Here is a 72,089-nt window from a genome sequence, read left to right on the forward strand (position 1 = left end):
AAAATAGAGGATACAAATTGCAGAGATAATACCAGGCGCTCATGACCTTGTTTGTTAACTTGCTGAAAGAAAGCGTTGACAACCAGTCCATTCCTTTTAAGTGATGCGATAAGGCTGTTCAGGAGTATCACATTCTTTGTACAACAGCTAATCTCTGGGATAGTTGGACTCATGACCACCATGAGAATGCAAGACAAACCATCAGATTGCGCATAGATGAGATATGAGCGTTGCTAGTGCTTGTAGGCCTACACAGTCTTTTGCAAACCGGAAATTAAATTACAGGACTAAATAAATCGTTTGCACTTGACAATTATTTATCTTACCAAGGGTGTTGTTGAAATGTAACTTACCGATTATATTTGGAAAAATGGGCCTACTCAAATATACTCATCGTGCTTTGTCCCATGTTTTTGGCCAGTGTTTCTCCATTGACAAACTATTACATGTCTCTCCAATTTATCAAATGTGATAAAAATTAAGTGCGTTAGCATCACTATTGTTATTATTATTATTACGTAGGCTATTGTTGTGGTTATTATTATTGTGGTAATAATAGCAGCCACAAGTATCCATGGTAGCCATTCGTCATAGCACTGTCTTGAATCATCCGTGACTAACCACAAGACGACATATTGTATATCATAAGGCTAAATAACATGCTGTTTTTTGTTTCATTGTGTTGTTAAAGGAAAACGAACTATGACTGTTATACAACTATGTGTTATTTTTGGATATCTATGCGTATATGTCATCACTATTTTAACATTTCTTAAAACACATGATGTTGGCTTGACATTTTTAACAAATGCCACTAATATTTACATGAGTGTGCATCAACAGTAGGTCGAGCCAAAAAAAGTCACCTTGTGGGAATTCACGAGGCTCTCTGTTTGTATCTCTCCTTCCCATCAGTTATTTCTCTCCTGTGCGCTTGTGCGCTCTCTGCTTGGTGAATTTGTCTCTGCGTGTGTGTGTGTGCGTGTGTGGGTGTGTGTGTATGTGTGTGCGCGCGCGCGCGCGTGTGTGTGTCGCTCATCCTGACAAATATCCATATGAGTTTACCTTAACACACAAATACAACAACACAAATAGACAGCTATAATATAATAAACTGGCCTGAGCTGGTCTGAGCTGAGCTATGTGAAAACCTATGATGTTCAACATTTAGGCTACTCGTTCTCGCAAGGCTGTTACGCACCTGGACTAAAGTAATACATTTGTGTTTGAATGTAATATTTCAGATGAAGACAATGGAGGATGGGTTATGACAATTGACTCGAAGGTGCAAAGCTTGTTTCTTGGAGCGTTATGACCACTGGGGACACATATTTGTAGGCTAAATATACTAGTACAGTTCTCCCCTATCGATAAATTCCCACTATGATTGAGAACCCTTCGTCAAAAAAAGGTTTAAACAGTTTTTGTGTTTATAATCCCGGTAATAACGGCTCACCCTTCCTCTCTAAATTGCAACATCCCTTGTTACCTTGTTACCCGTCATCGTGATTTACTAGTATGGTGATAATTATTCTCATTATAGGCCTAGGTATTATGTAGTAGCCTACCACCAATATGAATACTAGGCCTATAGGCTACTATACTAGGCATACAACTATTAGCAGGAAAGCCTACTACAACTGGTAGGCGAGTTATAGTAAGTCTAACAATTCTACTAATAATGATATGTTTGTGATGTTTGCAACGCGGCATAGCCTATTGGAAAAAAATATATGGATTACTTCTCAAAACGGTAACTCCAAACCATTACGCACGAGCGCACGATGGAGATCTTGGGCTCCAAGTAGCGGTGGGCCGAGGGTTGAATTTACTTGAGCTCTAAAAAGATGGACCGTAAACAAACATTATTAATTATGAATTAAGTATCTTTAAATACTACCTGAACATTTAATAAGGACCACTGTGCTACTGTGGAGATCTCCATATAAAAATCACAAATTAATGTCCATTCTTTAACGTCTAATCGAATATCAACATTTTAATAGTAGGCTTCTTATGCTGGAGACATAAAGTAGTACCTCTCCTCGGTCGCTACATTTATGTGTCCCTCTTGTGTTTATTTCCATGGGAATGTACACAAACTTTTGAAGACGCAGAGATATGTTGAATCAGCAATCTGGAAATATCAAGAGCAGTGAAATGGATTAAGGTTAGCCATATGTGGTATATTTTCTTGGTATGATTTTTGTCCGCGAAAGAAAACCTTTGTTGATGGGGATGAGCCCATTCTGCGTTGCATTGGTGGATGTGTATCCTTGCGCACTTCAGCAACAGCTAAGAACTGCTCTGTGATTGGCTGGAAGGAGGGAGGACGCGTTAATACTTATGGTGCTGTGGTTGGCTCTCAACTGTAAAGGTTCAACCATTTTTTGTTTACATCTTAGTGTCTGTGGCTCCATAATTAATTGTAGCTATCTGTCTCCTATCGATGTGCCGTAAAGAACATGAAATAGTTGTTTTTTATTAGCAGAGTTGCAGGCGTAAGAGATTGAGACACAACTGTGCTGCTGCTTGTTGTCATTTTACCTTGCGTGTGATGTTGGATATGGGAGAACGGAAAGAAGTGAAAATGATTCCTAAATCATCGTTCAGTATAAACAGTCTGGTGCCTGAAGCCGTCCAAAGTGACAACCACCACAGAACCGTCCACGAGGAAGAGAAGATTCCTTTACCTACCCCGGTGCAGGACCCAAAGTCGGAGAACATTTGCACCAAAATCGAAAATTCGTCCAATGAAACGACTTGCACTGACGAGAAGGAAAAACAGGAAGAGAAGAAGGATAGCAAAGAGGGGGAGAGCGGTGGGAAAGATGGTGAAAAGAAAAACGGCAAGTACGAGAAACCACCATTTAGCTATAATGCTTTAATTATGATGGCTATTCGGCAGAGTCCGGAGAAACGACTAACTCTGAACGGTATTTACGAGTTCATTATGAAGAATTTCCCCTATTACCGGGAGAACAAGCAGGGTTGGCAGAATTCCATCAGGCATAACCTCAGCCTAAACAAATGTTTCGTTAAAGTCCCGCGGCACTATGATGACCCGGGTAAGGGGAACTACTGGATGCTTGACCCCTCGAGTGACGATGTGTTTATCGGTGGGACAACCGGCAAACTTCGTAGGAGATCGACCACATCCAGGGCAAAGTTGGCTTTTAAGCGAGGCGCTCGCCTTACTTCCACGGGGTTGACCTTTATGGATAGAGCCGGCTCTCTATATTGGCCAATGTCACCGTTTCTTTCGCTTCACCATCCGAGGGCCAGCAGCGCGTTGAGCTACAATGGGACATCGTCGCCATACCCTAGTCATCCTATGTCCTACAGTACAATGTTGACTCAAAACAGTTTGGGGAACAACCATTCTTTCCCTTCTTCCAATGGCCTGAGTGTTGACAGACTTGTGAATGGAGACATTCCCTATGCCACTCATCACCTAACGGCGGCGGCGTTGGCGGCCTCTGTGCCATGTGGTCTATCGGTGCCCTGCTCCGGGACTTACTCTTTAAACCCATGTTCGTCCATAAACCTCCTTGCAGGACAGACAAGTTACTTTTTCCCCCATGTCCCGCATCCATCAATGACCTCCCAGAGCAGCGCTTCGATGGCGGCCAGGGTTGCCTCCTCCTCCTCCCCGCAGGCGCCCTCATCTCTTCCCTGTGAGTCCTTAAGGTCTTCTCTACCAAGTTTCTCTTCTGGACTTTCTGGAGGACTTTCTGATTACTTCACACATCATAATCAAGGGTCAACTTCAAATCCACTTATACACTAACAAAACATCCCACGGGAGCAAGACTGTAAGTGAACATTTTACACCCATTTACATTGTAAAATATATAAACAAAAGCGAAATTAAACAAAGAGAAAACAAAATGAAAGCAGCCCGAACTGAAGCCCAGGTATTTTTTATTAATATTCTGCATTTATTTCTCTGTACATAATGTAATGTGTCGGGGACTTGTTTATTATTCCACTTTCAGCAACGTGCAATGTGATACGGGAAAAAAACGAAGAGAACGTAGTTTTTGGACTGAGGCATTACCTTAGAATGTGTATTTAAATAGTGTCTGCAGATTTGCCTAATTTTAATATTAAGAATCTTGTGATCTAATACCATCACATGAACCACCAGTCTCCATGTTTGCAGTATTATCACGTATCATGAGTGCGCTGGTGGAATATGATTGTTGCAAAGCAATTCAACACTAATTTTAATTGTTTCTTTTCAAATAAATGTGTTTTTAAAATGCAGAATAACCATACCAACCCATGGCTGTTTGTTATTTTGTCCTCTCCCATAATGAACAAAGTAGTAGGCTACTTTATACTGACATTCATTTATATATAGGCTAATATTTTCACAATGTTATACTTTATAGACCAAAGAATGGGTTTAGAAAAAATACTCGAGAATTTCACTATTCAACACCAGAACAGATTCAGAAGGGGACAAAATGAACGAATGCCTTTTAACTTGTGTTGTGCATATTGTACTGTATGTGGTCACCACCTGGTCACATCCATTTTGTAATTAGTCAAATGTCAATATACCTATTGTAATTATAGGTTAACTTTGCGAACGTGTAACCCGTGTTGAGCAAATGCCTCATAAAAATATGGAGTGATTGTTTATGTCGTCTTTAAATTTCATGGTTGTGATATTGTGGTCTTATTCCCGTGTTTGTCGCTAAAACTGTTTATCGAACAAAATAAAATAATAGGTTACGTCCATATCTGATGAAAACTTTGTCTTTTTTTCCATTAGTATTACAATAGTAGTACGTTTCGGTTGTTATGTTGTATGTGGTTGTTAATTGGATGGCTGCGCAGGCAACATTGTGCGGGTATAGGACCTAGGCCTTTTTCGTTCAGCTTTTGGCTTTGAGAACCAACTGGCACAGAAATGTTTCAGCTTCCTTTGCCTCCCTTATTTTGACCACTTGGTACTTAATATTTGTTAGTTAAAAACAAACCAGTCCTACCCATGTTAAATAAACTACAACCACAAATGACAAATAGTGTTCTAAAGTGATGCGTAAAAGTTGACACATCTAGTAGTAGGCCTGCACAATGCCGAGACTAATCATCGTATCGTGCAGGCTGCTTAAGGTTTTGGATACGGTTTGAACGCTTTAACCGCTGTTGTTTGTGTGGTCTTGTATTTGGCCTCCTCCCATCTCATATCTTCTATTTGATGAGTAATGATGTATTAGCTTCGGGGGCATGACTTGTTTAAAAGTGAAGTGTTATGGATTGCAATGCAGACCAGGTAGCCTACATAAATAATAAGGAAATGCATGACATGTCTACTACGACCTGTGGAATACTTTCCACTTCCTGGTTTCATTGTTTTTGTTTTTTAAATTCCAAATGATAGTAAAGCCTAATGCAAATGAAACACAACATAAGCGTATAACTTTCAATACTGTTTGGTCAGTAATTTGTTCATTTCCTAAAGACCATCGTGTTAAATGAGTCTGAATGTAATGCAATAACCTTACTGCTTTTCACAATGGACTAGTGCAACTCAATATCTCCTCGCTAGATGTTATCGTTCAGATGTTAAATGGGGTGACCACTCAAAAGACAAAGACCGAATGAGGTAGGGTTAAATCTTGAAGAAATATATCTTCCTAAACTACGGAAATATATAGGTGCTACTAGAAATAATGATACATTTGAAGCAGAAAATGTCGTTTCTCACCCATTTCTAAAATAGTATTTAGATGTATTCGTAGTTTAATAAGACATTTAAAACAGCGAATTCTGTTAATATTCTTATTTCAAGTTTAGGCTATGCCCACAGGGAATATTTAGAATAAAATAAATTGCAACTGGCAAAATAATACTTGTTAGGTTTAAATTTAATATGATTTTTATGCTTATGATTATCACTAGGATTATTATTTTGTATTTAACCTTTATTTAGCTCGGCAAGTCAGTAGAGTACAGTATTTGTTTATATATCAATATGCGAGTTTTTCGCTTGCCCCTGCCTTCAGTCTTCCTCCTGAGTTTCAGCCACAACCATTAGTAATCAATATACCTGAACCACAGAGGACTCATATTTATGTATTATATTTAGAACAAAGCATCAACTGAAGGATTGCGTGCCAAGCGTTGGTCTTTTATGACTGGGTTGCTTTATGCTGTACTGTGTGGATGATGTAACAGCTAATCAAGGCGGAAATATAGGCTATAGGTTACTGTCTGTCAGCAAAATAGTAGCTATTTTTAAAGTGAAGAACTTCAAGGGATTGGGTAAGGGCGTGGTTGTACCTCATAGCGATAGCATAGCGATTTGAGGACATCCTCCAACCTTGTAATCTCCCCATATAGGCTATGGTTCAACCCAGCCACCGGCTACTGAAGAGGCCTAGGGCTACTACAAAGCATATTACCACCGAAAGTGACAAAATCGATTACATATCTAGACCAAAATCTCGACCTTTAGGCCGTGTTAGACAAAATAAACATTTTGAAGTAACCCACATAGGCCTATGCACAATCAACTAAACAGCCTACGACAAACACACATGTTTTTCTTCAAATGAATGATACCACTGATTTTAGAATAACGCCATATCACACGGAATGACATGGACCTCAAGACATAGAAACCCGCCGCTTAAGGTAGTTAACAAATATACATATTTACGCATATATGTTGACGCAGTCACGTAATGATAACAATTGACTGGGCATTTTTACGCACGTTTACGCACTGATGGGTATAGCGGGCATATCATGTCTATTTGTTGTCCAATAAGACGCTGTATGCACCAAATCCTGCTCTACTGCATGTAACTAACAGCTGTGTGGCAGGGCACGTGCAGTTCACATACTTGATCCTAACCGGCTTCAGTATACACGTAGAGGAGCAATCCCGAGGCTCAGCGCGCACGGGCCTAAACAGACACCCAACTCTCTGACCACAAACATTAACGTCATCAACATGAACAACAAGAGCAACAACAGCCATTGGTGCTGCTGCGTCAGCAGCAATAACAATAATAATACTTACTTTAATTGAATTAATTCATTGTCTGTGTGTGTGAAGAAAGCTCGCTTTGGCCATTGTCTAGAATACGGTGTAGGTCTACGACTCGCAGATTGAGGGCGCTAGAATCTTTTCGAAGGCTCGAGCAGATATAATATATCATGCTCTGGGTGTCTTTTTTGATAGCCACCTTAACCCTGCATGGCTAACAATGCGTGCTGTGATGTGGAGAGAAGCGTTAGGGTTATGATAGGGAAGAGCAAGGCTGGAAAAAGTGCAGGCAAAGATATTTTCAGTTATTTATGATTCCCTCCCAGTAATAAACAAAGTAGTAAGGTGCTGGTCAGAGACGTTGATGTAAAAAGTCTCAATATTAAGTAAACATCTGTCCATTATATGTAGACCTGTAACATATTTTCAACACATTGGTGAAGTAATTCGTTGTAATAGTATTATTGTTTGTGTGTGTTTGTGTGTGTGTGGGGGGGGGTGTACAGGTCGCGGTTAGTTTGTTCAAGCATGTCATGCCAAGGCCCACACCACACCAGTGCGATTAAATGTTGCGGAAAGCTGGTTCAACAAGGCACTTATTTTTTTGCGGTAGTCTGGCAAACTTGTCCCCAGCTTGTGAGAAGCAACAGGCTTCCATCAAACAACTAGCCACACAAGCAATAATAAAATATTTGTTGTAGTCTCTGACTGTATTGCTTGGCTAGAGGTTCGTGTGAACGAAGTAGAAAACATTCGACAGATCGTGAATAATCGTTTTAATGAGTGTGTAAAGCGTGCGACTTTGTGCACGGAGGTGTCGGGTTAAACAAACAGCCCCCGTACCCTGACGAAATCCAATTGTGTCATTTCAATTGACGTATTCTTTCCGTAAAACTACAGATCCTAAACGGGGCTCCAATCGTATGAAATAACAACTATTTCTTCAACCGATATGATCTATATTTATTGTTATTTGTAGCCTATTCATGCTCGAACACTTTTTTTCAATAACCTATCGATACAAAAACAAATAGCTGGCCTCGTCAAAGGGCTACTGGCCCGATTTAGATTTTATAATGCATTTCATTAGGATACAATTATTCGAGTGTGCTTTGAGAGTGCATCTCTGCATGAAAAAAAAACTTGTTTTCGTATAGCTTTTTTTTGTATAAAGATGAACTCTTCATCTTGCATATTCACTCAATAATGGGTCGTAATTAACGAAAAAAAACTTGTGATATCCTTTTGTTCCCGCAGGCTACAAGTTAGTTATAGGTTACATCAAAATACATAAATTGCGCTGGAACTTAATTCCATAAACTTGACTAAATAAAGGATCGTGTGTGTGTGTGTGTGGTTTTGCAAAGTAATTATCTGCTTGTGTAATTGACCAGTGAAATGCTGGCATAGCATATCTCAATTGCTAATATTTGTATTATTATAGACGGTTCTTATTATCTGCCTCGAGCAAATATAACAGTTGTAGCTATAGGCCTATATAACTGCAGATGCCTACAATCATATGCGAAACATTATTAGGGATATTGATTAGGTGACAGTGACAGAAAGTGGCAAAACTTCGTGTGTGTGCTCGCCGCCGGTAGGTTAGTATCCTGTGACCAATATGTTTGTGCACACGCCTGTATTGGTATGCACATGTTGGGGAACATAATGCTGTTGCATACAACCCAGTTTTATGAATTTGTCAACAAGCAGATTCATCCACAAACAATGAATGATTGCTTCGCTTCTGCCTTGTGGAAATTAGAACAATGGGAGGGTTCGTGTTTTGGCTAGGCTATATGTATCCTCGATCAAGCTTCACGTTTAGACTAGGGCCTACTTGACAGATTCATAAGCCTACAAAGTACCAACATTCCTGATTTTATGGTAAGTTTCAAGTTGTATTTGTCACATGCACAAGTAGAGTGAAATGCTTAACTTGCAAGCCTTTCCCAACAATGCAGTAGCCTATTCAATATCAAAATAATCAGACAAATAAAATGGAAACATGAGACAAAATAAATTAGAAAGGAATAAAAATGTGTAGGTCTTTAGACGAATTTACTTCAAGTTGATTCACGGTTGAAGACTGTTGGAAGCGTACTTATTGTCGATATTGAGACATTATTATGTCCTTTGATTGATCACGCCGGGCGCTCACCTGAGGCAACTTGTCACACTCATGCGCATGTTGCTGACCTGGTGCTCAAAGTTGATTGTTTAGCTTAAATTTGGCGGAGGAGGTGCATCATCGCAACTTTTATATATTAAGCTATACTAACGTCCGTTGTTGCTGTTGTTTATAACGCTGCCCTATACCCAGGCATATACATAGATTAAACCTAAACATTTTTAGCAGTGCGACCAAATTCTAACCATAGTCTGAAACATTGGTGCTCGTCTAACTGACAGCGAATACAATGATGGACAGATTTTAAGAACAATTAAGCCTACGAAGCATGAGAGCGATTTTGGAGAACTGTTATTTTACAACTTGGCAAAGCTTGAGGTATAAGGCTATACATGGCCAGGTCCTTTGACATAATCCCGCAGAGTGGTATTCATTCAATAGAGGCCCAAAGACTATTTCAGAGAGTTTTCTTTCTACATAGACGGCATGGTTAAAACCAACATTTGTCTGTTGAACGTGGTCACAGAAGGGGGCACCACCTGGGTGAAGGCAACCAGGTGATGATTGTGTATAATAATAATCATCATAATTGTAATATAGCTTTTGGAATGATCAATGATAATGACAGAATATTTTTTAAATAATCAAATATTTGTTACTATTAGGATATTGTTTCATTTTATTTTGCGGTATTGTATTGTTATTACTTCACTACTAAATATAATACTAATGTTGATAGTGGGCCATTTCTCTTCTCGCTAAATGTAACTATTATTTGTGTTTAACCCGTGCAATAGGCTACGCGTTCACACATACATTTCCTTTGAAGACACCTGGGTATATAGCCTAACCATCAGAAGTGTAGCATATTCAAGCGAAGGCTTGGATTCACACCTCTGATGGTTTCATGTATCAAACTACATCTATACACTCAGAGCCACAAACCGTTGTGGTTAGCATGGATGTTTCCAAAAATGTAGGCTACAGAAAAAAAAACATTAAAGATATCGTCGATTTATTAGAGGCATAGTAATAGCGATAGTATGACATATATTCACTTTATAATTCAATTTGTACTTTTAATTTCAATATCTTAACTTTAGTTGTGTATATTTTATATTTTCGTTTTGTCAACTTCCGTGAGAGAGAATGATTTGCCTTGCCATGTTTATACTCTGTTTTAAATATTAATTTAAAAAGTCTACAATCTAATAATATAGCACATATGTTTATGATGATGATGATTATTATTAGGCCTAGTAGTAGTGTAATAGTATACCTATTCCTTGTGGTACTGGTAGTAGACTAGCCCTATACGTGTAATAGTATATATTAGTAGTATCTTGACAGCAGTTGTGACTGAAGCATTCGCACGTTTTGTCTGGTTTCGGTTCCTCATGCGTTGTAAGATGATATTTGGAAACGAATAGCAACTAAACCGGTTCATATGCTACCCCAACCACCGGATAGTTGATATGCCTACAATTTACGGACATTTATGTCTATATATGCATTGTTATAAATGCCTGAATGAGCTCAGTACAACCACACCTTTACACAATACAACTACTACTGTTGTAACATCCTCAGCTTCCGAGAACAAGAGGTCCAATTGGTGAAGATGCTTCTGAAGGGTAGGTCTGCAGCAGGCTTTATAGGCCTACTTTGAACAAATATTTTATTTCATACAGTAAAAAGGTTTAATAAAGATATTTCTCGTTTTTTTATTACGGTATTTTGAACCATTAGATCCATAGGTCTTGTGTGAAAATCATAGCTTACTGACTGCACCTTTAATGGGGTAGCGGGTGTCGGTCTCTACTGCTGAACAGGCTAGCTAAAACCATTCAAGTTTGAAGTGTCTCAATTCTTTGTTCTTTAAAGTAAAAACGTTTGATATATCTCTCACACACACACACACACACACATATATATATATGACAGCGTTATATATATATATATATATATATATATATACAAGATGGCTATTAAGATGACTATTAAACCCACTATATCTATTGCCACTGGCCCATTATAACGACTAGGCTACTTCATGGCCTATATTCGAGTGACTGGCGCGTCTATGCATTCTCTATGAGCTACAATACATTTCGAATTGATATCAAGACAGGATGTGAGAAAATATTTTTGCTCTTCATTTATCGACATTTAAGAAAAATCAATACATTCGTTTGAATTTCCTCTTGTATGTGTGTTCAATGTAGATGTAATTTGTTAAACACTTCCATGATTTTGTTGGACATTTAAACAATGTCATATGAATCTACAGGAATTCAAATATAGGCCCTAGCGTTCGCACATTTTTTGTTCAGATCGCTTGTGCTAATTAGTTGGAAATTAGATTGCATACAATTATTCATATCCCTTCCACATGTTCAGCACTGCCTAATTTCCTCCCTTGTTGCGTGTAGAGAGATAGTGGAATGGATTATTCTCCGATGACAAAACAGTCTGCGCGTAATGGCAGGGATTAAATCCGCAAACAAACATAATTAGATTGCTGCTGTATTAAGTTCTAAAATATTTTTCACACATTGGACTCAGTTCTCATCTTCTCACCCACTTTTCGTTTGACCCCTGAAAAAAAGAATGAAGATTTTTTTTTTATCCCGTCTTTTAGGGGTGAGGTAGGTTGTCTGTCAGTGAGGTGTAGGCGACAGTCTGTCTACAAGCCGTAAGCTGATCTGGAGAGTGCTGGAGGAAAACGGGCAAGATTCCGGGCTTGCAAGTCGAGATATCGATCTACCTCAACCGCCTAAACAAAGACTCACCTGTTTGCCTTGTTCATACTTTATTTTATGCAGTCTAATGCTTGTTTTGTTTGACTTTTCTTTTATTTCCATGGATCTGAGCTTTGATACACTTTTGGGAGTACATAAACACCGTGTTGTACCTGGACATCCCCATCTCCCGTGGAGCTCCGGTGGTTGAAAGTCAAGACCCCCCCCCCCCTCTCGCTCTATCTCTCGCTCGCTCTCTCTCTCTCTCTCTCTCTCTCTCTCTCTCTCTCTCTCGTCTTTTCTCTCGCCAGCCTCACCCACTCATAGACCGGAACCGAAAATTACTCTTCGTTGTATTTCGAATCAGGTTGGGCATAAAAGTTTTCATTCAGCCGAATTAGTGTCCAATAACATCCAACGTGAGATACAACGAACTACTCCATTATGGCCTCCAGTTAATGTTTCATAAATTGGATCCACTAAAGGGGTCGTTTATTATTTATCACCCTTCTCCTTGAGCTGCTTGTTAAACATATCAAGATTAGTTTCTGGTGCTTGTATGACTATTCAGCCCCAGTAGTGGCGCGCAGATCCCTCCATTCACCATTGACCACCCCTTTAAAACAGTTACAATATGACAGTATTATGTGTTGTGGTGGAGTGTTTGTTCTGAATTTCATTTTTAAATAAATAATCAACAGTCAGCGATGCTCCATAAAGCAAGGATATTGCGTTTCCAAACCGTTAGAGATGGAAAGATGATCAAAAACGGTTGATAGTGCGTTTTTATGAGGAGACATGCCTCTTGGTAGTATAGGCCTACCAAGACGATACATGTGAGTCTATAGTCTCAAATATGAGTCTATACTTTCAAAAAAATCATAAAATATATTGGGAGATCGCATTCCCACCTGAAGCCATTACAGAAATCACGTCTATAAATTGAAATGCGGATATCCACTCTCTTTACGCACCATTACGCTCGGACTCAAATACCCACTCCAACAACATGATGCGGGGAGTCAAAAAATCTCGATTTCTATTTTAATTTCAGCGTTCTTATGACAAACGTTGTAATTGCATGACAGATTGAATTAACCCCTGTGTTATGCAGACCTGGCATATCCTGCTGACATTTTGCACTCCCACACCGGAGTAATAGCGGGCTAACTTCTTTAGCTGCTGTGTTTTAACAGGTTGGGTCATTGCGTGCTCTGGTGATCTATAAACCAGCATTATAGATCCGTAAAGTGGATATCACATGTAGCCTATTAGTGCCAATGGTGAGGGTAATAAGTCTAACCTTAGAATGAGGGAAAACCCTCTCCACCAAACACACTCAATTATTATTTCCTAAGTGGATTTGAACCGTAATTAATATTCTCATCAATACACGGCATGAAGTATACTGATGGCTGCATCTTGATTAAGTAGTATGCACTCTGGGTAGAGTTATAGTGGGAGTGTGTGTGTGTACGTGTACGTGTAAGTGCGTGTAAAGGGCTGTTGTGCTGTGCATGGGCATAAATTGTGTTATGTGGAAACAGGGGTGTTTGGGGTGCCCTCTTCCTGACCTGAGCCCCTGGCGCTCTAATAGTCTGTGCATGAGCCCGTGACTCTCTGCATAGTTTTCACTACTCATCCCTCCCTGCCTGACTGAGTGCGTGCTTGAGAGATATATTTTGGATTTCATGTTCAATTAAAAGCATTAAAGTAATACATGCACTTATACAAACAATAAACAAGCAATTATGCAAAGAATATGGTATAATTGTCTGTACATTTGAGATGTAGGCTATAATCAAAACAAGTCACTTCATAGAACATCTATGTCATTGTTAACATCATTAGGACTTTTGTTTTGGATGAAAAAACACTGTATGAAATAAAAACATCAACTGACATTTTTATTATTTTATTTGAACAAGTAATACAACAACAAACATATTGGCACACTGTTTCAATACTCCAGCACCCGCCTCTATCTAGGATTACTGCATTGAACCTTTTCCCAAAATGTTTTATGAGATTTAAAAACACACTTGGGAGAGATGTTAGACCATTCCTCCATCCACAATCTTTCCAGATCCTTAATATCCTTTGTCTGCGAGTTTTCAATGGTGTTCAAGTCCAGAGACTGAGATGGCCATTGCAAAATGTTGATTTTGTGGTCAATTAACCATTTCTTTGTGGATTTTGTTGCTTGTTGGCACCCCTAAAGAAGATCCACTTGCAGCCAAGTTTCAGCCTGCTGGCAAAGGCAACCAGGTTTTGGCTAAATAGTCCTGGTACTTGGTTGAGTTCATGATGCCGTTGACCTTAACAAGGGCCGCAGGGCCAGTGGAAGCAAATCAGCCCCATAACATCAAAGATCCACCACCATATTGCATAGTAGGTATGAGGTTCTATTCTGTATATTCATGCATCTTTTGAGGCCAAACCCACCGCTGGTGTGCGTGGCCAAATAGCTCTCTTTTTGTCTCATCTGACCATAGCACCCAGTTCCAAAACGTTCCAATACAACCTGCCAATGCCGTTTAGCAAACTCCAGTCTTTTATATTTGTTTGTTGCTCTCAATTAAAGGCTTTTTTTTTTATGGCAACCAAGATGACCCCAAGATACGACCAAGTTCTGTAATTCTCCCACTGTGGCCCTTGGACTTTTCTTTGCATCTTGAAACAACCATCAACACTATGCGTGGGGACTAGATACACTTGCGTCCAATACCGGTTTTAAACGTCTTAATTGTTGCCTGAATAGTGGTAAGTGCATATATATATTTTTTTTCAATATTTTTTTTTGTACCCATTGTCTGATTTATGAACGTCAACAACCATTTGTCTCTTTTTATTTGTGAGTTCTTTGCCTTTCCCCATGGTGATGGATGACAAAGGGATTTTACATGAGTGTTACCTCATTTTTATACCCCAGTGAAACAGGACACCATGGAAGTCCACAAGACAGTTCCCTAAGCTGAGATACATTTTACAAAGTAGAATGTTAATGCTAATATAATTTTGTCAGATTTTATTAAGTTCCCAATAATTCAGATTTTTTGTTGTTGTTGTACTTGTTAAATAAAATATATTTCTCTGAGCTATTTTATTAGTATAAAAGGATATAATTGTTATGTTTTGTTGTTGCATATGATATAGCATGGCATTTGTATTATTTATTTTATACAGTCTTTTTTGCTCATCTTTATCAAGGGTTCCAATATATTTGAAGGTGACTGTACACTGAATCCCCAAATGTACAGCTTCTGTCCTATTGAGAGTATGTATGCCCGGTTTGTAGTCTGCCTTATATGTTGTCTTGGGCATAAGAATATTTTGGCATCCACTGCATCTCTCTGACAGTCCAATCTGGTGAGACATGTTTTGCCAATATTAGTGGCAAAAATGTTTCCTGCTGCTAGCCATAATGCATGTCCGTTAACAACATTAATACATTCTCTGCAAATGACAAGTAGGTTTGTATGCCATCAGTATACTGTTAGAATGCCTTATATGGGTGGTATTTTCTTCTTCTATTTAAACAGAATAGTGGCCCTGTGCTCTAACAATGGCATCCCCCTGAGCTTTGTTTTAATGTTACCTTCTCCCCTGTCAGTCAGGCTAGTCACTAACTAGATCTGCACTGTTGGGAAAACGACAAGAAATCCACAGATGTGCAGGTCTGTTAGTTTTGGTAACTTTACACACATGAGGCTCCTGAGGGTATCCTAAACATACACTAATGTTACCTTGACAACAATAACAACAGAGCTAGGTTATCAGTTGGGTCCTTCCAGCCATGATTCCCATAAAAATAAAGATAACCATCTCTAAACATGACAATCTCTTTTTGTTGTTGTTGAAAAAAAAAAAAGAAACTTCACCTAATTCTTCAAATAATGTCTTGCCAATTTGAATTACCATTCATCCACCAACATTGTGCTGCTGGATGTGCTACTGTACTGCCCTTTACAAAACACTGCAATTCAAAGTCACATTAACATCAACATCATCATCCTGTGATTCTATTTACCTCTCCCCTTCCAAAACAATCAAAGGAGGTTTTATGGTTTTGACAGTAGTCTAGTGCAGAGCCAATACAACTCCTTAGTTTTGTTATTGTCTTCCTCCCAGCCTCTCTAGCAGTGGGAGCAGCAGTAGACTGCATCCGCCCCATGATGTGTTGCTCACCCATGCTGAGAATGTTTACTGTTGTAATCAAGGTCCATGTAACTTGTTTGTGAAATGTTTTGCCTTTATGTTTTAGAGGTGCTATATAATTTGCAAATAGTGGGGCACGAAGTCACAGTTTGATTAAATTGCTGTCTGCAAAAAACGAAAACAAAAGAAGCGTTCTACAAAGTGGAGATGTGTTTGAGAATAAAGGAATTTCCTGCTTCCGAAGACAAGCTGATCTAATATTCAGCAAATGTGAGAGTGCGAACGTGTATTTTCGTAGGTGCCATTTATATTCATATTTAAAGGAATATTATGGATACATAATGAAACACGTGATTGTTTAATGTGACTTACAGATGATTTCTCTATTCTGTTTCATTTTTTATTCAAGAAGCTATCTATTCTTTACATTCATTAACATTATACGTCAGCTTCTATAAATAATTGCACATCAATAACAATATGCCAGCTTCTGACAGTAATAAAATGAGTAGCTATCACAATTTGTACGTTTTCTAATGATACCATGTTGCATACAGAGCTTCAAACATATGTGATGTCACTATATGGTATTTAGATGATGTAACCCCTCGGAGACGTCGCATGGAGCTCCTGGGTTACTAGCTGTGTTTCCCCAACTTTTCCTCAAGTTTGCTGACAGAAAAGAGACTGTGGCTATAAACAGACTCCTCTGTGTGCTTAAAAGCTCTCAGCCCCTGGGATCCCCGAACAGTGGTTTGAGCTGTCTGAGACCTTTCCAAACATGTTCAGAGGACTAAGGGGAATAAACATTGACAAACACTTGATTATGAACCGTGTTGCTGGTATTGTAGTTAACATTTTGCATACAATCTTTTCCTCAGGTCAAGGTGGGTCTGTGGAGTTTAAATTTGTGCGGATTCAGGTTCCAGCCCTTTGTTCCAGATGGATCTGTCTGTTTTATTAGGGTCAAAAATTCCCTCGACTTTTTGGTATTTTAAAAATAAAAAATCGGTTGGTGCATCTGTCTTGCTCTGTGCCTTTTGACACCTTGCCAGGACTGTCTCGTTTTGAATGTTGATAACAGATTCAATAAACATTTAATACACCTTCTTCTCTTTTTTTAAATTTTATTTACAGTGGGTGAATCAAAACACTCCTTTTGGGGTAATTTAATTTTGTGTTTGTTTTCTCAAATGTGTTTGACCTAAATACACGTGCTATGTTTCATTAATGTTGTCATGTTTGTTTCCGTATTTATTCCATGGTGGATTATTTCAACTGTAATGCAAATGATGCATTACTACTACGTCATATCAGTAAGGCAGAATACAACGAGGCCAGGTGGTAATAGTCGAAGGGTGAGACCCCCAGCTGCAGCTCACAACAACTAATAGCTGATTGTGAAATTGGTGAACATGTTGTGTAGAGGATGATCAAATTCACATGGGATGACATTTGCTGTTTTCCCCAATACCCAGTGCAACACATTAAACCTTGTCACTGTTGTCATGTCTGCCAGTCCTCCAGTACAGCTCCCTCCCAATGTAACTTTCTTGTCAATAATGAGCTTTTCTGGAGTCCCCTCCATCTCCCCCATCTCCCTTGCTCCCCAGGTACTGCCAGGTACTGCCACCTGAAAACGCAACAACAGAAACATTTTTTTTTTTTAGGGTTGGTGGTCTCGCTGTGAACGTTTCTGAAATTTGTGAAAATCAAAAGGGATGTAGACCCCACCAGCTGAGTTGAACATGGAACCTGGGATGCCCCTGCCACCAATTTTACAGGCCAATTATCTACTTGGAATGGTGGGAGTTGAACAAACAAACAGCAGCCCTGCTGAGCGCTGGCAGGTCTCTGGCTGGTGGGAGACCTCTGAGCCTCTCACGGGGCTTTTACACCAGATCAATTCCCCATCACAAAGCAGAGCCAGCGCCAGCCATGATTCTCCCTGCTCATCCACCCACCCGGTCGCATGGGCTCCACGCCAACCACCAACCACTTTTCATTCATTGATCACCTCTGTGTCATCATCGTGAAGGAAGGAAGACCTGGGAAATCTATGCATGTATTTATTTACAGTGTCACAGTTTTTAATTATATACTTACCACAAACTGGGGTTTGTAATGATGCTCAAATAAAGTCCTGTTTTGTTTAGTCTGTGAATCAATATTTTCTCTTTTCTTTTTTGTTTGTTTTGGAGAGATAGAGACTGAGTGCATCAGCAAAGCGTGGTTGTAGGCTGACTGTGACAGTGACAATGGTCAATTGCAGCAGGCAGCAGCACAGACAGCTAGCTATTAGTCAGCCACAGCAGCACTACTGCAGAGTAAAATCAATGGCATCCTGATTAGACTGATGACAGCAAATTCACAGTTTCAGGCGGGAGTGTCCAGACAGAGGCGAGTTGTACAGAAAATAAGCTCTACTTGTCTGCATACAAAGAAAATCCACCCACTTTGTTTATCAGGTGTAAAGATTTGGAATGATTGCTGCGAATAGGGACATTTCAGTTGTTATTCTCCAATAGGGACATTTCAGTTGTTATTCTCCAATAGGGACATTTCAGTTGTTATTCTCCAATAGGGACATTTCCGTTTTTTTAGCTCCAACATTTCAGCACTGATCTGTTTTTCTTTTCTTGCCAGCAATTTTAATTTAATTGTGCACCATGGACTAGAGTCACACAATGCCGCTGTTATTATTATTACCTGAATATTCTGACAAACAAATTTCTCCCATCTGTCTTAGTAAAAGGCTGGGATAATGTGATGGATAGACAATGGGTTGATTATATATTGATTACGGTGATATTGAATCTGCCGTGACCAAGTGTGCATTGTTGTTAGACTATTCATGCTAATTCCTTTTTAATCATTCATTAAACTTGCATACTAAACTCCATTTCATTTACTCTCTCTGGTCATGAGTGTTAGTGTTTTATTGCTGACAATAAAGGCCTATTAGCGTCAGACTTAGATATAGGCCCATTTTCTACGGTGCCCATAATAGGAAGCCCATGTATTACTGTACAGTAATCATATACTTCTAATTTATTCTCACTACCTGGCCTCCAACATAATGTTGAGATGTTTACTTTGATGCTGCTTCAGTTGTTTTCAAACTCAACACTGCAACATTTCTCCAGCCTCCCACCAACCCTTTGAGTGCCTTCGATGCCGGTGCCCGCAGTCTCCTTTATATCTGAGACGAGACTGCCTTTGTGCATAAATTGCAGCAGTTACATTTGTTGTGAGAAGCTCGGAGAAAGAGAAAGGAGAATGTTGTTTTTTTTCTACTCCACATCTCCAGATCAATCTGTGAGCAGTAAATGGATATTATTAAACAGCATGGGGCTGCATGGAGCGCTAGGTTAGAAAGAGGCTCATCTCTCTCTCTCTCTCTCTCTCTCTCTCTCTCTCTCTCTCTCTCTCTCTCTCTCTCTCTCTCTCTCTCTCTCTCTCTCTGCTCTCACTCTCTCTCTCGCGCTGCAACAGGGCAATTGTTGACACGCTTTTCCTGCCAATCTACAGCCTTCCTCCAACTGTGGCTGCCATGGCAACCTGCTCTTGCCCGTTGTGGTAGCTGGCAGCCCCACACTTACAGAGTTGTGCTGCTTCCGTGATTGACGACTCGTAAAAAAGAGAGGGGAAAAGAAGAGGGGAAAACAGGTCTCTACAATACGCATGGCTACTCCAGTACCCCAATGATTTGCCTTGGTCTGGCTGGAGTACAAATAGCCCTGACAAACACCATGGTGATTTGATTTCAGATCCCATACAGTGAGGAGAGGGAGAGCATGAATTTCCTTGGTCTATCAGTAGGCCTGTGTGTGTGTGTGTGTGTGTGTGTGCGTGTGTACGTGTGTGCGTGCGTGCGTGTGTGCGTGTGCGCGTGTGCGTGCGTGTGTGCGTGCGTGCGTGTGTGCGTGTGTGTTCATGCTGTGCAGTAACACAACACTGTGATAAAAGTATGTCTCTCTTCAGCTACACTACAGGCCAACTCTGTCAAAACTTAATTCCTGTATCAACACCAAGGCCTTGATTCCATTTGACAACCATGCAGCCTTTCCCTATCTGTCACGATCTAAGATAAAAACACAAAAGGTTTCGCATTGTACTACTTATAATACATCATTTTTCCACCCTCCGTGGTACAATTATTTCCCCCCTGAAAACATGAGGCTCTTGCGGCACAGCAAGTCACACCATAGTCATCTCACTATCTTAATCTGTTCCTTTCACTTGCAGTGCAGCGCAACCTGGAATGTTCTCATATGTCAACCTCCTGGCTGCATTGAGCTATCACTTCTGACTGGGGGCAAAGCTTCCCAGTGGTTCACACAGCTAGAAGGAGGAAAGGAGAGGAGCGGGGAACAGAACAGGAAGGATCTTTATCTGAACCAGATGTGATTAGATATACAGCTTCAGCCACGTGTGTATGTTTTCAGACTAATCTGTGTTTAAAGGGAAACTCAACAGGGTCCACCTTTGAGGTCATGGAAAAGTCATTGTGTAGAGAAGACCACCACACATGTTCTCAACAGATAGACGTGTCCCAAATGGCACCTTTTTCCCCTAAAGGCCCTGGTCAGAAATAGTGCTCCGTATAGGGAATAGGGTACTATTTGTGAAGCAACCAAGATTAGGAATGATACTCACTTTCGTTTGACCTTATGTAAAATTCCTTTCTTCAATACAATGTTTGACTTTGTTTTATTGTTGAGAAGTGAGTGAGGAGCCAATGTACCAGTCTGGGACATGCACAGTATCATTATCCTTCCTCGTGATTATGATGTGCATTGTAGACTTTGTATGACCTCTATCGAAAGGTCGCTTGTACAGGTAGTGTTCTTGACAGATGAGGAATAAAGAATATGCCAAATAACCTTTTTTTGTCTTCATGGTTTATTCTTTAGTCGAGTAACAAACAGCAATACTTCTACACAAACTACATGATTGATCAGGTGCAGAATGTCCTTCTATCACATTAATACATTCCATCTACTTGGGGGTTATTAGGTATTTCTTGAAAATTCACTTGACTCTGGTAGTAGGTAAGCCATATGGAGAATGCTGATGCCGTTCTGAAGGCTTTGACATCTATGGAGATTGAACAGAGCAGTACATCTGACATGAAATATCTTTTTAAAGATAAATATGTTGTGCTATTTCAGAACGCCATTAGAGACATTTTGTATTGTTACGCTCCATTTTATACATCTCTGTGTGAGTGAAGAGGGCAGAGTGGAGCACACATTAACATCATTTTAGGCTTTCAGCTGTCATGAAATTGCTGCAGAGAAATGTCTTACATGCCATTGTTGAAAATCTGTAATTCTATCATGTTTCGGGAGTTATCTATCCATGTGAAATTGTTAACTGGGTGCTACAATTGGCTTGTAAGTATTAGGACAATAGCAATTCCGGAACAACTGGGGACTTTGTCAAGGGATGTTGAGTAGATTTTCCCCCTCTAATTCTTTGAAGTACTTTAGGATTGTTTATAACCGGTTGAAGGGCATTTTAGCACATGGAAATGCTTTGGAGTCGATTTTTAAAATACAAATATAGTCCCTCTGAGGAACTATGGAGCAAGAAAATATGCAGGTTCGTAGTAGAATTTCATTTATGCAACTAGACAATATTCTAGTTGTAAGTGGAACTTAATTTCAATCTTGTAGTGTGTTAATTTTCTTGTGCTGCCTTCACACATTTGCCCACATTCCCAGTGATCCGGTTACTGTACTGGCTACAGCGGCTCAGCCTTTACTTAACTAAGATCTTTTGGTGGCTGGGAGATTGACCTATGACTCTGCTCCTCCTCCTCCTCCTCCTCCTCCTCCTCCTCCTCCTCTCACAAATCCCTCTCTCATCCAGAGTAGGCACCAATCACGAGGGCCCTCACCACAATGGAAATACACCACATGACCAAAAGTTTGCTTGTCGAAGATGTCATTCCAAAATCACGTGCATTAAAAGGGAGTTGGTCCCCCCATTGCTTCTATAACAGCCTTCTTCTGTGAAGGCTTTCCACTAGATCTTGGAACATTACTTTGGGGACTTGCTTCCATTCAGCCAGAAGAGCATTAGTGAGGTTGGGCACTTATGTTGGGCGATAAAGATTGGTTTGCAGTCGGTGTTCCAATTCATCCCATAGGTGTTCAATGGGGTTGAGGTCAGGCTCTGTGCAGGCCAGTTCTTCCACACTGATCTCAACAAACTGTATGGACCTCACTTTGTGCACAAGGGCATTGTCATGCAGAAACAGGAAAGGGCCTTCCCCAAGCTGATGCCACCAAGTTGGAAGTACAGAATCGTCTAGAATGTCATTGTACGTAAAGATTTCCCTTCACTGGAAATAAGGGGCATAGCCCGCACCATGAAAACAACACTATGCATTCGGACAGGTAGCGTTCTCCTGGCATCCATCCAACCCATACTTGTCCGTCTGATTGCCAGATGGTGAAGCGTGATTCATCACTCCAGAGAATGCATTTATGCTGCTCCAGTGTCCAATGGCTGCGAGCTTTACACCACTCCAGCCATCGCTTGGCATTGCACATGGTGATCTTAGGCTTGTGTGCAGCTGCTCGGCCATGGTAACCCATTTCATGAAGCTCCCGATGAGTAGTTCTTGTGCTGACGTTGCTTCCAGATGCAGTTTGGAACTCGGTAGTGAGTGTTGCAACTGAGGACAGACAATTTTTACGCGCTACACACTTCAGAACTCGGTGGTCCCGTTCTGGGAGCTTGTGTGGCCTACCACTTCGCGGATGAGTCGTTGTTGTTCCGAGACGTTCCACTTCACAATAACAGCTCTTATAGTTGATCGGGGAAGCTCCAGCAGGAAGAAATTTGACGAACTGACTTGTTGGAAAGGTGGCATCCTATGACAGTGCCACGTTGAAAGTCACTGAACTCCTCAGTAAGGCCACTCTACTGCTAATGTTTGTCTATGGAGATTGCTTGGCGGTGTTATTGATTTTATACACCTGTCAGCAACAGGTGTGGCTGAAGTAGCCGAATCCACTAATTTTTACTTTTGTTTATATAGTGTACCTGTCAGTGAAAGTATATGATGAAGCTTTGAACCTGACAAAACATCTCAAAATATTTTATCAATCGTCTTTCCCGAAAGGCATCAAATTGTTTTAATTGTAGTAAAAATGTAGTTTAGGGTTGATAACTGTGGATTGTCAGTCTGTAAATATATGATAAGCCCCTTGTGAACCTCCCTGTGAAGTGTTGAAATTGCAGTTAACCAGCTGGTGTTCATTCTGACTTGAAGGCTATAGGGCCTATTCCTCCCTTCTTTAAACATGTACAGATCACAACCAGGTTCCTGGAAGTTAGCTAGCTGCAGAACTGATCATGTGTTTGACTGGACAACTATTTTAGCATTTTCAAGGGTTAGCAACCTAAATGATGAATGGAAGACGACGAAGAATTACGCAGCTAGGGAATTATTTTATTGTGGAGTGCAGAGAGTGGAGGAAGTCAAGGGAGCTAATAGAGGGAGAGACAAAACCCAGCTGGGCTGTGGATAAAGACAGCACCTTTACATAGCTTTTCATTAGCCAGGCATATCCCCTTTCAGACTGACATAAGCTAGCTACACTACAGACTGTATGTCTCATTCATTTCTCTCTACTTTATCTCACTTCCTTTAACCTTAAGTGTACTGTAAGTGTTTGCTTAGAGAGTGACTCTGATAAAGTCACCTAAGAATTACTGCTATACCATAACACAGGGGTGTCCCTCCCTTGTAGATTTAAAGGCCTTTGTGTGAGCTACCGTGGTCCACTGAAGAGGATTGGGTCAGGGTGCATCCTGAAGCTTAGTCGAGGTAGAGGTGATCCAGGTCAGCCTAATGTCTTGACTAAGAGATCAGAAGTCACACCCCTCGCCAGGATCTCTTTCAAGGGGGCTTAAAATGGTATCTTCCTGACTTCAAACACTGGTGAGCATCAGGGTTGGCGTCAATTCCATTTCAGTTCAGTCAATTTAGGAAGTAAACTGAAATTCCAATTACCTTTCAGTGAGGATAACTGCTGGGCATTAGAGTTTAAACCAGCGAACAAACGTCAACCGAACCCTCAGCTCCAACAGATTTAGACTCCTCAACTTGAACTTTCCATGTAAACACAGTTGGATATTGCCAACACCTCGGGTCAAGCCAAGGTTTCTGTACGTGTGTGTGTGTGTGTGTGCGTGTGCGCGTGCGTGTGCGTGTGTGTGTGTGTGTGTGTGTGTGTGTGTGTGTGTGTGTGTGTGTGTGTGTGTGTGTGTGTGCGTGTGCGTGTGCGTGTGTGTGTGTGTGTGGCAGTGCAGGGGTTGAAAGAGATATGGGAGGCTAGGGTGCACTGAGCAATCAGTGACATATTGCTTTCATAATTGGTTGAACAAGTGGCTGTTGATAGAAGGGAATAGAATGTTGGTAAGAGATGTGTGTTAAGAAAGAGATGAATGGGAGAGATCCCCAGGAGGAGGATACGTAAGGGACATGGTGAGGGAATCTTACACTGGGTGAAGTGTGATACAAAACGTTTGTATGTTAGAGATTAGGTAATGATAGGAGGAAAGTTCACCATACCAGGAGAGGAGTCAATTTCATGATCTGTTCTCCAGGAAGAGACAAATGTTGATGTTGTTATTTCAGTTTTAAAAGCCAGAAGTTCGTCGTTCGTAACACAATTCGTATGCAGCCAGCCATCAACTTGATATGAAAGTACTATTAGCAGTTGAACATAACGTATCTTCCCTAAACACAACGTAAGTGATTCCAAACATTCCATCTAAATGGAATGTGCGAAATGGGGATCATCAAATACATTTCATCAGGACAAGACGTTCCTGCTTAAACAGTAACACTGCCATAAAAAGTTAGGATAAGACTGGTGTATGACAACATAAAATATACTGTATATATTTAGCACCTGTTCTCATCAACCTTTGTGTTCTTCTCCCTTAAGCTTCTTTCTGTCCCCAGTGAACGATTTCCATTTATACACATTTCATATCACATTTCACTTCATATTTCCTCCTCAAATTTAACCCAGAATCAGAGTATTTTCAATCAATCTCCTTAACCAAGCTGATATTAGAGCTATGGTTAAACTCTTTATTTAACCAAACCGCACCGCATACTGACACCAATCTCACAACAGACTGTTGGTTAACGTCAGTGTGAGAGTTTTAAATGTGTGACCTATGTACTTACCGTGTGATCCTTACCTCTTGGCCGTGATCCACGTGAACTTTCTGTGGTTGGCAATGTCAGGATTCGTTGTTCTCTTCACAGCTAGTTCACATTTGAATCCCAACCAGTAAACTGAACTTCAAATCAGGATTAAATCAGGATTATACATGTAAAAACCCATAAATAGTTCCCTCAACTGGACAACTGTTTTCTGTTTGAATACAATCTGATAATGCCTATGGTATTGCATTGTAGCTACAACAAAGCAGCGTTCACCACATTCAAGGATTCTTTTCTGTCGCCTGTCTGGTTTCTGGTTGTGTGTTTTGGTTAAAGTGGATGATACGTCTTCTCAATGCGTCCCTTCTTCTTTTCTCACTATATTTCTACAGCACCGAGCTCCTTTATGAATTGAGACAACAGAAGCAACGTTTGAATAAATTGACACTGGTGAACAGAGCCCCCCCCCCATGTGAGCTGAGGATATGAGTGTGTGCTACTTTCCATTTTTGATACTTGCACACATTTTTCTCTTTGCACACAATCCCCTGTGCTTTACCCTCTTCCCCCTATCCCTCTCTCACTCTAATCTCTTTCTCTCTCTCTCTCTCTCTCTCTCTCTCTCTCTCTCTCTCTCTCTCTCTCTCTCTCTCTCTCTCTCTCGACTGAGGATCAGCCATGCTGCATATTAACAGTATGTCATGCCCTCACTGTGCCCCTCATCCTCCTACAAAATGACTGGGAACCAACAAGGTATATACTATTCTGTTGGAGATGTTTTGTTGATACTATCATTAGCTACACTATATAGGCAGACAAACTGTACTGTATGTGCTCTGACTACACATACTGGAGTGCTTATTGAGACTGAGTTGAACCGTAACAACACATTCTCAATTTCATTGAAGACCACAGACAGAGCTTACCTCTCAGTCATTCAAACACATGTTGTCTTTCAGGTCACTTAACCACACAACATCAATTAGTCACTTGTCTCACTTGTTCGTCCTGCACTGTAGACAGGTGTTTTGGCAACATCGGTGATGCTAGCAAAGTATTGTGGAGACTGTCGTCTCCTGGGAAATATATGACCACATTGAATCACTGAAGAACCTCCCACTCTAGTAGATATTGCAAGCAGGAGCTTTGAAACCAGTGGTGGAAAAAGTCCTCAATTGTCGTACTTGAGTAAAAGTATATGTACCCTCATAGAAACTTACTCAAGTAAAAGTGAAAGTCAGCTAGAAAAATACTACTTGAGTAAAAGTCTAAAAGTATTTGGTTTTAAATATACTTAAAAGTATAAAAAGTCAATGGAATTGCTCAAATATACTTAAATATCAAAAGTAAAAATATAAATAATTAAAAATTCCTTGTATTAAGTAATGCAGACGGCACCATTTTCTTTTTTAAAAAATGTCTGGATAGCCAGGGCACACTCCAACACACTCCAACACAAAACAAAAGATGCATTTGTGTTTAGTGAGTCCGCCAGGCCAGCGGCAGTAGGGATGACCTGTGTTCTCTGATAAGTTTGTGAATTTGACCATTTTCCTGTCCTGCTAAGCATTCAAAATGTAACAAGTACTTTTGGTCATGGAAAATGTAGGGACAATGTAGGGAGGAAAATGTACATTATTTTCTTTAGAATGTAGTAAAGTAAAAGTAGTCAAAAATATAAATAATAAAGTACAGATACCCCAAAAAATACTTAAGTAGTATTTTACACTACTGTTTGAAACTCAATTTGACTTGTGTGTGAGGATTGAAAAAATTAACCGTTTCTTTTACACAGTGGTGCATGTTGTCAAACTTGTCGGTTACAGTACAAAGGATTAAAGAAGCATTCTATGCAATCACAGGGAATATACACACATATGTACACAACAGAGGAGGCTGGTGGGAGGAACTATAGGAGTATGGGCTCATTGCAATGACTGGAATGGAATACATGGAAAGTAGTAAAACATGTGGTTTCCATATGTTTGATGTGTTTGGTACCGTTCCATTTATTCCATTCCAGCCATTACAAAGAGTCTGTCCTCCTATAGTTCCAACCACCAGCCTCCTCTGGTATACAGTGCATTCGGAAAGTATTCAGACCCCTTAACTCTTTTCACATTTTGTGACGTTACAGCCTTATTCTAAAATTGCTTAAATTGTTTTTTCCCCCTCTTCAATCCACACACAATAGCCCATAATGACAAAGCAAAAACCGTTTTTTAGAAATGTTTGCAAAGTTATAAAAAAAAATGTCAAACTGAAATATCACATAAGTATTCAGACCCTTTACTTTGTACTTTATTCAGACCCTCAGTACTTTGTTGAAGCACCTTTGGCAGCGATTAACGTCTCAGGTCTTCTTAGGTATGACGCTACAAGCTGGCACACCTCAAGCTCTGTCAGGTTGGAAGGGGACCGTTGCTGCACAGCAATTTTCAGGTCTCTCCAGAAATGTTAGATCGGGTTCAAGTCCGGGCTCTGGCTGGGCCACTCATTCAGAGACTTGTCCCGAAGCCACTCCTGCATTGTCTTGGCTGTGTGCTTAGGGTTGTTGTCCTAAAGGAAGGAGAATCTTCGCCCCAGTCTGAGGTCCTGAGCACTCTGGAGCAGGTTTTCATCAAGGATCTCTCTGTACTTTGCTCCGTTCATCTATCATTCGATCCTGACTAGTCTCCCAGTCCCTGCCGCTGAAAAACATCCCACAGCATGATGCTGCCACCACCATGCTTCACCGTACGGACGGTGTCAGGTTCCTCCAGACGTGACGCTTGGCATTCAGGCCAAAGAGTTCAATCTTAGTTTCATCAGACTAGAGAATCTTGTTTCTCATGCTCTGAGAGTCCTTTAGGTGCCTTTTGGCAAACTCCAAGTGGGCTGTCATGTGCCTTTTACTGAGGAGTGGCTTCTGTCTGGCCACTCTACCATAAAGGCCTTATTGATGGAGTGCTGCAGAGATGTTTGTCATTCTCTTCCCCAGATCTGTGCCTCGACACAATCCTGTCTCGGAGCTCTGCGGACAATTCCTTCAACCTCATTACTTGGTTTTTGCTCTGACATGCACTGTCAACTGTGGGACCTTATATAGACAGGTTTGTGCCTTTCCAAATCATGTCCAATCAATTGAATTTAGCACATATGGACAAAGTTGTAGAAACATCTCAAGTATGGTCAATGGAAACAGGATGCACCTGAGCTCAATTTCGAATATCATAGCGAAGGGCCTGAATACGTATGTAAAAAGGTATATATACAACATTTTGCAACAACTTCCAAACACCTGTTTTCGCTTTGTCATTCTGGGGTTTTGTGTGTAGATTGATGTGAAAAAAAAGTATTCCATTTTAGAATAAAGCTGTAATATAACAAGATTTGGAAAAAGCGAAGGTGTCTGAATACTTTCCGAATGCACTGGACAAATAAAAGGTAAGGGACATTTAGCTTGCTAACGTTCTAACTTAAAAACGAGGAATGAGCTCCAAATACAAATGAAAGCACGATGTTAGCATGAAGTGTACCATCCCTTGGTGTAGCAATCAATAAAAACATATGTGCTGATCCACTGTGGGTGCTGCCGCTTCAAGCCTCGTTCACATGACCCATAATCACTCCATTACGGTGCGCCAGATTTCATGCATTTCAATGGGGACGTCCACAACGCAGTGGAATAGCATCGCCCCCTTGCAAGTTGAAGGCGGAGTCGCGAGATGGCCCCCCGTATATTTAGACATTTTCCAAACTTTGCCTCGTCTTCCATCCAGCCAGACTCCGTCGAAGAATGTTACCAAACCACAGAAGATTATGTAAATATCTGTTTTTCAGTGATGGTTTTATGGGATAGAGCTTGCAACTTGAAAACAATGACCAATCTTCTAAGTGAGTGCTATTTTAATAGTAATGTTAAATAATACACATTGGCTATTAAAGGAATACTTTAGGTCAGATGAACTTGTGGACACCATTTTCATGTCTCTGCATACAGTTTGAAAGAATTTGCTAACTAGGGCTAGCGCAATTGCTAACTAACGTTAGCACAATGACTGGCAGTCTATGGGTTTCCTGACTGGAAGTCTATTGGCATCTGCTAACATGTTAGCTAGTTAGTATTGGCTCATAAAACTACCTCCAACTTCCTTCATACTGGACACAGAGACATAAAAATGGCATTTCAATCAGTTCATCTGACTCTGGGAAAGTAAATAAAGGGCCACATTGGCAAAATCACGCAGTATCCCTTTAAGCAAATTGTATTATATGACTGTTGCCTCTGGTTTAAAGGTGCAATATGCAGAAAACGCTCTTACCTTTGCCAGCTTGCAAAAATTCTAATAATTTACCTAATTTCAGTTAATGTGACAGAACAAGCAGTCATTGTGTAGAGAATCATTGTACCATCTAAACCGCTGTGAAATATAACCAAAAATATTGTATTTTCAGCTGTTTGAAGCTGGTGTACAAATCCAAAAGTAAAAGATGCAACAAATGAAACTTAAGAACAGGAAGCATAGATCATAGATTAATCTGTAGAAACTATGAGAAAACAAAGGTTCAGAAGTTTTGTGAAACGTTACAGCACATTTTAAAAATATATGGCAATTAGAAATAAAAATGGGATGTTTTTCAGATATAGATGTGTAGCTGAAGGGTGGGACTAACAACAAATAAAAACAAATAAATAAAGACAACTAATGTAAAATATACAGTGTCTGTAAAATCTATATAGTTTGTATAGGCCTGTATTGTTGTCCATTATTGTCCATTATTTTACTCCAATTAGGGGAGGCATGGTAGCGTTAGGAAAATAATAAAGAAAAAATAAACAATAATAATCCTAATAATTGTTTAAAAAAATGTAATTTACCGCAGGTGGACTCCAATCAAGTTGTAGAAACATCTCAAGGATGATCAATGGAAACAGGATGCACCCTAACTCAATTTCGAGGCTCATAGCAAAGGGTCTGAATACTTATGTAAATAAGTTATTTCAGTTTTTCTTTTTTAATACATTTGCTACAATTCTAAAAACCTGTTTTTTGCTTTGTCATTATGTCCTGGGATTCTTCATGTGGGTGTAGGCACAGTGCAGTAGTGATTAACACCCCTGTGCTACTTGTACGGAAACTGGAGGGGTTTCTGTGTAAGAGCACACCTCCTTTTTTAGCTGGGAAAGAACCAGCCTTTTAATGTGGGGTTCAAATTTTTAGGTACCGGGCATATGGTGGAAGATAACCAGAGTATTCTGCCTTAGATGTGCCATAGATACAGTGGCAAGATAAAGTATGTGAACCCTTTGGAATTACATGGATTTCTGCATAAATTGGTCATGAAATTTTGAAAGTCACAACAATAGACAAACATAGTGTGCTTAAACTAATAACACACTAATATTGTATTTTTCTTGTCAATATTGAATACATAATTGAAACATTCACAGTGTAGGTTGGGAAAAGTATGTGAACCCCTAGGCTAATGACTTCTCCAAAAGCTAATTGGAGTCAGGAGGCAGCTAACCTGGAGTCCAATCAATGAGACGAGATTGGAGATGTTGGTTAGAGCTGCATTGCCCTATAAAAAACACTCACAAAATTTGAGTTTGCTATTCACAAGAACCATGCCTCGAACAAAACAGATCTCAGAAGACCTCAAATTAAGAATTGTTGCCTTGCATAAAGCTGGAAAGGGATACATAAGTATATATAAAAGCCTTGATGTTCATCAGCCCACTGTAAGAGAAATTGTCTATAAACGGAGAGTTCAGTACTGTTGCTACTCTCCCTTGGAGTGGCCGTTCTGCAAAGATAAATGCAAGAGCACAGCGCAGAATGCTCAATGAGGTTAAGAAGAATCCTAGAGTGTCAGCTAAAGACTTACAGAAATCTCTGGAACATACTAACATCTCTGTTGACGAGTCTACCACCATTTGTCTCACGCAGTGTGACACATCTCCTTTGCATCAGGCTTTTGGCCTGTAGAATGTTGTCCCACTCCTCTTCAATGGCTGTGCGAAGTTGCTGGATATTGGCAGGAACTGGAACGCTCTGTCGTACACGTCAATCCAGAGCATCCCAAACATGCTCAATGGGTGGTGGCATGTCTGGTGAGTATAAAGGCCATAGAACAACTGGGACATTTTCAGCTTCCAGGAACTGTGTACAGATCATTGGGGCCGTGCATTATCATGCTGAAACATGAGTTGATGGATGAATAGCACGAGAATGGACCTCAGGATCTCGTCATGATATCTCTGAGCATTGAAAATGCCATGGATAAAATGCAATTGTGCTCGTTGTCCGTAGCTTATGCCTGCCTATACCATAACCCCGCCGCCACCGTAGGGCACTCTGTTCACAACATTGACATTAGCAAGCTGCTCACCCACACAATGCCATATACATGGTCTGAAGTTGTGAGGCCGGTTGGACGTATTGCCAAATTCTCTAAAACAACGTTGAAGGCGGCTTATGGTAGAGAAATTAACATTAGATTCTCTGGCAACAGTTCTGGTGGACATTCCTGTAGTCAGAATTTCAATTTAACGCTCCCTCAAAACATGAGACATCTGTGGCATTGTGTTATGTGACAAAACTGCACATTTTAGAGTGGCCTACACCTGCCAGGTGGATGGATTGTCTTGGCCAAGAAGAAATGGTCTCTAACACGGATGTAAACAAATTTGTGCACAAAATCTGAGATAATCCGTTTTTTGTGCGAATGGAACATTTCCTGGATCTTTTATGTCAGCTCATGAAACATGGGACCAACACGTTACATGTTGCGTTTACATTTTTGTTCTGTGTAAAAGAGAATTGTTTACACATTCCATATTTTCTATTGTTTGAGGGAACTCACCCATATATTTGACATTTAAAGGTTCTATGTTGTTTTTACGAGTCATACGGCATTAAAAAACAAACCTATTTATTCTACGTTTGAGAGCCTTGTATAGACTAGCTCATTATCTGTAGTGTAAACTAGAAAGGTGTTCCATCGGCTTTTTGAGAAAAGCAGGGGAAAGAAGAAGAGAGCTAATTTACACTCTTCCGCGATTCCAGTATTCCTTTCTCTGTCGGAGTGCAAAGCCAGCAATGGCTGTTGATTGTGTGAGTCTAACTGCTGGCCTTTCATGCTCTGTTAGGGCATTTCCTATGCGATTAATTGGTTTTGTTGGTAAATCTGTTCATTACTAGGTAATTGCTGTTAACTTCAGGGAATGAATGGCTTAGGAGGGCTTGACCTTCAAGTGGTAAAGGTTGGGACTGTGAATGTGTGACGTTTCATCTACCTGCATTGTCTGGGTCAGAGAGGGGTGGGAAGTGCAGCCGGGAGCTTTGTCTGCTTTGTTTGGGGGACTCTAGCCGTTTGGGGCACAGAGCATCCATAGCCTCAGCCTTTCCACCCTCAACCCGGGAAGGTGAAAGGATAGTGTGATCTGAGGATGGATGCATTCAAATGAAAGCACACTTCCTCCAGGGTCTGAGTGAAACGGCCTGAGGGCAACAGCCCTATCTGAGATGTCTTTCTTTTATTTCTCCCTGCTCTCGCTCATTAGCAGAAACATGTAAGTCCCCGCTCCCTTCTCCCTCTCTCTTCCTACATAGAGAGAGAGAGAGCTCGTCTCAATGGAAAAGAGAGAAAGAGAAGGGGATTAAAAAGAGGGGGGAAAAGTGAGTGAGAGGAAGAAGAGAGAAATAGAGAGAGAGGTATAGACCTTGTTTTACAGTTTACGAGAAATGTTTAAATCTGTTGGTCAGTAGACGAGTAGCTGTTTTGATATGGAGAACTGTTGTGGATGACCGGTGAAATGACTAATTAGGCTAATTATATCCATAAGGGAGTGAACGTTATTTATAATAAGGATTACATGGAGAAAATGGAATCTCTCTGAAATGAAAATGAATGGCCCTCCCTTCAGCAAAATATATTTGACCTAAATCCTCACTGAACACTTGGAAAAAAAAAAAAAAAAACTAAAATAACAAATGACCCTCCCCTATACCCAAAATAATAATATAAACAAACTGGATAGCAGAGAACATGTATACTGTTTGCCCTCACTTCTTTGACAGTACAGAGCCTTAAATAAGCAGTTTTCGTAACTGTTCTTTGTCCTGTAAGCATTACATAGCAATGCTGGGATTTTGATTGCGCACAGGGCTGCGGGACAGAAGGTTGTGGGTTCGCAGACCACCCTGGACAAGAGTAGGGGTGGAAAGATCTCCTTTACAGTTAAATAATTGCATGAATCTATCATCATATTTGCAGATCCAAGAAAAAAAAAGTCCCTTCATAAACATTTCATGCAATTCTACATCATTTTACAAATTAGCAGAATATTTTTTAATACCTGTAACGATGTGCGCTGAGAGTCGGGAAGCAAGTTCAGGGAGTGAGTGTTTAAATAAATAGACAAACACAACATAATACAAAACAAGAAACCACGAATGCACAGACATGACAAAGGAACGGAAACAATAACGCTTGAGGAAGGAACCAAAGGGAGTGACATATACTGTATAAGGAAGGGAATCAGGGAGGTGAGTCTGATGACGCGCAGGGCGCGTAACGATGGGGACAGGTGTGCGCCCATAACGAGTAGCCTGGTGACCTGGAGGCCGGAGAGGGAGCACTTGTGAAAATACCATACAAATGACTAAATTCCAGGCTAAGAATGGACAGAGAGATGGTGTCACGACTTCCGGCTCCTCTCCCTGTTCGTGCGGTGCTCAGGGGTCAGTCGTCGCCGGTCTACTCGCTGCCACCGATCCCTTTTCTTTTTCGTTTGGTTTTGTCTGTCTTGTTGTTCGGCTATGTCTAGTTTAGGTTAATCAGTGGCGTATTTAATCTCTCCCTACCCTCTACGTTTTGTGCGGGATTGTTTGTGTAGCTGTCATTTGTTTGGGTTGCTTTTGGATTGTTCTGTTAAACAAGTGTTTTTTTCTGGACTGCTTTCCTGTTGTTAAGTGGCTGCTGTTGTGGTCCTGTGCCTGTTCTTGATGGACTTGTAAATAAACGCCCTTCTTGGTATTCGCACTCTCCTGCGCCTGACTCCACGCCCGCCTCTCCTAGGGAGAACCTGACAGATAGGCCTATGTGTTCATCTTATCATATTTCTCCAATGCCGAATCAGTGTGTCTTGTTTGCAACAAAACTGTCCCTGTTTGCAAATAATTAAATCTGAGACATCATTAAGAATCTGAACATGGTTCTTTCAAAAGATATGTCTACCTTTCCACCCCACACAGAGTAGGCCAACCGAGGCAAAATAATGTAAGCTTTGACTTTTGGCTACTCTTCTTCCGTGGCTCACTAGTGTTTCCTTAAATGCTATCTGGGTTTAAACATCTTCTATTGTACAGAAAGTGAATAGCTTAATCAATTGATAGTGACAGAATTAGATTACTTCCCAAGCAAAGTACATTGTGTCTCCTCGGCTATAGAAGATTGTAGCTCAGCCTCTGAATATCAAAGAAACAAAACAATGATTTCCCCATATGCATCGGAGTCACTATTTTAACGCTCGTTTCTAGCGTAAAGCACCGTGGACCAAAATCTTACATTTACAATGGGCAGGCCTGTGCTTTTTGCCATTTTCTTTAACAAAAGCTAGGCCTATGGCATACCCTCTCATACCCCCTCAATTCAAGTCTTGGTTTTAACTTAACAGCCATTCACTGACATGGAGGTAGGCTATTTAAATAGTGCATGGTAGGTGGAGGAATTGACTGACAAACTCTATGGATAAAGCAGCTTTAGAGCCTCATTTTGTCTGTCAAACCTCTTATTTCTTAAATAGGAAGAATTAGGAGCCAACACAAAGCCCTCTTGTCGTTAGTAAAGTCTAATTCAAATAAATGATGCCTACTCGAATCTGCCTGCTTTCAGCACCATGAACTGTCCTACTCATCTTCGCGCTCTCCTGAAACTGATCCGAACACAGCCTATAGGCTAATCCGTCCAAGATAGGGGGTTATTTTAACTAGGCCCGAATCAAAAATAATTTTACGAAGAAGCCTTGGGCCCTCCTCCTGAACTGCCACAGTAGGCCTACACAGCACAGTCATTGGTTAAGCAGCACAAAGTTATTGATCAGCAAGAGCAGAGCAGGCCGGGGCTCAGGGTTGGAATATCCATTGCAGTGTGTAATGCTGCCTAGATTTATTTACACTATCCCAGCAGCTATCTTAGAAATAAAACACTGTTCTGCACTTCTCTGAGCATGCACTTCGTAGATCATTTGATTGAGACCACACTAAGTAGCCTATACTGTAGGTGCACTTGATATTGCTCGCCCAGCGGAGAATCAGAGATGAGGGGTGGCATCAGGCACACATCGATATATATGCCTAATAAGCAACTAATTATAAAACATTGAGAAATGTTGACATTTCATCAACTAGAAATTACATGACCATCCCCAAGAAGAGATTCAACAATACTAAACCCTCCCCTTGACTGAAATTGAAAAACATGACCCTCCCCCATTTTCCTCCAGGCAACCATCCTGTAAACTTCGATCCATCCCTAACTGAACCCAAACCCACAATTCACATAAAAACATGCCTGTCTTTCCAAGTGTGTATAACATGTGTCATGTAAAGTGATGTTAGATACATTCATGTGTAGGTAGTGCACAGTTAGATCTTCTCTAATTGAATTCATGCTATTTGACACCTGACCGTATGACATGCTATTCACAACACACCTACACTTTTCCATGCTATATGTTCTGTGTTGGTGGTTTTGGATAGATGCCTACTGCCTAGAGTAAATCCAATATTCTCTTGTTGGATGTGTATTAGCTTAGAAAAGAATCCTTAACAGTCTGTTTTCTAAAGCATTCCAAATTTACCTAATATTTACTTTAAGTCTTGTTGGATGTGTGCATTCACCTTATGACATTGGAACAGAAAATAGAAAATCCTTTATCCTATCCTAGGTAACAGTCTGTTGATTCTAAAGCATTCCATTATCAGAATTTACATTACTATTCCCCTCACAGCATCCCACCTGTGTTGTCTAAATATTGAGTTCAGTTTCCTAGAATTGTTCAGAGCAGCGAACAGTTTTGACTGGGCTGAGCGGAACTGTACTTCTCAGTGGTAGGAGGCGAGCAGGGCCAGAGGTGGTGGATGAACGCAGTGCCCTTGTTTGGGTGTAGGGACTGATCAGAGCCTGAGTGCTGGGTGCCGTTCCCTCAGGATTTATTGTTGACACTACATTTCTCATGTCAAGCAGACTGTCTCCCTCAGGTACAGTGTGGGGTTTTAGAATACACGTTTATTAGCCTTAGCCGTGACTTTGATCGAACACAACGCTGAGCCTATATCACAATATGTGGAACATAAGGGTTTCCCATCAGGCTAAATGACAGCTAATCACATACTTTAGGTTCTACAAGGACACACTGCAGCCTCGGGTGTCAACTGATATGTAGCCTGTTGAATTCTGATGTTTTTATGTGTACACTGGTGGGTGTAAGAGATACTGAGGTGGGGTTGTGAGCTATACAGGTAGTGGGTTAGGTGGGTGGGGGTGTTGCATGTTTTATCTTTGACAGAGGTGGCTGGCAGGCAGCTAGCTACATATTCCTGACAACCACTAACTGCCAATAATTACCCATCACTGTGCGAGAAGAGGTGTCTGTTAGGATTGGGGTTGCAAAGCTACAGGTAATTTATAATTGAATTATAAAAAAATATCTATATTCATATATAGTATACAATTTTATATGTGTCCATATTGTCCATGAGTTTCTAATAATAATAATAATAATAATATTATAGTTTCTAGTGGATAGACCATATGGTTCAAGATAATTTAATAAAATAAAACAATTAATTTCACTAGGCAAGTCAGTTGAGAACAAATGCTCTTAAATGGGGGCCTCTACACCAGCCAAACCTGTGCCAAATGTGCACCGCCCTATGGGACTCCCAATCACGGCCGGTTGTGATACAGCCTTAGACCGCTGCGCCACTCGGGAAACCCAAGAGAGCTCTTCCAACCATTGTCTTTTGTTCACAACTGCCACCAGTTTGGGCACAAAACATTTACAACAAAGACAAATTGACATAGTAAAATAAATAAAAGTGTGTGTAAAATAAAAAATAAAAAAATGATATTTAATGCTGAAACCCTCATATTAAACACCAATGGTATTCACTAAATTGCTGGTTTACAATTAGGATAATGTTTTACAGCTTCGTCACTCTAATATATATTTTCTTATAATATTATTTGATTTAAAAATGTATATTTTACATGTGATAAGGCCACACAGAGGGACAGAGATAATTACAGACACCTGGGGTTTTCTGAAGTACCCCAAAAGGCCACTAGATGACATCTGATAAAATTCCATATATTCCTTAAAAGTTATCAAAATTCTTGTAGTTTACTGGTAAAATTAGAATGTTTCTAGTAATATACCCTCCCTTTGCAACCTTAATTAGGATACCTGTCAATGGCTGTTAGTTTAGACTCTATATTAGACTCCTATCCTCTAAAGGACATCAGTATCTCGTATCCTAAGCCATAAAACATATCTCGGCTGCACCTTGACTCTAGGTCAAATTGAGCACTGTTTTCCTACAGCCAGAAAATCTCCCTATCATCATCTGTGTGGGTGACGGACTAGTGGTATCAGAAACTTTAGCATTGGTGCCATCAGATTATTTGACTGTTTTCAGGTGTTTGTGCTTTCTGAGTCTGAATTCTGTTCTGTTTGCCATTAAAGTATGTGCTCTTCAAGGTACAGAGACATTGGCGACACTAATCTTCAGCACCTGTGTTGGCAGCAGTCTCCGTAACACTCGTTTGACCTCAGACCATACAGGGATTTATTAAAGGAGGGCTTCAATACCTGCATATGGTTATTTTCTATTGACACGTTGTGAGACAGTTAATCCACAGTTCATATTGATTTTGTAGAAGCTAAAGCGAAGACAGTATGTCTGCACAGATAGAGATAGAGCATTCATTTCTGCTATACAGTGATGGAAAGTAACATATATTTTACTTGGAGACGTGTATGTCCATTTATATGATTTACCAGAAACATTCAAATAGCCATCAGTTCCCAGTTAACTGTTGCCTAATGGTTTTATAGAGAAGCAACGTGCTCTGGGAGTTATAAATTGATCTTCAACTCCGTCCCTCTCGCGAGAAGCGTTACCCTTTTTATATAAACAACAGTTTCCTGCAAAACCCTTTAAATGATTCATTCTCCTATTGAGGTGAAACTTTGAGAGGTCATTACTTAGGCTAGCGAGACGATTAAGATAATCCAATACCACCCGTGAGTGTTTGAGCCCCAGCCTGGCCCAGGCCTCTGACTAACCCCACTATTTAAGGAAAATAAACACTGCAGATGGTGTGGAATGTCATCACATTGAGGACATTTATTAATTTGTTTAGAGACTGCAAAGTGGCCAGTCAGTAAGTGAGTATGATATCTTGGAAAAGTAGCGGAGGGGAAAGTAACCCAAGAAGCTAATGATCTTCGCCATTACAAATGGCTGGGTGGGAGAGAGAGAGAGATCTGGGTGTAACAAGATCTGTCCAGAATCACCCCTCAAAGGTGCAACAGCCATTGTCCAAGGGGATAAAGAAGACAAGATGGCAGTCCTTATGAATCATTTCTTCCCCCTAGATGTAGACAGATTGTCATGCTTCGTAGGATTTTAGCTTGTTTTGATGTACTGAAAGACAAAACATATACATATATATTGAGTATGAGTATGAGAACTAAAGTCTAATTAAATGTTAGATTCCATCATGGTACCTCTCCAAGGTTTTTCTACACTCAGAAAGTCAGTCCTTCAGCAAATAAGCTAACTAGGTCCCAGTAAAAGAGATAATAATATACACTTCTCAAAAAAAATAAAGGGAACACTAAAATAACACATCCTAGATCTGAATGAATGAAATATTCTTATTAAATACTTTTTTCTTTACATAGTTGAATGTGCTGACAACAAAATCACACAAAAATGATCAATGGAAATTAAATGTATCAACCCACGGAGGTCTGGATTTGGAGTCACACTCAAAATTAAAGTGGAAAACCACACTACAGGCTGATCCAACTTTGATGTAATGTCCTTAAAACAAGTCAAAATGAGGCTCAGTAGTGTGTGTGGCCTCCATGTGCCTGTATGACCTCCCTACAACGCCTGGGCATGCTCCTGATGAGGTGGCGGATGGTCTCCTGAGAGATCTCCTCCCAGACCTGGACTAAAGCATCCGCCAACTCCTGGACAGTCTGAGGTGCAACGTGGCGTTGGTGGATGGAGCGAGACATGATTCAGGTCTGGGGAACGGGCGGGCCAGTCCATAGCATCAATGCCTTCCTCTTGCAGGAACTGCTGACACACTCCAGCCACATGAGGTCGAGCATTGTCTTGCATTAGGAGGAACCCAGGGCCAACCGCACCAGCATATGGTCTCACAAGGGGTCTGAGGATCTCATCTCGGTACCTAATTGCAGTCAGGCTACCTCTGGCGAGCACATAAGGGCTATGCGGCGCCCCAAAGAAATGCCACCCCACACCATGACTGACCCACCGCCAAACCGGTCATGCTGGAGGATGTTGCAGGCAGCAGAACGTTCTCCACGGCGTCTCCAGACTCTGTCACGTCTGTCACATGTGCTCAGTGTAAACCTGCTTTCATCTGTGAAGAGCACAGGGTGCCAGTGGCGAATTTGCCAATCTTGGTGTTCTCTGGCAAATGCCAAACGTCCTGCACGGTGTTGGGCTGTAAGCACAACCCCCAACTGTGGACGTCGGGCCCTCATACCACCCTCATGGAGTCTGTTTCTGACCGTTTGAGCAGACACATGCACATCTGTGGCCTGCTGGAGGTCATTTTGCAGGGCTCTGGCAGTGCTCCTCCTGCTCCTCCTTGCACAAAGGCGGAGGTAGCAGTCCTGCTGCTGGGTTGCTGCCCTCCTACGGCCTCCTCCACATCTCCTGATGTACTGGCCTCTCTCCTGGTAGCGCCTCCATGCTCTGGACACTACGCTGACAGACACAGCAAACCTTCTTGCCACAGCTCGCATTGATGTGCCATCCTGGATGAGCTGCACTACCTGAGACACTTGTGTGGGTTGTAGACTCTGTCTCATGCTACCACTAGAGTGAAAGCACTGCCAGCATTCAAAAGTGACCAAAACATCAGCCAGGAAGCATAGGAACTGAGCAGTGGTCTGTGGTCACCACCTGCAGAACCACTCCTTTATTGGGAGTGTCTTGCTATAATTGCCTATAATTTCCACATGTTGTCTATTCCATTTGCACAACAGCATGTGAAATTTGTTGTCAATCAGTGTTGCTTCCTAAGTGGACAGTTTGATTTCACAGAAGTGTGATGGAGTTACATTGTGTTGTTTAAGTGTTACCTTTATTTTGTTGAGCAGTGTGTATGAATAATAATACAGTTAATTTGTAAGTTTCTTTTCATTGAAACATTTCATCTCAATATGCGACAGTGAGTGCATTAAAATAAATTAAAAACAAGACAAGAGAAAGGACACAACTAGACAGTGACACTTTTTACAACGACAAGTTCACAGCCGACAGATCGACATCAACAACAGTTGAACAGATTTTGCAGCACAAAATGGGCACACACACACACACACACACACACACACACACACACACACACACACACACACACACACACACACACACACACACACACACACACACACACACACACACACACACACACACACACACACACACACACACACACACACACACACACACACACACACACACACATTTTGCAAATCCTCAAAGTCTGTACAGTTAGCTGATGCATGTTCAGGTTTTCCTTCTTGGTAACAATGGAAAAAGTCACATCTCATGCCAGCAGTGCATTGTAACCAAGTATTAACGACAGAGCAATTACCATCGTATATCAAATTAAACGAACACAACTTTTGTCTGTGTGCCGTCCTCTTCCATTTCCATTTTCCCTCTTCCTTCCTTACTATGAATATGAATCGTGACTGAGGTCAGTCGTGAAGGTACAGTGTGAATTAGGAAGTCGTTAGGAATATAACATAGAGCATGGGTATTCAACTCTGACCCAACAAGGTCCAGAGCCTGCTGGTTTTGTGTTCTACCTGATCATTAAAAGCACACACCTGGTGTCCCAGGTCTAAATCAATCCCTGATTAGGGGGGAACAATTACAAAATGAAGTGGAGCTTGCTTCAAGGTCCAGAGTTGAGTTTGAGGGACATATAGAGTCTGCTATGTAGCCTAAAAAAAAGTATCGGGATTGTGTTGCATGCCTTTTTTAGGGATTTAGAAATCATACAGTGCCTTTCAGAAAGTATTCACACCACTTAACTTTTTACACATTTTGTTGTGTTACAGTCTGAATGTCACGCAGCTAGGAGTGGTGGGTGCGGAGTCAGGCGCAGAGAGCCGAGGATTCATAGGACACCGACTTTATTTCGGAAAACGGGTAAGTGGTCAACGCCAACACAACAGGCGAACAAAATATGACCGACCCAAAACAGGACACCAAAACAGTCCGAGAACATACTACAAACAACCAACCACAGACAAACAGAAAACAAGCCCGCACAAAAGCAGGCGGGCCTGCCCGGCTTAAACAGCCCTTCAACAAATCTCCAACAGGTGAAATCAATACAGATATAACAAACAGAAAAGGAAAAAGGGATCGTGGCAGCTAGTAGACCGGTGACGACGAGCACCGAGCGCCGCCTGAACAGGCAGGGGAGCCTGTAAATTGAGAGTTTTTGTAACTGGCCTACACACAGTATCCCAATATGTAAAAGTGGAATTATGTTTTTTGAAATTGACATTTTTACAAATGAATAAAGCATTTAAATCTGAATTGTCTTGAGTTAATAATTATTCAACCCTTTTGTTATGGCAAGCCTAAATAAGTTCAGGAGTAAAAATGTGCTTAAGTCACATAATAAGTTGCATGGACTCACTCTGTGTGCAATAATAGTGTTTAACATGATTGTTAAATGACTACCTCGTCACATACTCTGTAAAGTCCTTCAATCGAGCAGTGAATTTGAAACACAGCATCAAAATGACACTTTGTATGGTGTATTAATACACCCAGTCACTACAAAGATAGAGGTGTCCTTCCTAACTCAGTGGCAGGAGAAGCAGGAAACCGCTCAGGGATTTTACCATGAGGCCAATGGTAACTTTAAAACAGTTACAGAGTTTAATGGCTGTGATAGGAGTAAACTGAAGATGAATCAACAACATTGTAGTTACTACACAATACTAAACTAATTGACAGAGTGAAAAGAAGGAAGCCGGTACATAATAAACAATATTCCAAAACATGCATCCTGTTTGCAACAAGGTACTAAATTAATACTGCAAAAAAATGTGGCAAAGCATTTAACTTTAAGCCCTGAGTACAAAGTGTAATGTTTGGGGCAAATACGTCAATCTGTATACTTGGACGTTGATTGAGCTTTTCCAGTATTAGTAGCCATATTATAAGTTCAACATTTGCAAAACACCCAGTTTTCATAACACTCCATTTTCTTGTATTTTTTTCCAAAAGGAAAAGGCTAGCTGTTGCACAAGGTTAGCAGCAACATTTTGCAACATATGGGGTTTCCATAAAGCACAGCTCATTGGCTATCTTAGCTAGCTTTGTTTGACCCCGATTGGTGCTTATTTGACAAAGTTACAGTCAATCAAGTGAATGAAGGCTTCGCTCTCTGACCAAATTTGGTGTCCTATAGGATATACTACACTCCTAATGATAAAGTGACGTCTGGTTACGTTCTAGGATCTCTGAGGAATAAATACGAATGTGATATGACTGGTTGAGACAACGTTTAGGATGAAATTTTCACAGATTCCTTTCTTTGCAAATTGAACGAGTGGAAATACAAAATCAATCGTGCATGCTATATGGACCGTTTTAGGATATGAAAAAGGATTTTATCTAACAAAATTACACTTCATGTTATCTCTGGGACCCTTTGAATGATAAATCAGAGCAAGATTTCAGATCGTATGAATTTGTGAATTTATCAAACCCATCGCAGTGAAAAAAGTGTTTAGTTGTTAGGAGCTCTCCTCAAACAATAGCATGGCATTCTTTTCGCAGTAATAGCTACTGTAAATTGGACAATGCAGTTATATTAACAAGTTTAAGCTTTCAGCCGATATAAGACACTTATATGTACCGACATTTGTTGTTTGTCTAAAATCTGCGATCGTGACACATGGCGCTGCATGATTTACAACTGTCCTGTTGACGGCATGCCTATCCCTAAGATACTTCAAGATCTATGGCAAGACCTGAAAATGGTTGTCTAGCAATGATCAACAACCAAGAATTTTGAAAATAAAATTTGACAAATATTGCAAAATTCAGATATGGAAATCTCTTAGAGACTTACACAGAAAGACTCACAGCTATAATCACTGCTGAAGGTGCCTCTACAAAACATTCAGTTAGGGGTGTAAATACTTGTGAATGAGATATTTCTGTACTTAATTTAAAATTTGCAACAATTTCTCTTAAACATGTTTTCAACTAGTCATTATGGGGTATTGTGTATAGATGGGTGAGAGAGAAAAATACGATTTAATCCATTTTAAATTCTAGCTGTAACACAACAAAATGTGGAATTAGTCAAAGGGGTATGAATACTTTCTGAAGGCACTGTGCAGTACATCATCTCAGCAGCACCTCCATTGGAATCGGTGTTCTTTTGTGATCACAAGCTTTATAAATGCTGCTGTATTTTGAAAACCCTCTCAGAGAGCAATTGCACCAATAGTACATCTTCAGTCCGAAAAATGAACGTGTGGTGAGGTTCTCAAAGGGTTAAAAGACATCTTTTTCCCAACCTGTCTGTGGAAGAAGACTATGTCAGAGGTGTCTGGTCCACGAGAGGTGCTCTAGTTAGCTTCCCTCCACCTTTCCTCCAGTCTGAGTCTGGGAAAACACATTTTCATGCCTGGACTAGTCCAACCCGTCAAATGCCTGTATTATGTGTGTTTCTTCCTGTTGAGGACTTCCTATCTCAGTATCCAATTTTCTGCTCTCTCGCCGACTAAGACTCAACTATCCTGATACACGAGCTACATCCCTCATATATATATGACCTTTTGCACCGTTAGTTCACAGAATAATATTCTCTACCTAACTGTATGGACTGATCAATCGTTCCTTGATTTGCAGACAACCTCACACAGGTCTCCATGATAAGCAGTGACCCCCACTAATGTTCCTTATCATTGGTTACCAAGGTTACTTGTGGACCTATGCTGCCAACGGTCTCTGTGCTACAGGTGTGAGGTGAACTCTGTCGACCCTCTTTGACAACTCTGGCTCCTTCCCAGAAATGAGGAGGATTCTAAGAACTCTGTTCTTTGTGTTCAAATTAGACTTACAAGAGATAACACAGGTCTTGCAGCTTCGATTACAATCGAGGTGCAAATGAGGATTCACCATTGATGAAAAAAGAAAGAAAGTAGAGGCAAACGAATCAACAATTTCTCTCCTTTAGCATTCCTCTCATGAAATTGGCTTCAGGTGTCATGACAAGCTAAGGATCTGGGTGTCTTAAGTCATGTTCACAGGGCTATATCAAGCAGTCTGAAATGTCTGCCCGACAGCAATATTTCATGCGTGGGTGTCTGGTGAATGAGCACTGTGCAAACTCTGAGGCTACCTGTGTGCTTTATTGTGACTTTTGAGGACAGGTTTTCTTTGATGTTTATGAAGAAAGGTGAGACTAGCATTAGGTAGCTACCCTGGGGCCTGACACTAACTCTTTACATGAGGCAATGCCTCCACGCAGAACAATGGCTCTTTACATTTGTTATTAGAAGCCATCAGTCACTTGTTTACATTGTCTCCATGCAGGTGAAACATAGCTCTTTGTCATAGCGGGAGAAACAAAGACTTACAACCAGGATTCGGGATCAGTTTCTCTTCTCGCTCCCTCCGTGTGCACTCTCCATGCCAGCCAGAGAGACAGATCCAAATGCAACTCCATTAGAAAACATGTCAACTTTTTTCCCTCCAAGTTTACTGACTCACCCCTTTGTTGTCTAACTTTTTTTCAGATGTAGGTTCAGTCCATACAAACATGACTTGAAAACACGTCGACTTGTGGTATTATATGTCAGCTGAAAGGATATAATTACACCCAAGGTGCTAATAGCATTTTTCTAGTCTTAGAGAAAGAACACCATTGTGCGACAAAATAATGGGTAGTGTTGTCTGCCTTTGAGCAAGCTTTGTTGCTGCAGTTGAACTTGACAAAAGATTCTGGTGAATAACAGGTGCGTCGACTGTGCTTTACTGTGCATGTGACCACATCCCCGGATCAACCTAAACAAGGATTCCCCCCCCCAAAAAGGACAAAGGCTGCTCTCTCTTTTTTTCCATTTATTTGCTTTTCCTTTGTAAATTGCACTGTTGGGCCCAAGTCAGAAAGTGTTTTCATTAGAGAGCGAGGAGGCATATCTTCCTTTTAGTGTGATGAAAACAGAGTACTCCTCGCCGTCCTTGTCGTCCCTGGGCCCTGGGCCCTGGAACAGAGCGCGCCCCAGCCGTCCTTGTCGTCCCTGGGCCCTGGGCCCTGGAACAGAGCGCGCCCCGCCGTCCTTGTCGTCCCTGGGCCCTGGGCCTGGTGAGGGGATCAGATGTTTGTTTGTTGTGCCATAACCACAGCTTTTCCCAGGGTGCACTGAGAGAGGCATCACATAAACCGTTTGTGTTTGTGTGTCTTTGGGAGGGGTTAGGATCAAAGCAGAAGACAGATTTGTGAGACATACTGTATTCTTCTTCTAAAAGTTTTACAAGCCTTGTTTTTTTAGTGTTTTTTAAAATGTATTTTTTTTTTACAGCTAACGATATTAAGAATGTAGTCGATAGATACATAGTTATAAATAGGTATACAAATCATAGAGGCATCAATCTTTATCTCCAAAGAACAGTCAACCATGAATTAGTGACAAATGTAAAAATGGGTGTAATTTAAAAAAAATAGAAAAAAATGTTGGGGACTTTCTGAGCCACATTCATTTACCCTGGTCATTCAGATATAGAACTTTGACCTAAATAAAGCATTCCATTCATAAGGAGGCCTTCCTCCTTAAAGTAACACCACAGCACTCACCTGCAGAAGAAGCAGTCCCATCATCTGTAGACAGGTATTTTCTGGCAGTGTTACTCTGTACATTTATGGGCAGACGATTACATCTAGACCTGAATGAAACATCATGTTACTGATGTTATTTCCTCTTCCTTTTGCTAAAGAAAACTGTCCATGTGTCGGCAGTGCAGAGATTTGCTGTTCAGATCTGAGAGAGAGAAGAACAGGGAATATGTTGTTGGACCTGCGGAACCTTCTCGAGTTTCACGTTGTACACCAGGGATGGGCAACTTTGATGGGGGGTGGGGGCCACAAAAAATCAGAACTCATCAATGGGAGTAGCAGTGGCTCGCGGGTCTGCATATGCACATCCATACCCACACATGCAGTCAGAGCTGGCCCCTGCCTTTTAGGGGCCTTAAGCAACATTTAGTTTCCCCCACCTTGCGAGCAAAACATGTAGCAGTATAATTTTTTGCAATTCTTCACATTTTGCCATGGGACGTAGAGAAAAATGTGTAGTTTTACAGCTAATTTCCTGCAATTCTATACATTTTGCCATAAGGTGAAGAGAAATGTTAGCATTTTTTAATATGATATTTGAGTGAGAATGACTAACAAAATCAGTGAAAGCCCCCTAGTCAGTAATTTGACCATGAATACTACAAGCTTTAACAGCTGACCGCTATACTAACTTACCAAGCTAAAACATTTTAGCTGGTTTAATTGAGTGACTGTCAGTGAGTGACATAATAAGAGAAAAACGTCTGATGCACAACCAAAATTGCACCTTGTGTATTCTCCTATTCTAACTCTCAACAGTAAGTTGACTGAGTCCCAAAAAAAAAAATATATATATATATCCCGTGTGTATCAAGAATGGTGCACCACCCAAAGGACATCCAGCCAACTTGACACAACTGTGGGAAGTTTTGAAGTCAACATGGGCCATCATCCCTGTAGAACGCTTTCGACACCTTGTGGAGTCCATGCCCCAACAAATGTAAGCTGTTCTGAGGGCAAAAGTAGGGGGTGCAACTCAATATTAGGAAGGTGGTCTTAATGTTTTGTAATGTTTGGTACACCCAGTGTATATGTGAAAAATCCAGCAGCGTTGCAGTTCTTGACACAAACCGGTGCGCCTGGAACCTACTATCATACCCCTTTCAAAGGCACTTCAATCTTTTGTCTTGCCCATTCACCCTCTAAATGGCACACACGCAATGCATGTCTCAATTGTCTCAAGCCTTAAAAATAATTTCTTTAACCTCTCTCCTCCCCCTCATCTACAATGATTGAAGTGGCTTTAAGTGACATCAATACCGGATCATAGCTTTCACCTGGATTCACCTGGTCAGTCTATTTCATGGAAGAGCAGGTGTTCTTAATGTTTTGGAAACTGATCCACGGACCTAGAAAAGGTTGCCCATCCCTGTAGTAGACAATTCACACGAACAAAGATTGACACGAACAAAGACTTTGTTTGTGTTTATTGAATAGGACCTGGTATTCTAAGTGTCAATTCAAAGTCAGTTGCTGTTGAACTTGGGTTTTCTGCGTTGCACTGTCGGTAAAGGAGCCAAATCGATGTTGTCATTCACAACACATTCTGAATAATAACACACAACTAGGGGTCATGTATCATTCACTGTTTCTGGCAATGTCTGTTTCCATGACTTTTGATTCCTTTTAAATCAAAACACAATTCTCTGTAAATGAATTAAACGCATTGTCAAATGATATTTTCCTTGACTTTTGTCTCCTATTTTACTACTGAAAAGGACTGAATGTAACTTTGCACATTGTTTTGCACATTTACAGACTTAAACAATCCTACCATGATTCTTCTACCCCAAATGGCAATGGTGATTATTCAATAGGCCTAGCTACCACTTTCCTCTTTTCAAGAGAGGAGTCCATGTTTTTCCTAATGAGGTACCTAATTTATCTTGTCAATAAAAGCGGGACTTCTACCCAAGGTGTCAGTGAGGAATTTGGAAGTGAACACTCTCTTGCCCTTTCCCTGTAAGTAAAGCTCCTCTTCAGTTCTGTTGAGTGCTACATGATAACCCAAACTTGGCCAAAGTTTGCACACATTCCAGAGAAGCTTTTAAAAACGACGACATCGCCATTGTACACAATCAGCAAAATACCTGGTCAAATGTCAAGCTCTTCTTATGGGATGTTTTGTAAATAATGTGTGATAATGACTTTAAATACTTGCGGACAACAGTTTTACTACAAGGGTACTTTTTTTCCAGGACACAAGAGGCTGTCTGGAGTCGCCCGAGGGCTCCACTTGTCACATAGGAGTAATGGTTCTCTCAGTTCTGACTCCGCCACTTGACTTTGTTGCTGCTGCATTGAATTACAGCCCATGGACAAGTCCCTCTCTTTCTGTTGGATATTCAATCTTCTGATAAATTGTTTTGGAATTTGAGGCCTCAGTGAACAGGACGTGTTTTGAAGCAGGTTTCTGTTGCTTAGGTGGAGTGGAGCCGCCGGCATATGAGGTTCAGGAGTCTGACAGCCGAGCAGCACTCAAGTTAAGCCCCATTTAACAGACTGGGTTGAGCAACAGGGACTAAAGTTGACTTAATCCAAGCTCACTCCTAACAAATATGACATGTATGAAAAACAAACAGTGCTCGAGCAACTAGCACCAGAGGCTAAGGTGTAATGAATAACAGACTAACGCTGTGTCAAGACCACAACAAACTACCACAGGAGAGTAAACATGACAATATTATTTCTGGTTGGACTTCAGCCAGACGAGTGGGGCCACAGGGTGTGTGTGTGAGTATGTGTGAACTCAAGCACTGTTATCCCTTTTCACTTCTTCTTCAAATCCTCTGTCGCGACTGACATTTCCGTGTCATGATGTATGAAATGAAGATCCCAAAGTCTACAGCTTTATAACTCATAAAGGTTCATAACCTGTCGTGACGCGTCAAAGGGACTATGTCATTCCCTTTGACAGAATATGTGGATTTTTATGTCAAACTAATAGTACATTTCTCAATCTCTCTCTTGACCTCTCTCAGGAAAGACTAAGTCAAATAACATTTGTAAAGCTTTTTTAAATGTTTTATTACAGTACTTTGTTACAGAACACGCAGAAAGAACCCCCCCCCCCCCACCCCCCACCCCAGGTTACTGTAAACGCAATAGCCAGGATCATCCTGTATTATCAGAGATTGGCGTACGATAAAGGGCTTGGGGAAGTCAGGGTCATGGATTTGGAAGGTTCAGTGGTCACCGGCAAGAGCCAGGATGATATAGCAAAGTAGAAAATGTGCAATAGGCTGCTAATGCTATCTTCATGAATCATACTATAACAAAGAGGCTGAAGAGCGTCACAGAGTGGAAACAACATGAGGTTCAGGAAGAGGTGAACTATGGCAGCCTCCAACAAGAGAGAAGATGAGAACAACCAGGAAACCAGGATCCTATTCAATAGGCACCAAATGAAAGAAAGCTGACTGAAACAGGGAGGGACTACCTGGATTTGTTCAATAAGAACAGCTTGTTTCATTTTTCTACGGTGTGCCCTAATGAATACAACCCAAGGGAGAGCTGGAACACCTGCTGTGGATATGTTTCCTACTTTGCCCCTTAGTGCCACCATAGTTCCCCATTAGCATTGAGAACTTTTATCCTGTCTCTAATAGATATCTTATAGTGTAACAATACACTATTTCAATTGAGCTGTGAATTAAATGTAACATACAGTACAATGGGGTGTTGACTTAAGATTCCTCTCATTTTAGTTTAATCATTTGTTGGTTTACAAAACTCAAATGACTAGCACCAATGTCCTCTGGTATGTGTCAATATTGGAGTTTATACAATGTGAGTCTGGACGGCTGAATATCTCACCATAGTGGAAAACAGACGAGGAAACAGAAAACAAAGGCATGACACAGTTTGCTACCCTTTTAAGCCAAGTAGACAACCTGAACTCAAAGAATTTGGGAACATTATGCAGAGCAGACACAGTGAAGGCGTCTGCGCCACGCCATGCATTTACAAGTCAACTTTCGCTGCTTTAGAAAAGGCTTGGCATTTACACTGGCATTTACACTTATTTATTTATTTTCCCAATATGCAAAAACATTCTTGCGGTAGATGCAAATTTGGTGAGTTCTTATAAAGGCATGACATTTCAAAAATGTGAAATAAATTCATATGGTCCAATTAAATTGTAACGGTTGCTTGAGAAATCCACAGTGTTCAGTCTATCCCAAATTGCTTTGTGCCTTGCATTCGGTATTTAATTACATCAGAGAGCGAAGAGTGTTCTGTGATAACAGCAGGCTTCTCTCTATATATGGCTAAGAAACAGGGAAATTATGTGAAATTGTGCCTGAGGACTGGAGACGTCGGAAGAAAGCCTTGGTATTGCTGATCGAAACACCCACAGAGCTACCTATAGGATGCAGAAGTTAAGTTCAGCGTGGTGACCCTTATTTGTGTTCCACACAGTGGTATTCATTCCAAACCGAACTAATACACATTTACTAGAATAAAAAAACCCAAAAACCATCAAGTTTTGTAATGACCTAACGATTGTCAGAGAGAAGGCATGTCAGCTATTGTATTGAGACAACAATAAACAGACTACTCCATTCTTCGAACCTTCTACCGTGATGTCACGTTTCAAAATGGAGAAGAATCTCAGATAAAATGGTTTAGGAAAATGTCCACCTGAGTTGATTTCAGCTCAGACGTGACAACTATGATTCAGCAGCCTCTACAATGCCTAATATGTGATTCAAATCGTTTCTATATAACTTCCTGAATGTTGTATATCTAAAGGGCCATTGTCATGGTCAGTCTCCAATAGCCTGCAGTACCGTAGTTGCATTAGATGAAAGAAACAAGACTTTTAGTGTGAAAGATATTTTGAACAAGATATTCTACAAGGAGAGCCTGTTGTGGGGGTAAATGCAGACTTGTCCGTCTGCTTCTCTAATAGGTTAGCATTGCTCTGGGGGAATGCTTGGTGTCTATCATCCTGAATGGCTGGAGGAAAACTAGAAAAGGAAACATGAGCACTACGTTTGAGCTACATTTTTACATCTAAATGATCATCTGCCGGAGAGGTCTATCTCCATTTAAATACTACAAATGGATTCAGCCTGATTTGTCAACCGTTATTACAGTTGTTACAGATGATTCTTTTGTAGCTTAATATACTGTGCATGAACACCTCCAGCCCCCACCACCTACTTCATAACGACAGCTGGCTATCTCACTGTTGAGCATTTCAGGTCTATAGGCAGAAGTGGCATAATAGCGGCTGAATTATATACATCGGTTTCAAACATAGGTTTCAAACTATTCTAATCTTCTAATTACACTGAGACAAAGAACAAATATAATTGTTGAATTATCTTTTATGCGACACAAGTCTGTAAGTAAATACTGCGAATTTTTCTCTCTCTCTCTGTAATTAGAAGACGTTTACTGTACTATCGTGGTTTTGTCCTAAGAAAACAAATCACAATAAAATAAAGTGAGTACAGAAATATTTAGAAAACCCTTTGACACCTTGTGATTTGCTGCAGACAATCAGGATCAGAATTAATTGGCACACTTTCATGTGCTTCGCGTTTGCTTTTGTTTTCACTTTGTTATTGTGATCGTCGTAGACAGCTGGCCTGGAGACATCAGGGGAATTCATAGTTCATTTGTAAAAGGCTTCACCCAGAGGTGTACATCTGTCTGGTGGAGGACGGAGAGCGGGAGGTGAGTTGTAACGCCTTGTGCTAAGAGCCGTAGCACGGTGTGTCCTCTCCTCACCCACACCAGGACATGATACCTCTGTTGAAAAATTAAGAATTACAGCTTTAACAAATGCCACGGAACCTGCCAGAGAGGAGGAGGGCTTTTTATTTTGCTTGTGGCTGACAGCAATTTTGCTACAAGCCGCTTGCATATTTGTGCTACGGCTTTCTTTGTTCCTATCAAAACAACACGACAACTCCTGTGTTCCTATGAGACTTGTATAGAATCAGGAGCGTGCAGCAGCTCAGGGAGAAAGGGAGAGAAAAAAATTACAGTCGGAGGTGATGCAAATTATATCTTCAGTGTATCTTCCCTTAAACTCCAACAAGCACAGTGACAGCTGATGCCAGGATTAAACAAAAAGATCAGGAACTTATGACTAATAGCTCAAAGCAATCATCTCTCATTATTTCAATTACATGGGTAAATGCATGCAATCATGGATCAAATTGCTCCTCTGAAGAGGGTATTTTCAAGCAAAGCATTTCTGTCAGTAAAAAAAAAGACAAAAAGTGAAAATATTTGCATTGATTTCTTTATGAAAATACACCTTTGTTAGATCAAAAATAATCTACTCGCACCTGCAGTTGTAGTGTGTTAACAATAACGAACTAAATAACAACAAGAGCACACAGTGGCCAGTAAGACAATAAGCAGAAGGGAGTTAAATACCCTCTAGCCTGTCTGTGCAACTGAAGTTTCACAATGCTGCAGTGCAACCTGAACTAAAAGTTCAATAAATGGCAACCATTTTGCCCAATAATAGTACCTGGCTGGCTTTGAGAGGAGAGCAGCTCCACTGACCGATTCAGGGGTCTTCAGCCTCCTGGACTGCATCCCAAATGGCACCCTATTCCCTATATAGTGCACACGGGGCTCTGGTCAAAAGTAGTGCACTATATAGGGAATGGAGTGCCATTAGGGACACCGTCTTTCTGTGATGTGATTGATGACTCGGTGACTGGAGGAAAATTGCCTCTTATAAATTATTCATCCAGCAGCTATCTATTTGCTGGTGAAGTAGCTGACAGGAAAGTTCTGACTGTCTGGGCACAATCTGCTCTCAAATCACTTAGCCTACAAGTGAGAGAATATTTAAAGAAGCCAAGCGATGTACGACGCCTAGTGGTATCAGGTTAGGTCTTTTCATAGACACATCGAGTAGAGGATCAGGGTTAGTCTATTGTCTATTATACAACGCTTTTTAGGACAGTACTGCAGCTTGTAGGGTTCACATTGTTTAGAATCTGGTGAAAGAAGTGGCTGTTTCAATACATGCGCAAAGACAATGGATTAACAATACACTCTCCAAGTGGTTGAGCCAAGTGGTTCTAAGGCCATAGACAAAGGAGTGTATGCAGAGACCTGAGATGTCAAAAAACTTCAGAGACTTTCTGGAATGTATTTTGTATTGACTTGGTCCCTCAGTAGTGGTCTGGCTGTAACTGAGCCCAACATTTGTCGGCTGTGTCCCACAGACAGAACCCTCAGCAGCCAGCCTGAGCAGCAGATTCAAGTCCTGGGTGGGTAAGGCGGAGGCAGCAGAGATAGTGTTGGGGCGAGTGGAGGGAGAAGGAGGAGGTGGGGAGCGAGCTAAGGAGGGTGAGGGGTAGATCCAGCAACCCAATTGCGCTTCCCTTTGCATTAGCCTTTCCTGCTCAGGCTCCATCGACCTGTCACAGACATCACAGTGATTGACTGGCTTGGCAGATGCGCTGCTATAACAGGTAACCTGATCCACCGGTCCCATCTGGCGCCCAGCCTTTCTCAATTCACACCCAGCCGAAGAATAGACATCACCAGGAGCAAAGTCTTCTTTGTGCACGAAGGAAACATTTGTCATATATGCGATATATGTATATAGCCTACGTGTAGGTGTGTGTGACTGCGTGCAAATGTGAGGGCGAACACGTTGATGGAGGGCTGAATTTGCATAGATGTGGCGCGCACACGCGCGCACACACACAGATGGATCACCACGGCAGTCTGCTTTACAGCGTGATCTGTCTCTCTCTTTCAAAGGGATGGACGAAACACAGGCACAGATTAGAGACTTGGGGGGTAATCATCAAATTAGCATGCTTGAGAAATGATGATTTCTTTTTTTCCTTGTGTAGCAATTGCCATGCATTGAGCCCTCGGTGCATTGCTTAATTTCTCCGTGAGAAAGATTGCAATTAGAAAAAGTCTGAGAGTGAATGCATAAAGGAGTAGCTATGATGGGGCTCTCATCTCAGACAGATGGAGTGTCTAATTGCACAAAGCTTGAGAAGCTCCTCTCTTCTGGACTGGTGATGGAGGGTGGTGATGAGGGGTAGGGGGCGGTTGCCACCACCAGTTGGAGGTTTGGTTGAAGTATTGCTTTTTATAAATTCGCTTTTTAGGTGACCATATCCTGGCACAGCGATGGACGGAGCTGAGAGGAGAGGAGGCAGGGAGCAGGGCTAGTACTGGTACCCTACTACCCACACAGCCTGATGGGCAACGTGGGGTCCCTCTCTCTTGCAAGTGCAGGCAGATCGTGTCTCCCCTGCTGCTCTGAGGAAAAACACTGTTCAGTGATCGCTTTTCCTTTAATAATGACTTCTTCCCACCAAAATATTTTGTCAAGCTTGTGTACGGGGAGTTCAAGCCTTTGAATCAACACCTCTGAAATCTATCAACAGCCAAGAATCTTCCAGGCTTTCTCCTGATGGCGAAGTAGCTAACACTTCCCCCAATCCCTTCTCACCCAGCACCCCATACTCAAACCCAGTCACAGAGTGTGACCAAGATGCTCGGCTCGGCAGAAGGGCGCACGCTGCCAATGAGTCTACGGTTCCCAGTGACAAGCAGAGGTATGAAAAGGAAATATAATGTGAGAATGCGGCACAACAAACGTCAGCTGCCTGATACGCCAGCGAGACAGAAGCGAGAGCGATGTTATTTTATGTTTCTTTAAAAATATATGTATATTTTCTCAGGCGGTCTACCGAATCTTCCAACACACTGTTCTTGAATGAATGAGCACAATGTTTGACAAACATGAATATCTACGGTGGACAAATGTATTTGTTCAAGTATAAAAAAAAGAAGAAGCATAGTTGTGTCATATTGACAATAGAAATGCATAACGGTAGGCTACTTATGTGTTGGGAAAGACTTCATTTTGATCATACCAACCACATGAGTGAAAGCAAGGTGAAAATAATGCACAGCAAAACACAATGTTGGGACCTCCCCCAAGAGACTCTCCAATCTTCCTCCCCTAATAAACGTCTGGTAAAGAAACTGCCCTTTGGGCCGGCCTCCCCCAGCCTTCCTCGGCCTACCCTACCTCCCCAGCCTCCTCAACCTCCCCGTACCTCCTCAGCCTCCCCTGCCTCTCCTGCCTTCCTCGGCCTACCCTACCTCCCCAGCCTCCTCAACCTCTCCGTACCTCCTCAGCCTCCCCTGCCTCTCCTGCCTTCCCCTGCCTCCCCTCGCCTTCCCTGCTTCCCTCTGCCTCAACTACATACACTGGAGTCTTTGACTGACATCTGCTTATGTTGTTGTTGGTGCTGCTCAAAAATATATATGTGTATGTTCATGTGGGCAGTGTGTGAATGGCAGTACAACTCCAGGAGCCATGGGACCAGAGAGAGAGAGAGAGAGAGAGAGCATCCTCAGCTCAGTGCTGAGGCCTCACTCTAATGAAGAAGAAGCGACGTCTCCATTACGTACTGTAACCCTGTGGAACTGTTGCCCTTAACGCGTGCGTCCCCGGCGCCACTTAGCCATATCACTGGTGTTGAGGAAGTTAGCAGCATATGCTGTTGGGTGCCCTAGGATGGATGGGAGCTGAAGTAGTGTGAAGATCTGGCATTTAAAAGCGAGGTCTAATTATAAAAACAACGGTTCACTTCTCTCTGGGTGTAAGAGAAGTGGACCTCTTGCTGGTAATGGAGATGAGGGACGCCACTTAGCTTCTTGTTTGAGGTCAGGAAGGAAATTATGGGAGAGGAAATGTGTGGCTGGCTGCATGGGCTGCTTTGGTGTAGACTTTAATAATACTATGTAATTTCTCTCCTCTAAACCTGATATGTGTGCTATCAAGTACCTAAACAATAATTCAACAACAACAAACAAAATAAGAGACAATTGTATAGTGTCTCATATATGCTTTTATTATGAGCAAATGGCTAGAAAACCTTTCTTGCACTAAACATCATGGAAGTCAGGGGTTAGCATATATATATCACCTCAGTATCATTTGAATATATATATACAGAAAGAGAATAAAGATATATACCTTTTTAATTATGTGCAGTATATAAACCATGGGTTTGTGTATCTTTCAACTCAGTATCATTTGAATATATATGTTTTATATACTGCACATAATTAAAAAGGTATATATCTTTATTCTATTTCCGTAATTACACTAATATTCCAATATACTGTATATTGAACCAATATCCTGTTTACAAAAGCCCCCTATTGACCTAAAGAGCCTCTATATTATACTACATTTTATACACGCAACTTCCTCAACCAACCAATCGACTGGAGCTATCCACACAATTTCACCTTGGAGACCTGAAATTCCACCAATCCACTTACCAGGACTGGCAGACTGATACAAAGCCTGTTCAGTGCTGCTTGTCTCAGGGAGCCCGGACCAAGCCCAGCTGTTGACTGACAGGCCGCTCCAAGTGCCAAAGGGACTAAAAGCAAGCATGGCTTTCTTCATTCCTCTATGTCAGAACCCAGAAACTCAAGTGACAGGGAACCACTATGTGTGTGAAAACAGTGGATATTTTGACATTGAACCCACTGTAGTACTATATTTTTACAGAGGGAAAACTGACTTCTGCTTGCTGCGGGCTAAAACACCTTGTTCGTTTTCTACATCAAGTTGCTGGCATACCTGTGTAGTAAGACAGAAATGACAACATTGTTAATTCTGTACTTAAATTTGTACTTAATCCTTAGTTGCATGATAAGATCTTCAGGCATATTCCACTGTCATATCACGGAAAAGGACTCTGACTAAATAGTGTCAGTAGAGTACACAATAAACTGTAAATCAATAATCTATTCACTTCCACTATGTGCATCACTCATGATGACATTTATTAAGATAGTGAAGACAAATCAATATAAAGAAGAACAGTAGCTACAATAATAGAATTAGGTCACAACCACGTGGGAATTTTCATACTAGACTAGAGGATATTGACAGTTGGCCTCTAGCTTTCTCTCTCCAAAAAAAAAAATACTTATGAAACTAAGCTGAATGCAAATATTATTCAACTGCAACTTCCAATGGCAGCAAATAGGAGCTGGTCTAGCACAGGACTTTTTCATTTAGTTTCCAAGTTGCAAGCAGACAAGTGTAGCCCTATAATCTCTTGTGGACAGACAACATAACATAAATGGTAGCATAGATCTGCCATGATACAATAGGATGTGTAAGATAACGAGCAGCGTTAGTTTCCAGGGGGCTTTTGGACAAATCCTGATTTCGCAGGTGTTAGCATCTTTCGTATTTCATAAGTGAAGGGTATATCTGGCCCATAGACTTGCAGTGATATGCAAAGAGAGAGAGAGTGGAGCTCTTCGTTTCTGTTTCCGATCTTGGTTCTCTCTCTTCTCTTAACACGTATGGACCCAGAACTTAATCGAGCATCTGACCAACTACTCAAGACTTTAGCTACAAATTGTACGCCAGATATGTGATAACTATGTTTCTATTAGTGGCCGTTACAGGTTAGCTCATTCATAATGGTGCCATAGGTGGCTCTACAAAAACCTGAGAAAACTCAGAAAGGTATTAAATCCATGTTTTGCACCGCCTGAGAAGGTTCCCCGCCAACTTAGCTGCCACACATCTAGCATTTCCCGGCATCTTTGCCAGAACTAGTCCTTTCTATACGACGTGGCCACGGCCACATTTAGAAGTCGATGACAGAGTGTCACACAGTTCAACCAAAACAAAGATCTACACACATGCAAGAGGCATTTCTCACTCAACACAAAACATGGATTTAATATCTTTGAGTTTTCTCAGTTTTTCGCAGAATCACATGCAACTGGACACAGGCATTTATAAAATAATATTTTCCCCCAAATTGAGCCCAGAGAAAGTGTTGCAAAGTGCTGGTTAGTTGAAACATCTACGATGGCGTGTTATATAAGTTCACCTGTTATGCCCACTAATGGAAACACGGTTATCACATATCTGGTGTACAATCTGTAGCTAGCGACACTTGAGTTCTGGGTTAACCAAGATTAGTACACCTATGGCAACAGGAACTCATCCAAGACCGAATGTCTGCCATGGTGTGTGAAGGTAGACACTCGGGCCTCAGTCATCATTTATTTACAAAGACATCTCTTAAACAAGCAAGTGTTTTGAATAACTGTACTCAGTGCTGCTCGGGCCTAGGCTAAATGTTTCCTCCTTGAGAGTCAGGCAGCCGCACACAAACACAGAGGTGTCGCTCATCACAATTTAATGTAGGGTGAGAAATGGTAGCGATGACACGGTCGCCTGTAAGGACGAATCACTCTCGATTATTTTCTTAAACACATAAAAATGTCAGAGGAATTTGGAGAAACTCAAGATATTGAAGACTGCCAAAGAAACATTGGCTAGTAGAACAAAAGGAGAGAGAGAGAGAGAGAGAGAGAGAGAGAGAGAGAGAGAGAGAGAGAGAGAGAGAGAGAGAGAGAGAGAGAGAGAGAGAGAGAGAGAGAGAGAGAGAGAGAGAGAGAGAGAGAGAGAGAGAGAGAGAGAGAGAGAGAGAGAGAGAGAGAGAGAGTAAGAGAGAGAGAGAGGGAGAGAGAGAGAGGAGGTAAGAGAGAGAGACTGTAAGAGAGAGAGAAAGAGAGAGAGTGATAGAGAGAGACTGTAAGAGAGAGAGAAAGAGAGAGAGAAAGAGAGAGGGTAAGCGAGAGAAAGAGAGAGAGAGTGAGAGAGAGAGACTGTAAGAGAGAGAGAAAGAGAGAGAGAAAGAGAGAGGGTAAGCGAGAGAGAGAGAGTAAGAGAGAGAGAGAGACTGTAAGAGCGAGAGAAAGAGAGAGAGCGAGAGAGAGAGAGGCCTAGAAAGACAGGCAAAGAGACCGATGTCACTTACTAAGAGGCCTTCATCCATCCCTTGAGGGGCCAGGAGAAATCTTTCAGTTGAAGGAATTGAAAAATTTCTGTCACAGACTGTGGCTGGAGCAGGCTTGAGGCTGGTGTTGTCTATGTATGTTTACAACAACTGTCATTAAAGGCACAAGAAACAAGAGGGGCTAATGTAATGGGATCCCTCCCCTTTGTTGAATATTTAATGTCAGGCTGAAGGGAAGAAAGACACACATACTCTTCCTTCCCCATCGCTTGGCTCTCTTGCCCTCCTCTAAGTGTCTCCAGGGATGGATGGGTTTCCTTGCTGGTCACCATGAGTACCCATTTGCTGTCTGATCTCTGCTCCTTATTTCCCCACTCCCTTCCTGTCTCCTGAAACCAAATTTGCTTCGTTTTAGTCACCTCAAAGCAGACTTGTGTGTGTATATATTTTCAGGGGAAATTTGATTGTCGATATGGATTTTTAAATCAGTTTTCAGATCAGGTTTTTAGAAATATGTAAACTGTTGTGTTATTTTATCAGGCCCGGGCCCAGTAGTGGAACACATACCTCAGATGGGGAAGATCCAATATGGAGGAGAGATCTTTAAGCAAGACAACTCAGACATAAATGGATTAAAGAAACCATAATGGGAAAACAGGTGCAGTTGGACGAAATTTAAGACCAGGAAAGTTGCATTATAATGTGTTTTTATCAAATTGAGGATATTTTCACACTCACTGATGCCTGAAACATGAACCTATATTTTCTGTCTTTGGTTTCCTTTCTTGAAGTACCCTTAATGTGCCAAAGATGTAATACTTAAGCTCGGGTTACTGTTGTTGGTTTGTAAGTTAATGTCTAAAAAGTTCTGATTGGATTTGAATCGACCAATGTGCATTAAAACCACCGTTCTTTAAATCAAAATCGTATGATCTAAAAGTGAATGTAACAAAACCTTCCCATTCTTTCAACATCCTGCTCATTTTGGCCAGTCTAATTCAGTTGTGGACTGAAGGCATACTGTCTTCTATTACAGCAGTAGACAGTTGCAGTACTTTGCAAGATGGACACATTAGCTGGCACACCTCTCTCCTCGATGTGTTACTGAACATTGCTGCACAGTCAGTGGCCTATGAGATGGACTTCTACAAAAAAATTGTAAAAGTTTAACACACTCAACTTCCCTGTTTCATCTACGTTACTGAACAGTTGACGGTAACGTGGATACAATGGCACAGAATGATTTTGATTTTGACAACATATAAGGTCATGTAAATGTTCATTTGAAGTATCCTAAGCTAAAGTAAGGTAAGCATCGATAAATGTCAGCAGAGTGGTCTCAGTATTCTTAGTACAAAATATTCAAAGAAATGTATTGAATAACCTGGAATCATAGGACTGTATATCTACTGTGAAGGCATGTACCACTAGCACGGGAACACGGAGTACTGTATACCATTCATGACAGATTACTCGTTATCGTGTTAATCAGAGCTAATGTTATTCTTTTTTTGTCATCAGAAAATACACAGAATCTGTTCAGTAAGTGGAAACATCAACATCATTGGACACACATTGTCATTTTCCCTGACAGAATACTGAGGACAAATACCACGGACAAAATACAAAACAAATAAGATGCCAGACAAAGTAGCACTGCTTATTTCTATCATGACTTTTTTAGAATAAAATAACTTGAGCCCTATAGATCATTTTAAGATTGTATTGCCATTCAGAACACCTTGCCTTATGAAATCAGGCTTCATCTGTGACACACTACTGAACACCAATGCTGTCGTGCAGGCTGGTTAACAATCAATATTTAGAAATAAACTTTCCCTAAACAATCAATCATGACGCGTCCCAACAGCACTTCATTTTCATAATTTAACCGCCCTTGTCTTGCTCTGAAGTCAATGTTTTGGTCTCGGGGCTTGGATGGCAATATAAGTGTGTTTTCTCTCTGACAGATGGGGAGTGTATCATATTGGGAACACTTTGTGCATTAAGCACAAATTCCCCATGCAGAATTCTAAATGAACACGGGGCCCTACAGCAGCCACAGCAAGACACTTAAACTGACACACAGGAACTTGGAGAAATTACTTAACGGATCGGTTACATCTAAAATGATTGAATCAATATCAATATTTTCCCTTGGACCCTATCTCACTGATAAGCAAAATCCGTCCCCTTAAAAGCCTTACATTAAAATTTAATAGCGAGCAGTTTGCTTGCCGAGATGTGTAATATCTGGACAGCTGTCCTCTGGCGTGTTTGAAACTTGTTTTCTTGGCCGTTTCAGTGTCATCCACTAATTGCCTTTTCTTTAGGACACATGATCCTATTGAATTGAATCATAGGAGTATAAAACAGGAAAAGGCTTTCTGGAGGTCAGAAGAAAACAAGACGTCAGTTCTAAAGCACTTTCTTCTGTCTCTCTACATTTGTCTGTGCCATCCCCAAGTGGCTTGGTTAAGCATCTGATTTCAGCCCATCGAGGGCTGCTTGGTCGTCGGTGGGCTAAATTAGCAAGTATAACTCCATTCTGAGTGCATGGCTGCACTGCATGGATTTACTTCTTCATATACTCAGTGGCTTCTTTCTCTTGATCCCTTGAGAACATTTCTCTTTTTAATTCATCATAATGGAGGGGGGCACAAAATCATTTTACATTCATCTATTTTGCAAATGTACAGCAGCAAAAAGATAAACACAATGAATGTATACAGCAGTCTAACAGGGGAAATACATTCTAAAATAAATAAGTACATGTATTGTATTTATTGTTTTGTTTTTTACAACTGGAGAAAATACAGACTGCAGCCCTTCCAATCACTGTTTTCATGAAATACAATGAGAGTCTGTCAGCGCCAGAGGACCAGCTCTGGATGGAAAACACCATACATCCACTAGCTCACACAGGCAACCCAATCAGTAACTGTATTTGCTTGAAAAGCAAAACTCAAAGAGAGCTGGCTTTGCCATCTCCTTCAGGCTCAGGCCAATGAGGCCAAGCAAGCCCCTGATTTCACAAGTGCAACCCGAGCAATCACTGTAGTTCTCCTGATCCTGATTGCCTGGCCTAGCCGCCCGCATCTCCATCTCAGAGCGAGGATGCAAAGAGCTAAAGATTATCTTTCACTGTGAACTTGGTCTGATTACTGACTTGGAGAGGAATACAGGATAGGCGTGTAGCATGCCCTCATCAGCTAGCTACAGTAACATGTCTGTAGTCAGAACAGAGCTCTGCATTCATAATGTACTATTTATTAAAGACAGGCTGTTCACACAGATAAATATGTTTAATCCCTGCTTGCACTGCCTGCCAGTGTCTCTGGATCTTTGAAGGTAAGAATAGCTGACACAGTAGATATAATATAGTGGCTTGTGGTTAATATCCTTTGCTGGGTGTTTTAATGTTTGTATCTGAGCCAACATGGATTGCTCCATCTGCAAGAAAAGCCTGTCAAAAATGTATTTTGCCCAGTGGAGTTGAGTCTATCAGAATGTTCACAATATTAATTATTTAACATGCTATTTGATCAGTGTTTATGGCCTAACACAGTGATCCACTGTAATTTGAGCTTGATACTTTCGCAATAACTAATAGCCTTCCGGTTGATATGTTATTATAAATACATGGCTCAATATGAATCTAGAAGGGCCAAATTTAAAAAAATATATATAAGTAATTTGATCACTCTTTTGTCAATGAGAATTTTCCTGCACCGCAGGGTTATATTAACAGTATTGCACTTTTCAGGTAGCCTACTTTTGGCCAAATCAAATCAAATTTATTTATATAGCCCTTCTTACATCAGCTGATATCTCAAAGTGCTGTACAGAAACCCAGCCTAAAACCCAAAACAGCAAGCAATGCAGGTGTAGAAGCACGGTGGTTAGGAAAAACTCCCTGGAAAGGCCAACACCTAGGAAGAAACCTAGAGAGGAACCAGGCTATGAGGGGTGGCCAGTCCTCCTCTGGCTGTGCCGGGTGGAGATTATAACAGAACATGGCCAAGATGTTCAAATGTTCATAAAAGACCAGCATGGTCAAATATTAATAATCACAGTAGTTGTCGAGGGTGAAGCAAGGCAGCACCTCAGGAATAAATGTCAGTTGGCTTTTCAAAGCCGATCATTAGGAGTATCTCTACCGCTCCTGCTGTCTCTAGTGAGTTGAAAACAGCAGGTCCGGGACAAGGTAGCACGTCCGGTGAACAGGTCAGGGTTCCATAGCCGCAGGCAGAACAGTTGAAACTGGAGCAGCAGCACGGCCAGGTGGACTGGGGACAGCAAGGAGTCATCATGCCAGGTAGTCCTGAGGCATGGTCCTAGGGCTTAGGTCCTCCGGGAGAGAGAAAGAAAGAGAGAAAGAGAGAATTAGAGAGAGCATACTTAAATTCACACTGGACACAGTATAAGACAGGAGAAGTACTCCAGATACAGTGGGGCAAAAAAGTATTTAGCCAGCCACCAATTGTGCAAGTTCTCCCACTTAAAAAGATGAGAGAGGCCTGTAATTTTCATCATAGGTACACTTCAACTATGACAGACAAAATGTGGGGGAAAAATCCAGAAAATCACATTGTAGGATTTTTAATGAATTGATTTGCAAATTATGGTGAAAAATAAGTATTTGGTCACCTACAAACACCTACAAACACGATTTCTGGCTCTCACAGACCTTCTTTAAGAGGCTCCTCTGTCCTCCACTCGGTACCTGTATTAATGGCACCTGTTTGAACTTGTTATCAGTATAAAAGACACCTGTCATCAACCTCAAACAGTCACACTCCAAACTCCACTATGGCCAAAACCAAAGAGCTGTCAAAGGACACCAAAAACAAAATTGTAGACCTGCACCAGGCTGGGAAGACTGAATCTGCAATAGGTAAGCAGCTTGGTTTGAAGAAATCAACTGTGGGAGCAATTATTAGGAAATGGAAGACATACAAGACCACTGATAATCTCCCTCGACCTGGGGCTCCACGCAAGATCTCACCCCATGGGGTCAAAATGATCACAAGAACGGTGAGCAAAAATCACAGAACCACACGGGGGGACCTAGTGAATGACCTGCAGAGAGCTGGGACCAAAGTAACAAAGCCTACCATCAGCAAGGGCATTGAAGATGAAACGTGTCTGGGTCTTTCAGCATGACAATGATCCCAAACACACCGCCCGGGCAACGAAGGAGTGGCTTCGTAAGAAGCATTACAAGGTCCTGGAGTGGCCTCTCCAGATCTCAACCCCATAGAAAATCTTTGGAGGGAGTTGAAAGTCCGTGTTGCCCAGCAACAGCCCCAAAACATCACTGCTCTAGAGGAGATCTGCATGGAGGAATGGGCCAAAATACCAGCAACAGTGTGTGAAAACCTTTTGTAGACTTACAGAAAATGTTTGACCTCTGTCATTGCCAACAAAGGGTATATAACAAAGTATTGAGATAAACTTTTGTAATTGACCAAATACTTATTTTCCACCATCATTTGCAAATAAATTCATAAAAAATCCTACAATGTGATTTTCTGGATTTTTTTCCCTTCATTTTGTCTGTCATAGTTGAAGTGTACCTATGATGAAAATTACAGGCCTCTCTTATCTTTTTTAAGTGGGAGAACTTGCACAATTGGTGGCTGACTAAATACTTTTTTGCCCCACAGTATAACAAACTGACCCAAGCCCCCCGAAAATACTGGAGGCTGAGACAGGAGGGGTCAGGAGACACTGTGGCCCCATCCGATGATACCCCCATACAGGGCCAAACAGGAAGGATATAACCCCACCCACTTTTCCAAAGCACAGCCCCCACACCACTAGAGGGATATCTTCAACCACCAACTTACCATCCTGAGACAAGGCCAAGTATAGCCCACAAAGATCTCCGCCACGGCACAACCAAAGGGGGGGGCGCCAACCCAGACAGGAAGATCACGTCAGTGACTCAACCCACTCAAGTGACGCACCCCTCCTTGGGACGACATGAAAGAGCACCAGTAAGCCAGTGACTCAGCCCCTGTAATAGGGTTAGAGGCAGAGAATCCCAGTGGAGAGAGGGGAACCGGCCAGGCAGAGACAGCAAGGGCGGTTTGTTGCTCCAGATTCTTTCCATTCACCTTCACACTCCTGGGCCAGACTACACTCAATCATATGACCCACTGAAGAGATGGGTCTTCAGTAAAGACTTAAAGGTTGAGACCGAGTCTGCGTCTCTCACATGGGTAGGTAGACCATTCCATAAAAATGGAGCTCTATAGGAGAAAGCCCTGTCTCCAGCTGTTTACTTAGAAATTCTAGGGACAATTAGGAGGCCTGCATCTTTTGACCGTAGCGTACATGTAGGTATGTACGGCAGGACTAAATCGGAAAGATGGGTAGGAACAAGCCAATGTAATGCTTTGTAGGTTAGCAGTAAAACCGTGAAATGAGCCCTTACCTTAACAGGAAGCCAGTGTAGGGAGGCTAGCACTGGAGTAATATGATCACATTTTGGGTTCTAGTCAGGATTCTAGCAGCCGTATTTAGCACTAACTGAAGTTTATTTAGTGCTTTATCCGGGTAGCCGGAAAGTAAAGCATTGCAGTACTCTAACCTAGAAGTAACAAAAGCATGGATTAATTTTTCTGTATCATTTTTGGACAGAAAGTTTCTGATTTTTGCAATGTTACGAAGATGGAAAAAAGCTGTGCTTGAAACAGTCTTGATATGTTCGTCAAAAGAGAGATTGGGGTCCAGAGTAACGCCGAGGTCCTTCACCGTTTTATTTGAGACGAGTGTACAACCATCAAGATTAATTGTCAGATTCAACAGAAGATCTCTTTGTTTCTTGGGACCTAGAACAAGCATCTCCGTTTTGTCCGAGTTTAAAAGTAGTACGTTTGCAGCCATCCACTTCCTTATGTCTGAAACACAGGCTTCTAGCGAGGGCAATTTTGGGGCTTCACCATGTTTCATTGAAATCTACAGCTGTGTGTCATCCGCATAGCTAATAGCAGCTAATAGCATAACCACCGATCAAGCAACATTATGGATTAAACGTCATATCCTGTTTCTGCAGTATTATTTTGCCGTGACAATACTGGTCAAATGAAGATCCTACATCTGTACTGTGATTTCCCATTAGTGGGCGAAGCTATCCATGCTCCTTAGTGGGCCATCCAGGTAACCATATTTCTTGATTACCATCGTCTTTGTTTGTACCTGACAGCTGTCTTTAATAAGGATGTTTTTCCCTATTCCTGTTCCTATATCTACCTTATGGCCCTCATGGTCCTTTATAAGGTTATCGCTCTGTATCTAGCCTTTATCTGCTAAGTTTGGTTGAGAGTATAACGTTTCCCATACAGCCCAGAATTCCCCTCAGTGCAAACCTCAATGGAAGCTCAAATTGAAGTACAAATAGGTCTAATTGGTCCTAATATTTCGCCTCTATTTTGACTCTCCCCCCTCTCTCCCTTCGGAGTGGAGCTGATAGATCGCTCTCTCTACCTGTCGACTCTTGACTGCTACTCCAGCTCCAGCCAGGTATGAAGATCTTATCAGGCCTCAGTCCCATTGCCCCAGGGCCCCCTGAGAGGAGTGAGACCTGCTTTCTCTCCGGAAATATCCACTGATATGTGTCAGTGTATCAGTGTGCAGCAGGGAGGGAAAGAGACTGTTCTCAAGGCCTAGTGTTCAAATATATTTTTTATCATGATATCAGTTCTGAAAGAGACAGTTATTTTATGACGAGATTGACAATGCTCTATTGTTGATTCATTAAACAATAATATATATCATAGATATATCTCAAGAGGAACCATAAATATACAGCAGAAAAGGAAACTACTTCAATGCCAGAAATTGATAAATGGTCGTATTATTAATCGTATAATTAGAAATTAATTAGACATTCTAATCTTGCTTCTGTAAACATTTCCATGGTTGAGTGACTCTGCTTGTCCATAGCTTTAGGCCAAACACTCAAACTCACTCAGATTCTTGTCACAGTGGTCTTCCCAAAACTCCTGCTGCATAGCTGAGCTCACCTGCTATAACCCCAACAGGAACGTATCAATGAATCTCTCTCAGCCCAGCTCAAGTAGGAGTAATCCTCCCATTGGACTGTTTGAACGTTCCAGCTGTTAAACAAAGGGCCGGGATAATGGCTTGTTAGGAATTATCTTGTTTTGATGGAAGATCTTCAAGAGGTTTAGGCCCAAACTCCTTGTAGCTGCTATTTGTCTCTCCACATAGCCAATAATCCTGGCATTTGTCAGGCCATTAGTGCTTGATGACCATATTCAGATGCTTCAAGTGCCGGCCTCTTTCCCTCCCGTCACCTGCACTTGAGATGTGACTTTCAGTAAGCGTCTGATGATTAAGTTGCGGAGGGGTGTAGGCCCTGCCTCCTGTCATCAAGGTGTCACCCGAGTTGCAGTATAGTTAAGTACAACCCAGCTAGCTACAACAAGCAAGGTAACCCCATCTTAACCTCTCATCATGATCACAAACAGAAATGATCACATTTCCTGCAGGAGCTCTCAGGAGCTCCGTCAGAGTCAAAGGGATTTGTTTTCAACACGCAACAATAATGTTGAATCCACCTCCTCCTCAGTCATGGCACTAGCTGCGTTGCACAGTACACTGTTGGCTGTCGGCAATTAACTGAGAGTTTAACACTTTTTTGTCTGGTGGCAAATTAGTATTCACAGTGGTTTCAATTGACATATTTCTTCTTGTCTTGGTGTGTGTGATTCTAATAGTAAATGAATGATAGAAATGAACGAAGAAGCCCCTCGGTTCTCCAGCTGTGTTTTTTAGGATATATACCAATACATGAACCCAGCCAAAGCTTTTTACTGTTAAAGCTGAGAGGCAATGAAGTAATTAAAACACCAGGGGTTCAAATATTCAATATCATTTTCCAAAATGTGTTTAATTAAAATTAATCATCAGCTGCATTACATTGCTACCTGCGGTGAAAAGTGCTACACTGGTTCTCTCTCTAGTCGAGCTGTTTCTTCCAACTCAATGTAAAGACCTTGCCAAAGAAGTCAGATTGCTGCAATCTCTCACTTTAATCCCAGAATGGGGAATTAATTCATTCAAATGCTGTACATAAAAAAAATATGAAACGCACTTGACTTGAACCAGCACTCTCATCAAAGTTTGGCAGTACACATGATTTCTGTGGTAAATTACATTCATCATCAAAGTCTTGAAATGAGGGGTTTTTAAGTCTCCTTGTTTGAGCATTCTTGATAGGGTTTGAAACACTGATGTTATTTTCATGTTGATTTCATATTATAATATTTGTCATGGTATTGGTCCAAAAAGGACTGTCTCTACCCACCCTCCCTCTCTCTCTCTCTGACACCAGACTGATTAACAACATTAAAGGAGATTGCTCTGCTTTCCTCACCTCTGTTACTGACCTCATGGGATCAACCCTTTAAAGTAGCTTTCTATCTGGAGAGTCAACCTATTGTTGAGGTCCGGTGTGTCCTGTGGTGTCCCAGACCCTGATCTGTCCCCTGCCCCCTGCCCCTCTGCCCCCTTCCTCTCTGCCCCCTGCCCCCTGCCCCTCTTCCCCCTGCCCCCTGCCCCTTTGCCCCCATGCCACTCTGCCCCCTGCCCCTCTGCCCCCTGCCCCTCTGCCCCCTGCCCCTCTGCCCCCTGCTCCTCTGCCCCCTGCTCCTCTGCCCCCTGCCCCCTGCCCACCTGCCCTCCTGACCCCTGCCCCCTGCTCCTCTGCCCTCCTGCCCCCTGCCCCTCTGCCCCCTCCCCCTGACCCCCTGACCCCCTGACCCCCTGACCCTCTGCCCTGTATGCAGTAGAGGTGCGTGGGTAAATCACTGGGGAAGCCAAGGCCCCCCATATGACAATCTATGTGTTATGATAATTGCATTTTTTTTTGCTCTATAACCTGTTAATTCACATACCTTGCGACGGTGATACATTGACCAAAAGGCCGAGCCAATAAGAAGACACAGAATAAATTCAACCACACCTTCGTTTTATCACAAAACCGGATAGCAACCTCTGTCCAGTGAAGTCCACAAAGCATATTGCATTTACAGTAACAGACAGTTACAGTACATGACCTACAGCATGGTCAATAAAGTTCATGTTTCCGTCTTTTTCGGACCACTAAACAACTATTGATTTAGAACCACAGAGAGTTACCTCAAGTCTCAAAGAAAACAGGAGCTGCCTCCACTATTCCAGCACCATTTCAACTTCAACATTTCAACATCATCAAATCACCTCTGCTTAGTCTAATATGACAACTGAAAGATACCAAAAACAATTTGATCCAATCAATGTAAGCTAAATATGATGTGGCTGTCCATGGTTCTGATTTCTGTGTGCGTGTGTGTGTGTGTGTGTGTGTGTGTGTGTGTGTGTGTGTGTGTGTGTGTGTGTGTGTGTGTGTGTGTGTGTGTGTGTGTGTGTGTGTGTGTGTGTGTGTGTGTGTGTGTGTGTGTGTGTGTGTGTGTGTGTGTGTGCGTGCGTACCTGTTGGTGCAAATCAGAAAAACATGTTGACTCACCCTACAGCAATTGCCATCCTCTTCTCTTTCATGTTGATGAAACGGTCTATTGCTCATACAGTACATAGAGTACAGTACCCCCTTTTATTTTTTGTTGTCCTGGGCTACCTGGCTAAGATGCTTGCTCGCTAGCCTAATTTCCAAAGTGTTTTTATTTATTTTATTTAACTGTCATACAGTACAGTACCCCTTTTATTTTTGTTGTTGTCCTAGGCTACCTGGCTAAGATACTTGCTCACGAGCCTAAATTCCAAAGTGTTTTTATTTATTTCATTTAACTAGGCAATTCAGTCAAGAACAAATTCTTATTTACAATGACGGCCTACCAGAAGACAAAAGGCTTCTCCTGCGGGGACGGGGGCTGGGATTACAAATTAAAATATAACACAAAACACACATCATGACAAGAGAGACACCACAACACTACATACAGAGAGACACCACAACACTACATACAGAGAGACACCACCACACTTCATACAGAGAGACCTAAGACGACCACATAGCATGGCAGAAACACATGAAAACACAGCATTCTAGCAAAACAACATGACAACAACATGGAAGCAACACAACATGGTAGCAGCACAAAACATGGTACAAACATTATTGGGCACAGACAACAGCACAAAGGGCAAGAAGGTAGAGACAACAATGCATCACGCGAAACAGCCACAACAGTCAATAAGAGTGTCCATGACTGAGAGTTTGAATGAAGAGATGAGTTACCTACTTGCCAGAAAACCACTCATCCTCCTGTTTAAAAGTCTTACTCACATCGGCTGCGGAGAATGTGATCACACAATCTTCCGTGACAGTTGGTGCTCTCATGCATGTTTCAGTGTTACTTGCCTTGAAGCAAGCATAGAAGTAGTTTAGCTCGTCTGGTAGGCTTGTGTCACTGGGCAGCTCTCGGCTGTGCTTCCCATCGTAGTCTGTAATGATTTGCAAGCCCTGCCACATCCGTCGAGCGTAAGAGCCGATGTAGTACGATTCAATCTTAGTCCTGTATTGACGCTTTGCCTGTTTGATGGTTCTACGGAGGTTCTGGTTGGGTTATGTACGTACGGTCACTGTGGGGACGACGTCATCGATGCACTTATTGATGAAGCCAATGACGGATGTGGTGTACTCCTCAATGCCATTTGAGGAATCCCGGAACATATTCCAGTCTGTGCTAGCAAAATAGTCCTGTAGTTTAGCATCTGCTTTATCTGACCACTTCTTTATTAATCAGGTCACTGCTGCTTCCTGCTTTAATTTTGGCTTGTAAGCAGGAATCAAGAGGATAGAATTATGGTCAGATTTTCCAAATGGAGGGTGAGGGAGAGCTTTGTATGCACCTCTGTATGTGGAGTATAGGTGCTCCAGAGTTCTTTTTCCTCTGGTTGCACATTTAACATGCTGATAGAAATTTGGTGAGACGGATTTAAATTGACCTGCATTAAAGTCCCCGGCTGCTAGGAGTGCCGCCTCTGGGTGAGCGTTTTCTTGTTTGCTTATGGCAGAATACAGCTCATTCAATGCTGTCTTAGTGCCAGCCTCTGACTGTCGTGGTATGTAAACACCTGCAAAGAATACAGATGAAAACTCTCTCTGTAGGTAGTGTGGTCTACAGCTTATCATGAGATACTCTACCTCAGACGAGCAATAGCTCGAGACTTGAGACTAGATATCGTGCACCAGCTGCTATTTACAAAAATACATAGTCTGCTGCCCCTTGTCTTACCAGATGCCGCTGTTCTATCCTGCCGGTACATCGTGTAACCAGCCAGCTGTATGTTGATATTGTCGTTGTTCAGCCACGACTCCATGAAGCATACGATGTTACAGTTTTTAATGTCCCGATGGTAGTATAATCTTTCGCGTAACTCGTCAATTTTATTCCCCAAAGATTGCACGTTTGCTAGCAGAATGGAGGGAAGTGGGGGTTTATTCATAAGGCCCACCCTTCGGCCCCTCTTTCTCTGCTTCCTCTTCACGCAGATCACTGGGATCGTGGCCTGTTCCCGAGGAAGCAGTTTATGTGAAAGGAAAAATAGGATTCTGCTAGTCCATGGTGAGTATGTTCAGTCCTGATGTCTAGAAGTTATTTTTGGTCACGAGAGATGGTAGAGGCAACATTATGTACACAATAAGTTTTTAAAAAACAAGTTACACACAACGCAAATAAACAAACAAAAAAACGAATTGTCTGTCTGTCTTCTTCTCCGGCGCCATCTTAATTTGAGTAGGATCTTAATTTGAGTCAGTTTGCTACAGCAGGAAAATAATCCTGCAGAAACAGGAAATGTTCATTAT

General features: G+C 41.4%; 1 protein-coding gene across 1 annotated transcript; it reads left to right on the forward strand.

Moving 5' to 3' along the window:
• The first annotated feature begins 2,363 nt into the window (after window positions 1–2,363).
• foxg1a (forkhead box G1a) lies at window positions 2,364–41,891 on the forward strand. The gene is made up of 2 exons (XM_035743280.2): window positions 2,364–3,815; window positions 41,632–41,891. The coding sequence occupies exon 1, from the start codon at window positions 2,558–2,560 to the stop codon at window positions 3,788–3,790; it is 1,233 nt and encodes a 410-aa protein (XP_035599173.1). The 5' UTR covers window positions 2,364–2,557; the 3' UTR covers window positions 3,791–3,815; window positions 41,632–41,891.
• Window positions 41,892–72,089: the final 30,198 nt, after the last annotated feature.

Source organism: Oncorhynchus keta, chromosome 29, assembly GCF_023373465.1.
Source record: "Oncorhynchus keta strain PuntledgeMale-10-30-2019 chromosome 29, Oket_V2, whole genome shotgun sequence".
Lineage (NCBI taxonomy): Eukaryota > Metazoa > Chordata > Actinopteri > Salmoniformes > Salmonidae > Oncorhynchus > Oncorhynchus keta.

Excerpts from the sequence above, each read along its gene's own strand:
- foxg1a (XM_035743280.2), top strand. The coding sequence starts at position 2,558 with ATGTTGGATATGGGAGAACGGAAAGAAGTGAAAATGATTCCTAAATCA.